Source organism: Hyperoodon ampullatus, assembly GCF_949752795.1.
Source record: "Hyperoodon ampullatus genome assembly, chromosome: 15".
Taxonomy (NCBI): Eukaryota; Metazoa; Chordata; class Mammalia; order Artiodactyla; family Ziphiidae; genus Hyperoodon; species Hyperoodon ampullatus.
The window spans coordinates 73,447,678-73,518,480 of NC_136928.1; the positions used below are offsets into that span (position 1 = coordinate 73,447,678).

Sequence of the window (70,803 nt, forward strand, 5' to 3'; positions counted from 1 at the left end):
TGCTAAACATTAGAGCAACACAAACATTCGCACTGATTAAATGTCACTATGGGCCAGGCGGAGCTAAGTGAATTTTTTTTTTTCTTTTTTTTTGCGGTACGCGGGCCTCTCACTGCTGTGGCCTCTCCCGTTGCGGAGCACAGGCTCTGGATGCGCAGGCTCAGCGGCCATGGCTCACGGGCCCAGCTGCTACACGGCATGTGGGATCCTGGGATCCTCCGGGACCGGGGCACGAACCCGCGTTCCCTGTATCGGCAGGCGGACTCTCAACCACTGCGCCACCAGGGAAGCCCGGAGCTAAGTGTTTTACAGGTAGTTGCAAAGAGCTGGGACATTGGTTGTCAGAGTTCCAGGGCGGTGCAGGTGGGGCAAGGGGCTGGTTTTTTTGGGAAAATTCAGTCAAGCAGAAGCCCCACCTCCTCTTGCCAGAGGGCGGGAAGCAGCATGGGCAGCGGGTGTCATTAGGGGGGGGAGGACAGGAGGAGTGGGTACCTGGAGAGACGGGTCTGCACGCACAGCGGGGGAGAGGGTTTTTGCAGCTCTCTGAGATGGAAATTTTGGGCAACAAAGACCCCTCTCCTTGACCAAACTTCAGGCTCCTCTGAGCCCTCTTCTCAGCTAGGCCTTTGACCTTGGTCCCTGCCCAGTCTTTGGCCGGCCCAGCCCAGTCTTAGCAAGAATCCTGCTAAGTCAGTTTAGAGAGGATCCCCACCCTTGATATCTGGTCACCCTTGGTCTCTGATCAAGCTCCTCATCCCCGCCCTTTGAGGTCTAAGCCCTTGGCCTGCTTTCAGCAAGAATCCCCCTACCCTTGTCGGCCCCTCCCTGCCCCGTGGCTATCAACCCCAGTGTCTGCTCTATTCAGGGTTGAGCCTGAACTCTCTCCCCGTTGGGTCAGTCTTTTTTTTTTTTTTTTAATGAGGTAACATTATATTTGTATTTTAAGTGACCAACTTACTTTTTTTTTTTACATCTTTATTGGAGTATAATTGCTTTACAATGGTGTGTTAGTTTCTGCTGTATCACAAAGTGAATCAGTTATACATATACATCTGTTCCCATATCTCTTCCCTCTTGCGTCTCCCTCCCTCCCACCCTCCCTATCCCACCCCTCTAGGTGGTCACAAAGCACCGAGCTGATCTCCCTGTGCTATGCGGCTGCTTCCCACTAGCTAGCTATTTTACATTTGGTAGTGTATATATGTCCATGCCACTCTCTCGCTTTGTCACAGCTTACCCTTCCCCCTCCCCATATCCTCAAGTCCATTCTCTAGTAGGTCTGTGTCTTCAGAAAGAGAAAGACAAATACCGTATGCTAACACATATGTATGGAATTTAAGAAAAAAAAATGTCATGAAGAACCTAGGGGTAAGACAGGAATAAAGACACCGACCCGTTGGGTCAGTCTTGACCCCTGTTGCCATAGTCTTGAATAAAGTCCTCGTTACTGTTTTAACAAGCGTCAGAACAACATTTCCTTAGTGCGCGAGAAGAAAGACGCAGAGTTCTCAGAAGCTTTTGTTGGGAAGGCCCTGTAGGCCGTTTTACAGAAAGCCACTGGAAGGCCTCAGGGGTCAGGCTGATGTTTCTTTGGATCTCCACCCCTCGCTCCACAGAGGGGTCTGATTTATCTTGTTTTCTGGACTCTCCTAACCTCTCTCCGAGCATCCCTGGGGCCGTGAGCACCGCTGGGTTGTTTCCCCGGCATTCTCCCCAAGGAAGGAGAACCAAATAATTTCAGGAGTGTCTGAACCGGGACACTCTGGGCACTCCTAAGAGTGAAACGGGCGCTGTCACTAATAACGGTGGGACATCAGACCCTAACCTCTGGATGGTTCAGGACACTCGGGCGCGAGGGACGCGCTCAGCTCCGCCGGGGCCTCCAGCAGCGACGAGCCCGCGCAGGGCTCTCAGCCCTGAGTCTCCGCCCAGAGTTCCAGAAAGGCCTGGAAACTGCGGCCGAGCGCGTTGGCCACTAGGCGGCGGGCCAGGACCCAGGACGCGGCGACGCCGGCGCCCGCGGGTCTCGTGACCGCGCGCCCCGCCCGGAGCTTCGCCGTCATGCAGTCCCCGGTGGTGCTCGTCACCTCCAGGTGAGCCAGACCCCGCGCCCGGCGCTGCGTCTCGGGCAACGTGGAGTCGGGTGACCGGGAGCCGCGGCCCGATGCGCCCGGGGCGGAGGAGCCGGCGGAGGCGGCCGGTCCCGCCCGCCACCCGGCGTCCGCAGCGCGCCGACCGTTGACCTGGGCTCGGCCCCTCCACCGCCCAGCGGGAGAGGCGGGCGGCGGCGAGTCCCCTCCCCCCGCCCCCCCCCGTTTTACAGATGGGGAAACTGAGGTCCCTGGAGGGTAACGAACTCACCCAAAACTCAGTGGAAGGCCCGGACTGGCTGGTCCCGGCCAGCAGGCAAAGAGAGGGCTCTCCTCCCCCCTTTCCTGTCCACCTGTCTTCCTTTCTTTTCAAAGATCTAGTTATGCATCCTGTCCGCGCTCACCGTGCGCCAGGCCCCGGGCACGGCACTGGGGACGGGGTGAATCAGGCAAGGCTCGGCCATGCAGGGGAAACGGGGATGAACGCAGACCCTCGGGGGACAGATGCTGAATGGGGGGTGGTGGGTTCAGGTTGCCATGGGAACACAGGGCAGGAGGTAACCCCGGCTTCTGGGAGGGGGTGCATGAGGCCCCCCTCCTGCAGGAGGAGTGGAGGGTGAAGGGAGAGAAGAGGGGGCACTGCTCAACCAGGTAGCTCAGGAAAAGTGCAGTTACCGCCAAGGCCTGCGGAGGGTGCCTGGAGGCAGAGGATGCAGGGTGAGCCACCCCACCCTGACCCAGGCCTGGGGGACCCAGTGCAAGACGGATCCTGGAAAGGCTGGGATGGTCATGGTTTGACTCTTTCCCCCTTTCTAACATCTGTCACGTGACTCACTGCAAGTATTGTCATACACTCCACCCTTGTTCCCCCTACCCAGAATCTTGGGCTAAGACATCAGTCTCTTACATAAATGAATGTTATTTTTCCAGCAGTAATCTGAACATCCCTGTGGCTTCAGGTCTAGAAAAGTATGCGTGATTCTTTAAGTGAACCCTGATATCAGAAGCTGTTCGGTCTCTGCATGGTTGCTGGTCGTGTCCTCGCTGGCAGGTTTCCCCAGGGCCGCATGAATCACCTCCTCTCCCTGAGCCTCAGTGTCCTTTTCTGCAAAAAGGAGCTTTGAGGTTGGCAGGTGTGAGCAGGGCCAGCAGCAGACCAGTGGGGGTGTGACCTTGGTGCTGGGAGCCTGGGAAGGGCGTGGGTGGCTTCCCTCACTGCCACACCTGGGCAGGGCTTCTTAACAGATGCGGGTGCTGGCGGTGAAGGCCAGGAGAGTGGTTCTAGGATACAGTAGTGAACAGCACAAAGTCCCTCTCGTGAGCTTTCGTGGGGCCGACGGACAATACGTAAATATATGGTGTGTCAGGGATGATAACTGGTATGAAAGAAAATAAAGTGGTAGGGAAATAGGATGCTAGGAGGAGTGAATGCTGTTTTTTATAGGGTGTGACCCAGGAGTGTCTTTCTGACAGAGAGTGGCAGTTGGGCAGACTCCTGACAAACGCAAGAGAAATCTTGAGAAAGAGTGTACCAGGCAGAGGGGGCAGCAGGAGCCAATGTCCTGGGGCAGAGAGGTGCTGGGGCACCAGCGAGGAGGCCAGGGTGGCTCTAGTGCCGTGAGCCGCGGAGAGCATTAGGTGATGTGGTGCAGAGCTGGGGGCTTGGAGGCAGAGGACACTCGGGACAGGCCTCCCAGGCTGAGGTGAGGCTCTGGGCGAGGTGGGACCTGGCTTGGATTTCACAAAGGAGACCGTTCTGGCAGTGAGTCACGTGAGAGCTGATGGTGGCAGAGGGGGTGCGAAATGTTTGGGTTCTGGCTGTATTTTGACGGTACAGCTTTCAGGGTTTGCTGATGATTAGACGTGGGCCGCGAGAACAGGAAAGAGGCGTCAAGACTGCAAGACCTGCCCTGAGTTCCTGAAAGAGGGAGGTTGCAATGGACCGAGTCGGGTGACTATGGATGGAGCAGGTTTAGGAAGGTGAGAATCGCCATTTGTCTGGACACGTTCAGGAAGAAGCTTGTTGGGCTTCCCTGGTGGCGCAGTAGTTGAGAGTCCGCCTGCCGATGCAGGGGACGCGGGTTCGTGCCCCGGTCCGGGAAGATCCCACATGCCGCGGAGCGGCTGGGCCCGTGAGCCATGGCCGCTGAGCCTGCGCGTCCGGAGCCTGTGCTCCGCAACGGGAGAGGCCACAACAGTGAGAGGCCCGCGTACCGCAAAAAAAAAAAAAAAAAAAAAAAAAAGCTTGTTGACAGCCAGGTGGAGATGTCGGGCAGGCAGCTGGGAGAAGGAGTGTGACCTTGAGGGGAGAGTCCAGAGCAGAAAGAGGAACGGAGGACCATCCAGGGAAGCTGAGCAGGAGTGGCCAGGGAGGGCAGAGAACGGAGGGAGAATGGGGGTCCCGGGAGCAATGAAGACAGAGCTTCAAGGAGCAGAGAGGGACTGTCAGGTGCCCCTGGAGTAAGAGGAGAGGGAGAATTAACCTTAGGGTTTAACCACGTGGACCAGTATCAGCATCACATGACAGTTGTTAGAAATGCACATTCTCAGGCCCTGCCCCCGACCTGCTGGATCAGAATCTGCACATTGACAAGATCTCCAGGCAACCTGGATGCACTTTACAGTTTGAGAAGTTTGGTCTGGGGCATAGGTGGGCAAACTACACCCATGCGCCAAATCCTGCCCACCACTTACTTTTGTAATAAAGTTTATGTACTGTCTTCAGCTGCTTTCGCTCTACAATGGCTGAGTTGAGTAGTTGTAATGGAGACCCTGTGGCCTGCAATTACCCTCTGGCCCTTTACAGGAAAAGTTTCCTTGGGGGCCTAGGCGAGTGGGAGAGAGATTAGGCCCAGGTGACTTGTTAACCTGCAGGTTGATTCAGCACCCTGGATCTGCCGCTCTCACAAGTTCCCAGGTGATGCTGATGCTGCAGGGGCCACACTTTGAGAACCCCAGGTCGAGACCAAGGTGGGGTTGCCAGGCCCCACGCTGGAGCTTGCAGGTTGTGGCCGTGAATTTCAGGTGGGACCAGTCAGCACGTCTGTGCATTTATCCCAGTGACGTGCAGCTGCTGGACACAGGTGTGAGGGACGCGGAGAACTGGAGGGTTTAGGGACGAGGGCAGGGGAGCTGAGGGAGCTGAGGCCAAGGGCGTGATCCCAGCAGCGGGGCGGCGCGACAGGACGGTGGGGGAGGGGACAGTGGAAACGGGGAGGGGTCACGGAGACCGGTCCCGGAGGAGCAAGCTGGGCTGATAGGAGGCGCCAGTCAGCGGGGAGGGGGGCGGCAGCCTGGAGTGAACCCTGACTCCACCTCTGACCTGCTGGGCCCAAGCACAGGTGACTCCCCTATTGTGTCTGTTTCTCTGACTTTATTTTTTTTCATTTTATTTATTTATTTATTTTTTTTGCGGTACGTGGGCCTCTCACTGTTGTGGCCTCTCCTGTCGCAGAGCACAGGCTCCGGACGCGCAGGCTCAGCGGCCATGGCTCACGGGCCCAGCCGCTCCGCGGCACGTGGGATCTTCCCGGACCGGGGCACGAACCCGTGTCCCCTGCATCGGCAGGCGGACTCTGAACCACTGCGCCACCAGGGAAGCCCTGTTTCTCTGACTTTAAGTGGGTCTGAGTGGTAGTGACCCTCGGTAGGGCTGAGGGAGGCGGGAGTGTCTTAGACAGGCAGGTGCTTAGAACAGAGCCCGCGGTGGCGCGGCCGCTTCACGCCCGCCTCTCGACGTCAGTCCCCTCCGCTCTCCTGCGCTCCTAACGGTAACACGATGCGCAGCGCCAGCGGGGCTGTACCTGGTGCAGGGCCAGGGACGCTCATTTGGTTACTGGCCAAAGGAAAAGAGGGCTGATTGGTGTTTTTCCGTCCCGCCCATATGTTGGGTTCATTCAACACCTGCCTGAAGGCAGGTTCGCCCGGGCCTTTCTAAGTACTTCATGCTCATTTTCGCATGCCTTACACCCTGGGAAAATGTTTGTGTGTGTAGGGGTTTGAATGCTTAGTAGTCTGTGGCTACGTGGTGGGCTGTCCTCCCAGTTGGTGACAAATGGCATCATGGTGACAGTGTCACATGCTTGGTGTGGAAGGGGGAGGAGTCTGTGTGGACGGAGTGCTGGGGGCAGGGTGTCATCTGACGGATTGGGCGGTAGTTGCGGAGAGGGACAGGGCCTTGCCCCAGACACAGTCTCAGCGCCAGTAGCCCCACCCCCGGGCCCTCCCCTTTCCTACCTTCTGAGAGTCCCGCCCGGCACATAGTAGGTCTCGACCCTGATCACTGTATGCTGGGCATATCCTGTCATAGGTGCTTGTGTGATGTATGTTTGTGTGCGTGGGTCTCCATCATACCCTTACATAGAATGAGGAATACATGTAACCTTTTTTCTCACCTCGGAGGAAACATTTCATAACTTCTTTGCTCATCGTGTGATTCATTACGTTTGTATAGCATTTAAAAATCCTCCAAGAGCTGTAATGTTTTGCTGAGTATCCTCTCAAAGCCTCATACAGCAGGCCTTATCAGTGCCTTGCAGAGGCCCCAGGGCAAATGATGGCCTGGTATCCAGTGCCCTTTCCATCTTCCCCCAGCTGGGCAGGTTCTGTAGCTGCTCTCTGGTTAGCGGAAGAGATGCGTTGCTCTCTCCGGATTCCTGGTGGGGTTTCATTCCTGCATTGTGTGCCCAAAGCCAGGCACTTCCCTTGGTTTGAATAGAACCCCTGGAATGCCATCCCCACAAACCCTGCAGGAGCTCTTGTGCTGGGTTTGTGTCAGACACCTAGCTGTTTGTGATTTTCCATGAGCTCCACCTTCTCTGCTGTCACCTGTTTTCCTGCTGGGGACAGCCCATTGTTCCTGAGTGACCCAAAGGCAGGGCCCAGGCTTGGGGCCTGGGAAGCCAGGCTTTATGAGGGCCTGGCCCGCGGCGGGGTGGGTAGCCGGGACCACAGAGAACGGCCGGTGGAGCAGCCTTGCACCCAGGCCTGCTGGGCCACCTGAGGTCTGGCCTGCATTTCGCTCAAGAAGCCTGCTGACTTGAACCTGAGCTTCTTTTGCCTTCTTTCCCTTTGGCAGGCGAGTTCAGAATGTCCACACAGGCCTGGACCTGACCGTGCCCCAGCACCAGGAGGTACGGGGCAAGATGATGTCAGGGCATGTGGAGTACCAGATCCTGGTGGTAACCCGGCTGGCTGCATTCAAGTCGGCCAAACACAGGCCTGAGGATGTCGTCCAGTTCTTGGTGAGCTGGGGGCTCTGCCAGGATGCTCCCGAGGGTGCCCAGGGTCCGGGGGTCCAGCTGGGCAGACACACCCGCTGCCAGGGTGCAAGTAGCATCGGGGTGCGAGCAGTGCTCTAGCCAACGCTCACTCGGCCTGACAGTGCCAGAGTGTTTTGGTGGTAAGGACACCGGTGAACCAGATGCTTACAGTCTGTGGGGAGACAGACCTGTAAAGAGATAGGAGCCCAAGGGGAGGGGAGGACTGTGGTAGTGTAGAGAAGGGGCACCTAACCCATCCTAGGGAAAGTGTTCTGGAAGAGGTCAGGGCTGAGCTGTGTTTTGAAGAGCAGGTGGAGACGTCAGCATCACTGCACATGAGACCCTCCCCTTGTCACTCCCCTTCAGTCTACAGCCAGTGAAACATCCCAAACGGTCTCGCACATCTGTCCATCTAGAGGTGGGCGGACTGGAACATACAACAGAGGCGGAACTGAGGGAACAGTGGAGGTGGTGTGTGCAGTCCCAGATCCCCAGCCCCGGAGGCCGAGCCCGCGGCCCCAGAGAACCCAGCCGCATCAGGGAGGCGGCACGCACAACACCAGCCTCCGGGCCTCAGCCGCGCCTGCAGCCACAGGGGACTGGGCAGCGAGGCCTGCAACACCGTCCCTCCAGTTGTAGAGCTGCCCACAAGTCTGGCCGCCTCTCCCCGACCCACAGTGGCGGCATCCCTAAACCTGACAACCCCAGACACGGCAGAGGTGCCCGAGACCCCAGCTCCACCGCATCCAGTGGAAGCAGAGCCTGTGACTCAAGATCCTGGACACAGCAGAAGTGCCCACCACCCCGCTGACCCAGGCAGCAACAACAGTGACAGCAGCAACCATGGAGGCACAAGCAGTGACAATGCGGGCACCAGGCAACACCTCTGACAAGGACAGTGGAGGCTGGAAACTGCTAATCCTCTAATATAACCAGAGGCAGCTCAGGTAAGAGAAACCAAAAACTTGTGCTGTAGCGCCACCTAAGGGAAAAGAAAAGAAAAGAAAAGAAAACAAAAGCCTCTAACCTGTTGAATAGTTGGAATCAAGTTTAAAAAAACAAAAAGCTTTACCTAAAGAAGAAAGGTGTTTGCTGCTTCATATGTACCAGCAGAGGAACAACTCATCTCAAGCACCATAAAGAACCACAGTAACACTGTATCACAAAAATAAAATGGTGATTCTCCAGAAACCAGATTTAAAGTCATAGAACAGTGCAATCTGATAGAGAATTCAAAATAACTGTCAAGAAGAAGCTCAACAGGCTATAAGAAAAATCAGAAAGGCGGTTCAGTGAACGTCAGGGATGAAATTAATGAACAGAAGAAATACTTTACCAAACAGACTGGAACTCTAAAAAAGAACCAAACAAATTCTATATCTGAAGAACTCAGTAAGCAAGATGAAGAGTGCATCAGAAAGGATTGGTAATAGAGCAGACCATATGGAAGAGAGAATTAGCCAGTTCAAAGATAGAAATCTAGAAATGATACAGTTAGAAGAGGAGAGAAAATTAAGATCCAAAAAAAAAAAAGAGAGAAAAAATTCTACGAGAATTATCAAAGTCTTTTAGGAAGGGCAACATTAGGATAATGGGTATCCCAGAAGCAGGAGAGAGAGATAGAGATAGATTCAACACCCATTTATAAAAACTTTCAATAAAATGAGTATAGAAGGAATGTACCTCAGCATTAATAAAGGCCATATATTGACAAACCTACAGCTATCCCTGTAGGGTCAAGAAGAAGACAAGAATTCTCACTCTCGCCACTCTTTTTTTTTTTTTCTGCCCCTTGTTTTCCCTTCCTCCCTCCAGCCCACCAGGCTCCACTCACTTTCCACTCTTATTCAACATAGTATTGGAAGTCCTAGCCACAGCAGTTAGGGAAGAAAAAGAAATAAAAGCCATGCAAATTGGAAAAGAAAAAAGTAAAGCTTTCACTGTTTGTGAATGACATGATTTTATATATAGAAAACCCTAAAGATGCCACCAAAAACTATTAGAACTGATAAATGAATACAGTAAAGTTGCAGGGCACAAAATCAACACACAAAAATCTGTTGTGGACTTCCCTGGTGGCGCAGTGGTTAAGAATCCGCCTGCCAATGCAGGGGACACAGGTTCAAGCCCTGGTCTGGGAAGATCCCACATGCTGCAGAGCAACTAAGCCCGTGAGCCACAACTACTGAGCCCGTGAGCCACAACTACTGAGCCCGTGAGCCACAACTACTGAGCCAGCGTGCCACAACTACTGAAGCCCACACGCCTAGAGCCCACACTCTGCAACAAGAGAAGCCACCGCAGTGAGAAGCCCATGCACCGCAACGGAGAGTAGCCCCTGCTCGCCGCAACTACAGAAAGCCCGTGTGCAGCAACGAAGACCCAACGCAGCCAAAAATAAATAGATAAATAAGTTTATTTTTTAAAAAAAGTCAGTTGTGCTTCTATGTGCTGACAATGAGTGAGCAGAAAGAGAGTTAAGAAAACAATCCTATTTACAGCCACCACAGCAACAACAAATGCCCATAAATAAATTTAACCAAGTACACTGAAAACTATAAGACATCATTGAAAGAAATTGAAGAAGACACAAACAAATGGAAAGATATTCCATGCTCATGGATTGGAAAAATTAACATTGTTAAAATGTCCATATTGCCTAAAGCAATCAACAGATTCAGTGCAATCTCTATCAAAATCCCAAGGACATTTTTCACAGAAATAGAACCAAAAAATCTAAAATTTATATGGAACCACAAAAGACCCTGAATAGTCAAAGAAATCTTTTTTCTTGGGAAAAAAGAACAAAGCTGGAGGTATCACACTCCCTGATTTTAAACTGTATTACAAAGCTGTAGTAATCAAAACACCATGGTGTTGACAGAAAAACAAATACATAGATCAATGGAACAGAATTGAGAGCCCAGAAATAAATCCATACAAATGGACAATTAATTTATGACAAAAGGAGCAGAGAACATACAATGAAGAAAGGAGAGTCTCTTCAATAAATGGTTTTGGGTAAACTGAACAGCCACATGCAAGAAATGAAACTAGACCACTATCTCACACCATACATAAAAATCAACTCAAAATTAATTAAAGACTTGAATGTAAGACCCAAACCATAAACTCTCAGAAGAAAACATAGGCAGGATTAGCTTTAACACCAGTCTTAGCAATATCTTTCTGTATATGTCTCCTCAATCATGGAAAACAAAAAGCAAAAATAATCAAATGGGACTACAGCAAACTAAAAAGCTTCTTCACAGCAAAGGGAGCCATCAACAAAGCAAAAACACAAGCTTCCTAATGGGAGAAGATAAAACTCATATATCTGATATTATGCATTTTAATAGTATCCAAAATATGTAAAGGACTCACAGAATTCAACAACAAAAAACCAAACAATCCAAGTTAAAAATGGGCAGAGGAGCTGAATAGACATTTTTACAAAGAAGACATACAGATGGCCAATAGGCACATGAAAAGATGCTCAACATCACTAATTATTAGGGAAATGCCAGAGTTAGCTATCGCTTCACTCCTGTTAGAATGGCTATTATCAAAAAGGTAAGAAATGGGGCCTCCCTGGTGGCGCAGTGGTTGAGAGTCCGCCTGCCGATGCAGGGGATACGGGTTCGTGCCCCGGTCTGGGAGGATCCCATATGCCGCGGAGCGGCTGGGCCCGTGAGCCATGGCTGCTGAGCCTGCGCATCCGGAGCCTGTGCTCCGCAACGGGAGAGGCCACAACAGTGAGAGGCCCGCATACCACAAAAAAAAAAAAAAAAAAAAAAAAAAAAAAAAAAAAAAAGGTAAGAAATGACAAATGTTGATGAGGGTGTGGAGAAAAGGGAACCCTCCTACACCGTTAGTGGGAATGTAAATTGGTGCAGCCACTATGGAAAATAGTATGGAGAGTCCTTAAAAATAGGGAGTTCCCTGGCGGTCCAGTGGTTAGGACTCCACGCTTTCACTGCCAAGGGCCCAGGTTCAATCCCTGGTTGGGGAACTAAGATCCCACAAGCCGCATGGCATGGCTAAAAAATAAATAAATAAAAACAGAACTGGCAGATCATCCAGCAATTTCACTTCTGGGTATTTATCCAAAGAATACAAAAACACTAATTTGAAAAGATATATGCAGTCCTATGTTCATGGCAGCACTGTTTACAATAGCCAAGACATGGAAACAGCCATCAGTGGATGAAAGGATAAAGAAGTTGTGGTCCTTATATGCAATGGAATACTACTCAGCCATAAAAAGATGAAATCTCACCATTTGCAGCAACACAGATGGACCTTGAGGGTATCCTATTAAGTCAGACAGAGAAAGACAAATACCGTATGATTTCACTCATGTGTGGAATATAAAAAATAAAAATACAATGTGGACAAACCAAACAAAACCACGTAGGTACAGAGAACAGAGTGGCGGTTACCAGAGGGGAAGGGAGGGGAGAGGGTGAAATGGGTAGAGGGAATCAACTGTGTGGTGATGGATAGAAACTAAACCTTTGGAGGTAAGCACACCATAGCCTGTGCAGAAGTAGAAATGTAACGTTGTACACATGCAACTTGTATAATGTTATAACTCAGTGTCACTGCAATAGAAAAAAAAAAACTTGAACGAGCAGACGGAGCTAAGAAGAGCGGAAGGGGAGAAGGGTGCCCCAGGCAGAAGGCACAGCCTGAGCAAAGGCACAGAGGCTAGAAACTGGGTATCGTGTGGGGAGCTGGGAGCAGCTGAGTGTCGTCCTGGATGAAGTGGGAGAAGAGGAGGGTGATGACGGGCGGCATCCAGGTCGTAGAGGGCGTGCAGGGAGCCCGACCTGTCTGGCAGTCAGGCGGAAGCTTTAAGCAGTGGAATGACATGGTCCTGTTGTCTCTCACTGCCTGTCTGGCGGAGAGTGGAGTTGGATTGGAAGGAACAAGGCAGAGGACAGGGAGCCAGGGGAGGAGGCTGGCAGAGTAACGGGCTGGGGGCAGGCCAGCGGTGGGTGGTACAGGAGGGAGGGAGAGAGTTGGAAGTATTTCCAAGGTGCCATGCACATAATTAGCTGGCTGATTGTTCCTACCCACTGAGATAAAGGGCTCCGGCGGAGGGGCGGGTGGCAGGAGGACGTTTCCAGTGTGAAGTGTTTGCCTGACGGATACATGAGGCTGGGGGCGGGGTCAGGCCCAAGGGGCTGCTTTGGGCGGCGTCAGCTTGCAGGTGATGCTGAAAGGCTGGGAGCAGATGAAGTTGCCCAGAGAGTGGATGTGGGCGTGGAGGTTCTGGCTGAGGAGGAAAGCCTGGGGACGCTAGCACCTCGGGACAGTCAGGGAGGGGAAGCCGAGGCCGAGGGAAGAGAGGGGGCTCAGGGGCTTGAGAATTTCAAGAAGGGGCAAGATCACAAACTCACTCGTTTGGTATTTACCTTTGGCGTCTTGTAAAAAGGTCCGGAGATGTGCCCAGGAGAGACGGGCCACAGGATTGTGAGAGAAAGTTAAAATGAGCAAGGGTCCTGCGGGTCAGAGCAGAGCAGCCGGCTGGTTTGTTCTGAGTCTCCTGGCAGCCAAGACAGAAAGGCAAAGAGCGAGTTACCCGGGCCTGGGGACCTATCAGAAGAGACACAAGATTCTTTTTTTTTAAATTTCTGTTATAATTTCTGATATGAGAAATAGCAATAACTACAGCTCACATAAACAAAAGTTCTTTGGGGTCCTCAATAAATTTTTAGTGGGCTCTTGATACTAAAATGTTTAAGGTCAGCTGGATGAGGTAATAAATCCCCATTAAAAAAGAGAAAGTCAAATCCCATTATCAGAAGAGAATAAGAAGGATGGATTTAAAATTGAAATGAATAAGTCAATGTTGTAGTTAAAGGAAGAGAGAATTCAGAAAGAAAAAAAAAGATATTTTTAGTAAGATTAAGAAAAAACATAATGTTTTAGGCAAAAGATCCATATGGCTATGCACACTTTTAACTTCATCAAACAAGGCCAACTGTTTTCCAGAGATCACTACCAGCTAGCAGATAGTGTAATGCCCCTGTTTCATATGCTCATTTATACTTGGTATTGTCTGACATTTTGATTTTGTGAATCTTGTATTGATAGCCTGCATTTCCTTGATTACTAATGTGGTTGAATACCTTTTCAAATGTTTGTGAAACATTGTTTCTTCTGTGGAATTCCTTTTGAACCATTGGCTGTCTTTTTCTTACTATGTATAGGAATTCTTTATATATTCTTTATATTTATTGCATGACAAATATCCTTTTCCAGTTTGGAGACACCAGCTTCTAAGGGATAAAAGTTTATGGCACAGTTCTTTCATTAAGAGGCATTCAACATGTCCTGGAAAGTGTCTAAAAGAGTGTGATGTTTTTCGTTTGCTTCTTGGACAGACTCTTATTGAGAGCCAAGGTGTACTGTAATGGCAGGTGATGGTTCTGGGTCTGCTTTGTTCTACTGGGTGATTTGCAGCTCCTGGTAATCTGACTTGACCCAGATGGAGCTCAACACACCCATGTTTTTCAGGGACAGGAGCAAAGAGGAAAATATCTGAGACCCAAGTCTGTGGGCGAGACAGAGAGGCAGCACTCGGGGGCCCTTGATAAGGTGCTGGCTGGCCTTAAGAGCGAGGGTGTGTGGGGACTTCTTTGACACCTCCATGTGCCACACCAGTGCCACTTTCTCCTGACCAGTGACCCCCTTGCCTTGCCCTGTGGGTAGCTGTGTGCACAGGTGCCTGTGCGTGGAGGTTCTTCCCAAACATTTTGAACCACCTGCGAGGGCAATGAACGCGTTGACTCCCTGTGAGGTCTAGGGGTGTAACCCCACACCTGAACTTTCTTTGAAGTTTCACGATTTAGCTTTAAAAAACGAATGAGCATTTTGCGTTCTACTCCTCAAAAGGAGGAGAAGCCCGTGCTTTGGAACACTGGTGAATGTGGGCCCTGCGTGGGGTGGCACCCAAGACTTAAAGCTCCCCGGCTGCCTATGCTGCCGGTGCCCTGGAGACCCACAGCTCCCAGAAGCGGGGTCCTGGTGGGTCTGGTGGCCAGGCCTGCATGGAGCAGTCAGGCCAGCAGAGGGCGCTCCGTCCCCACCTGGTGGAGTCTCAGGTTCTCAGGACACTCTTACCTTTCCTTGAGAGCTGTTCTCAGGAAAGCTCCCGAGCCAGGCTCTGTGTTGACAACTGCAGGCCACAGTCCCCTGTCCCAGATAACTCCCCAGGGGGCGTTCCTGAAGTCCCCCAGTGCCCCAGCCACCTGCCAGCATCTGGAACCCTCACGGGCTGGGGGGCTCTGAGGATGATGCAGGTTAGCCAGGGCTGCACGCTCCCGCAGAGCTGTGCGATGGGACTTCCAGGTGTGCCTTGTCTGAACGCATCCAGACGCCTCACAGCCCATCAGCTACACCAGTGCTTCAGTGGTGTGCTGTGTGCATGGCCCTGGCTTGGGAGAAGTGGGAATATCTGTCTTCCTAATCGATGCTTCCACGGAAGAGTTAGGGAGACTGGCCAAACATGCGGGGAGAACACAGAGGAGTCTAAGACGAGGGAGGACGCTGGGCTGTAGGTGGGGCGTGGCGTGGCGTGAGTGACTCTTCTCTGAGCGCCTGTGTTGGCTTATACAGACCACAGTGATGGCATCGGCCCGCTGTGCTACCGCTGCTCCCTTAACTGGAGCCCTGGAGCCTCGGGGGCAGAGACCACACTGAGTGCCCGTACAGAGTAAGCACACAGCAGGAGCTTGATAGTGAGTGGATGAGCCCTAAGCTGCAGCGGGAGTTCTGGGGAAAGATCGAGAGGCCGTAGCAGTCAGCCCTCAGCTCTGCAGGAAGCCAGGTACCCCAGGATGACTCTGACGGCTGAGGACCACCTTCCAGCGGACCCCCTGGCCAGCTTCCCCAAGGTCCTGGTGTGCAGTGGGCTCCTGGCTGGCACCAGGGCCAGAAACCAGCTTTGCAGTGTCTGGTTCTCCACCACCTGAGCACTGTAAGGTGTGGCCTTGTCAGAGGCAGCTGCTAGTTTGCGGGATAATGACCCTGCAAGATGTTGACCCGTTGTCGCAGGAAGATGACCTAATAGGGGCCAGACCATGAGGTCACCCTGCTAATGCACTGAAGGCCCAGAATGGAGGTATAAGTCACGGTCACCTGCAGGCCAGGTCTCTGTATCAAGTGTCTCTACCCAGACCTGTGATGGTGCCTGGAACCCGCCACGATTGCATCTTTCCTTTGGGCCACTAGGACTTTCAGGATTAGCACCCAGCGTTGACCAGGAGGCTTAGGAAGTGGAGCCTGAGGCAGGGAGCTGGGCGGAGGGTCCGGAGGGAGACACAGCTTCCTGGGGCTGGTCCTAGGGGAGGACTCTCCCAAGAGCCCGGCGCCCTTGGGACCTCTGTTGGGGCCGGAGGAGCCACCTTCTCTCCTTTCCCTCTTCACTCAGGAAACCACATGGTCCTCTCATTCCAGGTCTCCAGAAAGTACAGTGATATCGAGGAGTTCTACCAGAAACTCAGCAGTCGCTATCCAGCGGCCAGCCTTCCCCCGCTCCCCAGGAAGGTGCTGTTTGTTGGGGAGTGTGACATCCGGGAGAGGAGAGCCATGTTCGATGAGATCCTGCGCTGCGTCTCGAAGGATGCTGAGTTGGCAGGCAGCCCTGAGCTGCTAGAATTCTTGGGTACGGGAGGCTCTGTCCCAAATTCCTGAGGTCTCCGCTGGCCCAGAACTAGACCTCCCTGCCCTGGCTTAGCGGGAGGGGGCTCCACAGTACCCCCTGCAGCCCGGAAGCTTCAGCCAGGCTGTTGAGGCCCATGGGCCTTACCGCCGTGCTTGGGCCAGGGTGGTGGGTGGGAGAGGCCTGGGACCCAGCCCTGGAGGACTGACCGACCACCTGGGTGCTGGATGGGGCTCACCCAGGGCCCTCCTCCGTACTCTGACCCTACCCACTCCCCTCCTGGCCAGCCCCCTCCAGAGCTCCCCCCACCCGTACACACGCCTCCGCCTCCCACCAGCCAGGCCTGGCGGCCTGCAAAGTCCGGAGAAGGCTGTGCTCCCACAGCCAGGCTGGTGCCCTGGCCCCTGGGGACACCTCACTCAGCTGGTACCCCTCACCGAGAGGTTCTGGGCGTGGCTCCAGGCAGCCCTCCCACCCAGCGATGGGAAGCTCAAGCCCTCGCAGTCCAGGTCCCACGGCCTCCTGTCTTCCCGCTAGTCCTGTCTGTCGGATGGGAGTAGCCCGGCTAACAGGCGCTTGTGAGAGTCACGTGTGCTAACACACGCAGAGTGCCCGGAGCAGAGCTCGCCACACAGGAGGCGCTGTAGAAGCGATGGCTAACGTCTCACCCCCACTCACACCTACTGGACTCAGAAGGCTCCAGGCGCGTCCCCGTCCTGCACCAACACCCCGGGGCAGGGGGAGCGTGGGGAGGGCTCCCATCCGGGGGTGCGGGGCACTCACCCCATTTAACTCTTTTCCCGAGTACCGTGAATCTCCTAGTTTCCCAAGACAGATGGGAATTTTTCAAAAGAAAATTAACAGGAAATAAACCAATTTTGAAAAAAAACAAGGTGGGGAAATAAAAGCGGAACGGGTGAATGCACAGAAAGCCGAGCCTGGGTTAAGACTGCAGCACCGGTTTTCTTCTCTCCTTTCCCACACCCCCCACAGGGTCTTCGGGCTGGGGTCTCTCCGGCCCTCGTGTTTACTGAGGTCACAGCCCTCCGCCCTTTGCCTCTCTCTGGGTCTGCGTTGATTGTAGGAAGGGGGCCCCAGCCTATCCGTAGCTGGAAGAAACTCCCCATGTCCTGGCCCTCTCTGTTATGGGGAAGCAGGGTAGGATGGTCTGACTTTCCTAGCCTCTCCGTGCCTCAGTTTCCTTATCTGTAAAATGGAGGTACAGATGGGATCTCTCATGTGGGATTTTTGCAATATTTAAATGAATCTGTACCTGTAAAAATTTTTATTACATGATGCTTATTCCATGAAATTGAAGGTTCATGAGATTTTGAATGGGGTTTTTACATTTGTCCTAATAAAATAACAAAACATAATATAATGCAACGTAATCATCACTTAGTTCTACATACTGTGTCAGTATACATATCACATCCTATGTGCCAGGCACTCTGTGGCATATAGGTGGCTTCTTTACCCACAGGGTCATATACTTTGTAAGTAACTGCTTTCAAAAATATACTATTCAGTAAACTATTTAGATAGAGATAAACAAGTAGTCTAAACCCACGCTTCTCAAACCACTGTGGGGAAGGACTAACTTTTTTATTCCCAATCTGTCACAAACAGCATTCCAGGGTACTGTGGAAGTTTCTGGATGTTTGCTCCGCCTTTCTGTAGTTACCTTGCTGTGGACACCCGCCTATGGGCCACACTTTGAGAAGTGCTTATGTAAGCCAGTTTGTAGTGAAGCCATCACAGTTCGTCCTCGAATCTTCCATGTGCTCGCCGTGCAGTCACTGAGTTCCTAGTCTGATCACCCAGACCCTCGGAGCAGGTCTTCATCCGTGGTTGGCAGAGCTCCCGATGGGCTCCGCAACTGCAAAACGTTTCTGGAACTGTTCTGTGGGAACCCACGTACACTGGCTGGCTTCTGCCATCAGCCCATGGACTGAAGCCTGTCGTCCCAACAGGCCCTGGGCTGCAGAGGTTCAGGAACTGCTCCCTCTGTCTTCTGAGGCTCCCGCTTGTAACTGCTCCACCCCAGGCTTTGCCACCCCAGTCCAGACCCACCATCCTGGTCCCAGGATGCTGCAGGAAGCCCCCAGCCTCAGGTGCTGGCACAGGAGCTTGCGCGCCGGGAAGTGCCTCCTCGTGTCCCCCTGCGGTGGGTGTCAGGCACCTTCTCTGTCTCCCTCCACAGGTACCAGATCCCCTGGGGCTGCGGATCTCAGCAGCAGAGATTTCTCTGTCCTGGACACAGACAGCCAAGGGGGAGACGACGGGGATGCTTTCGACTTCTTCCAGCAGCAGGACCGAGTGGAGGGTGAGGGTCTCCCCACGCTGGACCAGAAGGGCCAGGATGCAGGGAAGTCCTCAGAGGAGGAGGCGGAGGAGGCCCTGGACCCTCTGGGCATCATGCGGTACGTCTCCTCTTCTGGGTGGGCCCCCGTCTGGCTTTCTCCAGGCTCCTCCCTCCCTCCCAGGAGTCTGAGAAAACCGGTATCCCTGGGTTATTGCCCCTGGGGGCCTGGTACTCAGGGAACTGGCTCTCTGCTCGTGCCAACATCACCTGGGTCTTTGGGGCTCGGCCCAGGTATCTCCTGCCCCTCCCTGCTCACAGGGTGGCCCCCCGCCCCCCAGTTCTGCACTGAGACCAGACAGGGCTGCCCCCACCCCTGACAGTTCAGCAGCCCAGGAGGCCTGGGTTCTCTGTCCAGCTCGGCACTGACAGCCTGTGACTTGTGATGCGTGACTGGAGCTCCCTGGGCCGGGTCCCGCTGCCCTGGGGACAGGGCTGTGTACCTTGGCCCTGCCTCCCCAAGGTGGTTGTAAGGCTGGGGCGGACTGGTGACCCCTGAGCTGCTGACTGTGATGGAAGGAGGTAGAGTGAGCCCCAGGGCAGACTGTGTCCCCTTTACACGTGCACACTTGCACACACACGTGCACACACACGTACACAGGAGAAGAAGAGGCAACTAGCTGTGGTCTTGATGGCCCCTCAGTGGCCTGATTCTGTCACCTTCCTGTTCCTTCTCCTTCCCTGTCCCTCTGCCTGCCTTTAGCCAGTCAGTGAGCGGCTCCTGAGCCCCCGTTGGGGGAGCACCCTGAGCTGGGGGGAGGGGCTGCAGGCTAGATGAGACCGGAGAGCCAGACATCTGCTCCCCAGGCCCCTCCGATGGGCACAGGCTGAGGCGTTGGGCAGGACCTCCCGACCAGAAGGAGTTGAGGGGGAGCCCGACAGACTCAGCCCGCCTCCCAGGACCCTCACTTCGTGGCCCAAATGAGCAAGAAACAAGGTGGGAACTGTTGATTTTGAGCACCTAATACGCGCCTGGCATTGCACTTTGCACTTTGTCTTCTGTGTCTCATTGACAGCCTGCCCCGCGCTAGCTGTTACTATGCCATTTTTGACATTAAGGAAACTGACGTCTGCAGAGGCCAGGTGCCTTGCCCGAGGCCAGACGGCTTGGTGGATAATGGTACTGGGATTCAAACCTAGCTCAGGGTCCTGTCCTGGACTGCGGAGCCAGACTCCCTGGACCAGAATCCCGGCAATTGACCCCTTCCCTTCAGTTTTCTGCAAGGAAAGCAGGATAATGACAGCACCCATCTTTGGCGGCTCTCGTGAAAATTAAGTGAGTTAGACGTCACGGCCGCATCTTTCTGCCCTACCACCTCTGCAGAGGTGGACAGACCACAGACCCAGAGTGACATTCTCTCTGCCTGTCTCACAGGTCCTGTTCCAGAGAGAAATTAGAGCCAAAGAGAAATGAGGCAGGGACAAGTTCACCTTAAACAGCATGAAAAATACAGTCCAGGAAGCACTGCCCACCACCCGCAGGCCTTCCTCTCCTAGTGGGTTGTGTGAGGGTGGGCACGTGAGGACGTGTGGCTGAGGGTCGCCGTGAGACCAGCCTGGAGGGGACGAGGAGTCAGACTCGGGAAAGATCCCAGGGGCTCGGGGAGACGGGGGCCGGAGCCGGAGGTCCTGCAGCTCCTTGGTGCCAGGTGTCAGGCCCTTCCAGCACCTCCCACCCCCACTGGCCTTGTCCTAGGAGGGGGTCAGTGGCCTGTGGGAGTGACAGCGAGGTTATGTCGGGAGAAGTTCGTAATGGCCGCTCCTTATCAGCCTTGTGCGACCCGAGGGCCTTGTTGGGCTGTATTTGTTTGAACTCAGCCTCTCCGTTGGTCTGAGTAACCACATGTTACTTGCTGCCAGACTGCTATGGGCTTGCGTGGTTTGTGCCAGCCTTTGGCTAAAGGACATGCTTAGCAAAGCAGCTCCTTTTTTGGGTAGGAAAACGCTCTTTGGGGTTGGCAAGGGTTGCCTTTAATCCCCTGCTTACTCCAGTAGCAGATGGTTGGGTGAGGTGCTGGCTGTCTGGGGACCCCCTGTGCCCCAGCGCCATCCCCAGCTCTGCACTCGGGGGCCTCCTTTCTGAATCCAAGGAGAGCTGAGCACCTAAAAGGGATCCCAGAGGCTTTTGACCTTCGGCCAGTCTTTCTTTTAATACCAATGTGACAATAGTCAGTGCTGTTGTCTCCACTGGGAATAATAACTACTAACATTTTTTGAGAGTTTATTAAATGCCAGGAACTGATTAGCATTTACATGAATAGATATTTTCCATTCTATTTCTTTTTCTTTTTAAAGGTCATGACTCAACCAAATTGCTTTCCAGATCCACTGTGGGTCTGGTTTGGGAAATGGTGCCCTAGGAAGCGGGTTCTGGCATCGGGCTCGTTCTGTGTGTGAGGAAGCTGACATTTGGAGTCAAGTAGCTCATTCAAATTCATCCAGCCCCAAATGGCAGAGTCAGGACTTGGTGTCACCTCCCTGCCCTGTCCCCGGATTCCAGTCTCCCAGCAGATTGGGAGGCAGGCAGGGCCCTAGGATTATCCCCCGTTCAGAGATGGGAAAATTGAGGACGGAGTTGTGCAGGGACTTGGCCAGTGCCTTGTGTGTGGCAGGGCCCTGCCTTGAAGTGAGGGTGTCCCCTTGGCCTCTCCTGGGACACCCGGGTGGGCCTGTTGACTTCTTTGTACAAGGCTGCCTATCCGACCCTCTGGTGAGGAACATTCTGTTCTTTGCAGGAGACTTATGCTTGGCGTGCATATTTCTCCATCCTGTGCTCTCAGTTCCTCTGCGGCTGCGGCTGCGGCTGCGGCTGCGGCTGCGGCTGCGGCATCCTTGCTCTCCCAGCCCCCCACCTCCCGAGCGCCCATCTGGGCCGGATGCCGGCCTTCCCCAAGCGGCCACGTTTCCAGGCGGCAGGCGCTGGCCTTTCCTGCCGTGGCCGCGCCGGGGCGCTGTTTCTCCACTGTGGGGTTGCTGGGCAGGTGGGGGCCACGGCACAAAGCCTGGTTTTCCTTTGTCTGTAAAACCTGGTTTTGATTAGGGAAGGACGCACTGCTGCACCCTTAGAAAGTGCCTCAAGATAGACAAAGCCCTCACCACCTCCAAATCCCACGCGCTCCTCTTTTCGGGATTTCTGTGTGTCCCTGTCCCGGCCCAGTCCATGTGACCACAGACATAGTACACATGCCTTTTTGCACTCTGCTCTTGCACTGAATGTCCTCACGATCGGTTTCCATGTGGAACACAGTTTTCATGTTTAACTTTCTATTTTAGAGACGTCACAGTCCTGAGAAAGGTGAAGTTCTCCCATAATAGTTTTGCCTTCTGCTGGAAATACTCTGCGAGGAACATTTTAAATTGTAACTCAAATAATGTATGATTAGTATAGAAATATTGAAAACACCGTTAAAAGCCCTTTCATCATGAAAGGTATACACCTTTGGATATTCACGTTTTACTACCAAAATGGAACTGTGTTATGTGCGCCATTCCATAATTTCCTTTTTTTCAGCTTACATACTGGGTCTTTCCGGATCAATAAATAGACTTGTACATTCTTAACTTGGTGCTAGTCCATCAGGCTGATGTGCTGTAAATGGCATTCCCAGGCCCCTGCTGGGGGACACTGTGGTGTTTTCCATAGGTTTTTGCTATTACAGGCAACGAAAGAACTTGTTCATGTATGGAGTGTTTATTCTACTGAGTTTTCCCCCCAGTTACCTGACCCAGAGCAAGGTCCTGAAAGCTTCTGCTGGGGGGTCTTGGTCGTGCCTCTCCAGTGAAGGGGTCTTTAAGGACTTAATTCCCCTGTGTTGGGAAGTCCTCCCTGCTTTTCCGAACCCTGCCCATCCACAAGGTCCGCTGCCCCTCCTCTTCCCCCAACCTCCAGGCCCCAGGTCCCTGAGGACCCTCAGCTTCCCAAGGGACAGGCTGGTTCCTGCAGGAACACACTCTCCTGTAAGACTGGGCTTCCTGCTGTCTGCTCAGAGGAGGAGCAGCCAGCACCTGGTGCCCTGTGCCGTGGCCTCAAGTGGTGAAGCTGGACGTTTCTTTGGAACGTGAATCATGTGTTTTGTCATAACTATTTATACAAATTTTGCTTGACCTTTCATAAAATAACCGTATGTGTTTTAGTCTAAAAATAGCTTGCTTCCTCTATGTGGATGGAACTGCTACTCCGGGATGATTCTGTGGTGCTGAAGGCTTCTGGCACGCTGCCAGGTGCCCCCAGATCTACTAACCCAAGATTTACTTATTTCCCCCCCCCAGCTTTATTGAGATAAAATTGACGTGTGACCTTGTGTGAGGTTAAGGTGCACAATGTGATGATGCGATACACCTGCGTAGCGTGACATGATTACCACAGTAAGGTCAGCCATCGCCTCACCACCCTTTCCAAGATAGAGAAGCGAGGCAACCCCCAAGGACAGGAGCTCTGCGGGGACAGCTTGGCCTCACCCCACCTCACGAGGGGCCCCAGGAACCGCTTCTCCTCGGACGCCTCTTGCTGAGTATCCCGGCTGTCCCTCTTGGGCTTAGGGCCCCTTTAGGGTTCCAGCCCCCACCTAGGATAGCAGAGCCCAGCCGGGAATTCTGCACCACCTGGCTGGTTAGAAATGCAGATTCTACTTCAGGCCCCCTCGAGCCTGGCTGGGGCCCAAGAACCTGTGTTTTAACGAGCTCTTGGCGCGCTCCACAGGCAAATTCATGTTTGAGGAGCCCCCAAACCGAGCTCAACAGAAGTCTTGGAGAGGCAGGAGGACTGATACAGAGAGCAGGTCCACCAGCCGCCAGGCTCTGCCACTAGCAGGGGTTCCAGTAGGCGGGCTCGGGGGGGGCCTTTCCTGTTACTCTCAGCCCCCGGCCCGCCACTGTCTCTCGGGTCTCCCTCTCGTCTCCTGCTGGAGGGCCGTTCTTCCTGATCGCTCTTGGGGCTGTGAGCCAGGGCTGGCGGCCTCGCGCTGTACCTCCACGCGCAGCACTTAGCCTCGGCCCATCCTGGGTCCAAACAAGGAACATGCGGGGGGCACGGTGGGCCCCCTCGTCTCACCCTAGAGCTGTCACGGTGATTGTAGCATCAGCTACCGTTGGGGGTGACCACAGCACCCCCTACAGGCATGGGTTTCCCCATCCACGGCAGTGCACAGAGTCTGTCCTAAGTGAATAGAACTGTCAGGGACGAACACATGGAACAGTGCCTTCCACTTTTCTAATTGAGTAGCAAGACGCTTTGGTTCTAGAGAAATCTCATACAGGACCCTGATATATAAAACAGACAGAAGGAAAATTGGCCCGGTTGGGACAGGAGTGGGGACTGGATCTCTGCCCCTCAGCCTCAGCCCACCTCTGTGGCGGCCCTGGGCAGCTTTGCAGAAGGTCAGGGCCCCTGAGCGTGGTTTGAAAGCCACTGGATGGCAAAGCAGGAAAACCTAAGATGTGTCGTCACCCCAGAGCAGGGTTAGCGGCTGACTGTCCCAGGTTCAAGTCCCAGCTCTGCCACTTAGCAGCTGGTGGGCCCTGGGGGGGTTGCTGAGCTTCTCAAAAGCCACAGTTTCTCTCTTTGTAAATTAAAGTCCAGACCCAGTGATTGTAAGGGTAAAATAGGATGAAGTACAGGAAATTTCCTTTGTATGATATTATCACTACTTCAGGTTTACTTTGCTCTGAAAAAGCCCTTGGGTGTTTAAAGTACACAATTGAAATGGAAAAGGCAGCTTTTCCATTTCCTGTTGTCATGCAAATATCAGCATCGTGTGTTGTGCACACAAGGGCCTTTACCTCACCTCCAGCGTCTTTGTGGCTATAATTGAGGAACCTTTCCAAGATCACACAGTCTGGGGCGTGGTCCAAGCAGGAGCTGCGCCCTCTTGACTACTGGCCCAGGACTTACCCCATCACCCCCAGACCGAGACCCCACCTGTGCCGGGTGCCCACTTCACAGCCCCGGTCCATTTGCTCTCCATGGCGGCTGATGCGGGGGATGGGTGTTCTTCACTGCAGGGGCCACCAGTGTCCACTGGTCACGTCAGTGTTTGGAGTCTCGTTGAGGGTGTTGGAATAAACGAAGACCACCCAGATGAGAACACGCAAAGGCCACTTATTCAGAGCAGGCCATAGCAGGGGGGCTTAGCCACTATCACCTGCGTTTGGGCAGAGACTCACAGGCAGGCATTGAGCGGGAAAGATTTCTGGTGGCAAAGGGGGAAGGCTCGGGTCTGCCTGACTGGAGACTATAGGCATGCGAAAGCCAGAGGCCTAACGAGAAGTGGGGTGGCCTGCAGCCTGTGTGTTTGGTTGGGGGAGCATATTTGCCTCTGTCGCTGGGCCTGATAAGTGGGAAGCAGGGTAAAGACTAGGGAAGCTGGCAGTTACCGATCAAGGCCCGGCCACTGGGGCCATAGCTGCAGAGAGTGCGGTGCGGCTTCCTGGGCCGGTGGCTGCAGGTTGTGGCTTCTGTTTGTATATGGCCTGGCGGTTGCCTGTTTGTTCATACAGTCTGTCGGGGCCGCTGTGGGTGTGGGAGCTTTGCTTTCAAGGGTTGGGAGCTTTGCTTTCAAGCCGGGGGTGGCAGAGACCCTTCAGCCGGGCCGCCCTGGTTTCTTGGTGCTGCTGCCGTGGTAGGTGAGGGGCCGCCCCTGTGCGGAGAAGGAGAAATGTCCTCCCCCACAAGCTGAGAAGAGAGAGAGGTCCCTGAGGTCCTGGTCCCTCAGGGGGGGCTCAGCGGCCTGGAGAGTCAGGCTGGGGCTGTTGAGAGTGTGACTTCTGGGAAAACAGCAAATGATGGGCATCCAAGGCAGCTACCTGGACTGGCCAGTTTACTTTTTAGAGCCCAGAACGAAGTCAGTTGGGTCGAAACACAATGTGAGCTAGACATCCTCAAGCAGCACCTGTGATCACAGGCCTCGGCTTTGCCCACCTCAGCAGCATACGGGCTCCACTTCGCAGCTTCCAGATCATTCCTTATTCCCACTGAACAGATAAGGAGACACTCAGAGAGTGAAATGACTGGCCTGGGCTCGTACACAGGTTCTCCTGCATCCCCCTCCAGGGGGTCCTCCCTCGGACCGGTCAGAATGCCCCCATCCCCGGCCCTGCGGGATGTGGCCCGACTTCCCCTCAGACCCTCTCCCTCCTCCCTCCATGCACCTGTCGTCCAGCTGTTGGGCACTTGAACATACCAAGCCCTTCCCACCTCAGCGTTTTCACAGGGGTCTTCTCTCTGCCTGGAGCACAGCTTTCCCAACCGTGCTCACCCTTCCTCCGCTGCTCCCCTGAAGCCCCTGGCCCAGCGAGGCTGGTGTGGGCCCACAGGGTGAATGCCTCTCCTCCGTGATTTGCGCGACTCTTGCGATCGGGTCGTGGTGAAAGCCCGTTGCCTAGTGCTGCTGCAAATCACATTGTCCTGGAATGAATGTCACCAGGTCATTTATTGGCACTCCGAGAATTTTTGCTAATGGAAAAAAAAAGTGAATTTAAGATTAAAAAATGAAAAGTGCTGTATTTTGAAGCAGGAACGTTACATGCTTGGGAAAGAGTTGATTTCCGTGTCTGGCTTAGTATCGCCCTGGCTCTGAAGGTAACAGTCATGTTGTCTGTGAGTCTTGGCTTCAGAAGGATCCACCGTCTTCCGGTTAGTCTAGGAGATGCCTCTGCAACTCAAGTGCACTCAGGAACTGGGCCCTTGGTCCCCATCGGGGATCTGTCACAGGGGCAGGTGCATCCGGGAACACTGACACAAGCCCCTTGGGTGGCCGGAGGGGCGAACGTTCTCGTGTCAGTCCCTGTCACCAGAGCCGCCTGAGCCCCGTGGAGCAAGGCTGCTCCTTGGCCTTTCAGAGCTGTCAGCTGGGGCACCTGCCGCCTCTCACTCATGTGCGCTCCCCGCCCGCCTGCAGAATGTGGCCTGTCCCGGACATCTGTCTTCTATCAGGCACACACGGCAGGACAGCTGACGTCTGTGCGTGCACATGCGTGTGTACTGCAGGAGCACGGTTCCATGTGCCTGCACCCATCCAGGGACCTCCCCCCCGCCTCCCCCCACCCCGACCTCCTGCAACCCGTGCTGTGCGGGAACCTGCACAAGGTCCGGAGCTGCGGTTCCGTCCATTGCAGACCCCACTGTTTGATGCTCAGTTACCCCATCCCTGGTGACAGGAGTCTGATCGTACCAGCCTGCCTTTGGAGGAGGGAGAAGGGAGGCATCCTTTATGGCTCCGTGCGGAGGGTGTGCTGGTGGCGGGCACAGCAGAGCTGCGTGGTGTGTGCTGCGGGCAGCCGGGCGGATGCGGGTGGAAAGGAGCTGGGGCGGTACAGAGGGGCGCCAGGACCGTAGCCGTGTGTGCGGTCTGAGTCCACGTTCACACGACGTGTGAGGGAGGGGAGGGAACGGGCTTGGAGTCTGAGTGACTCACCTGACATGGAAAGGCCTGTCCTGTCCCTGAGTCAGAATCTGGCACCGTCCTACACTTGTCCCTTGTGCCCACGGCTCACTGCAGCAGTCCACATTTATCAGCGCTTTGCCTTCTGACGGCCTCCCTGCTCTCATTTTCCCCAGTCCGGGCCCTGGTCGTTCCTCCATGGACCAGGAGCAAAGCTTCCACGGGGCACTGGGTTCCCGGTGGTGCCCAGTCCCGCAGCCCCTCACAGATTGAGGGTCTCTCTGCCTGTGTCAGTCTTCTGCCCTCAGCCCCCCAGGTCACTGCCCACCTCTACGCCACCTCCCCTAGGAAGCCCTCAGGCTGCGTTGGCTCCTTCCTCTGGGCTCCGGCTATCACGGAATGAGTGCCCTGTGGTGATGACGGGCGTATGCCTGTGACCCTGCTCGGCTGTGAGCTCCTGGGGACAGTGCCAGGTCTTCCTCACCTCTGTGCCCTCATCACCCAGCACAGGTTCTTGCCCGTGGGAGGTACTTCCCAAGCGCTGGCTCGTAGAAGTCACTCCGAATCAAAGGATGAGCTTTTCTTACGGGAGGGCTGAGGGGCTGCTGGAGAGACCAGTTGGGGTGCCTGCGAGATCCCTGGAGGAGGAGCCACGGGGTGGAAGGCCTCTGAGCCGATGCTGGCCGCCCCTCTCTCTCCACTCCCTTTCCCCCCTCCCTGGGGGGAGGAGGTAGAAATAAGTCTGGATTAGAGAGGTACCGTCACCCTGTTCGTCCATCTATCCGCTCGTCTGTCTGCCCACCCTTCCACCACCCCTCCATCCATCTGTTCTTTCGTCTAATATTTGTCGAGCATCTGCTCTGGACCAGGCACACTACTGAGTCCCCAGAGACAGAATCTGGGGCTAACCAGGACAGGACCCTGGGGCTTTCAGCCATCAGAGCTCCACGTTCCCTCTTGTTCTTTGTCTCCCCTGGAGACGGGTCAGGGGTAGTCGGGGAGACAGGGGTTGGCCCGGGAGGAACGGGGTGGGGTTCAGATGGTGCCTGACTGAGCAGCCCCATGGGCTGTAGAGTCGCTTTATTTCAGTTCAAGACACAGAAGATAAAAAATGTCTCCAGGGAGAAAAACAGGAACATTCATCCGATTTGAGAGGAGAACTCACATAGCAGGAAGGCCAGGCCTCATTTGTGCTCTCCGAACCAGAAGTAGGTGCGAGAGGGGAAATCATTGAAATCTCTGCCCGGCTTCTCCGGAGATAATTAATCACGTCTGTCCGTTCACTTCCTTTGTTCTTCAGACCCTCCCTTCTCTCTGTGCTCCCTCTGATTTCTGGTCGGTGGGAAGCCCCCAGCCCCTGCCCCAGGGGGCCAGTCTGCTGGGGAGGGTGTGTGTGTGCCTTCCCCACGGGCGGTTCCGGTTCCGAGCAGGGTGGACCTGCGGACGTTGGCTGCGAGCTCCCTGCTGGGGGCTCCCCGACCCTCACTGCTGCAGCCCCTGCCGGGTGCAGGAACAGAACCAAGCAAAGGGCGGCTGCGACGGGTAAGGGAGGGACAGCCGTGGGACAGAGCCCGCAGGCCCCTGGCTGGTCCAGTGGCTCCCGAACACGGCTGGTCATCACAGTCCACAGGGACACAAGCAGCTCCCGGGGCCTGCCGCTGGGCTTCTCATTCAGCGGGTCTCGGCTGGCTATGGCCATCTCCAGCTGGCCTGCCCCGAAGGCCAGGGCCTCGTCGGTACCCACTTACTAGGGGTCATTAGAGCGGCGCTGGCTCTGCCTGGTCTGTGAAGCAGAAAGGGAAGACATCCCAGGAAGAGCAGGACACCCTGACTCCTTAAGACGTGTGAGGAAGTGCACACGACGTTTCTGGAGAAGCCCAGGCTCCCTTCACCTTGCCCAGCACCACAGGCAGGGCCTGGGGATGGCACCACAGCGGAGGTGTGGCCCTGGTGGCCTGTGGCCTGAACCCACCTGGCTTGTGCCCAAAATGGAGAAAAGTGCAGGGACTGGGGTGTGGCCATTGAGTCCCTGGCCCTGCCTGCCGTGTGGCCTTGAACAGACACCCAGCTTCTTGAACCACCGTTTCCTCATCTGCTGAGAGAGATCTTCCCGCTGGGGCCTCGGCCCTGAGCGCCGAGGAGTGTTGGTCCCGCGCCCTTCCAGCAGGTGCAGCCTCACCTTTCCTAGCTTCTCCCCACCTCCACCGGGAGCCTGAAATTCTAGCAGACATCTAAATCCAGACCGTGAGCACCCTGGCCTCCTACACCCAGGGCCACCCTGCTGCTATTTTTATCTGCTGCTGGTTAATCTGTGCATTGTTTATGGTGGTATCAGCGCAGTTTAACTGCTCAGCTGGTGACCTCGGTCCAGTGGAATGGCCCTCCAGGCAGACAGGCGCACGGAAACCCCACTTCCGGTTAAAAGCTTATTTCTGTTGTTTGCAGAAACCTTAAAATGGCTAATTTAGGCACCACCAGCAGGGGTTGGATCACCTTGTTAAAATAAAACCAAGTTTGTTTATTTACTAGCGCTATAACTTCCAGTGACACGTGTAGATCTGCAGTCTTCACGTCCCTGAAGGCTGACATGTCTGCTGTGTAACCACCACCCGGATCAGGAAATAAAGCCCTCCCGGGGCCCAGAAGCTTCCTCGAGTCCCCTCCTGGTTTCCCGCAGCAGTGTCTGGCCCAAAGCAGGACCTTGGCCAGTCGATGAATGAGACGCAAAGGGACCCGAGGGGTGCAGAGGCGACTGGGGCTCTGAGTAGCCAGAGGGGTTTCCTGAAGGAGGTGAGGTTGGCTCAGTGGGACTGAAGTGTTTTCTAGAACGACGGAGGTTAGACCGCTCAAGGGAAGGGGGGATGTGTGGGTGGAAACAAGGGAGCATTGACCAAGGCTGCCTTCTGTTCTCCCCTGGGTCCAGGCCCTGAGGTGTGCGGCCTCATGTGCATCCATCCCTGTGTCCGAGCGGCTGTCGGTGGCTCTGTGATGAGCCTGGCCCCCCGGGGTGCTGAGGTGGTGTGGCCTCGCAGCTCCGGAAGGAGGGCACGTCCTGTGGCCTGTGGCCTGTCTTGCTGGCCCTTCAGGGCTGGAGTCGTCTGCAGTCAGTTTTGTAGTCTGGACAGCCTCCTGCATGCCACACACCCCACAGCGGCCGTTCCCTGGGCACAGGGCTGGGCTGCTTCCGTAGCAGCGTGTCCCCAGCTCACTGTCGCTCCTTGGAAAGCTCCTTTGCGACACAAGCTCAAGCCTGCCCAGTGCCTGTGTGGCTGGCTGGCAGGGCTCTTGTGAGAGGTGCTAACCTCGAATTCTGTCTGTGATTCCCCAGCTCCAAGAAGCCCAAGAAACGCCCGGAGGAAGTGGCCGTGAAGCCCAAACCCTCGCCCTGTCTCTCCATCTTTGATGAGGAGGTGGACCCCGACGAGGGGCTCTTTGGCCCGGGCAGGAAGCCCTCTCCCCGGAGCCCCGCAGAGGACGTGCCCCCCAGGGACTGTAAGTAGAGCCCCAAGGGTGTTCCTTGCACTCTCGATGTCTCCCGGGTGACCCAGCCAACCTCTGCGAGCGGCTTTGGACCCACCACACATGATGCAGATGCAGTCAGTGGAGAGATTTTCTGCTGGAGAAATCTAGTCTCACACCTTGTGTCCCCATAGCCTGGAACGTTCCAGGGCTGTATGTTTATTCTAATCATCCCTCAGAAGCAAAGAGTAGTTTTCTTTGCTGCTTTGAAAAGTGTGGGTTGTGACTGGTGTAGAAGTACCTTTGTTACCTCTGCAGCCAGATGTGGGCACCAGGTAGAGAGTGGACGCTGGCCTGCCCCTGGCCTGCCGGGACTCTGCATGACTTGGAGTCTAACAAGAGGCTCTGTGTCCCCTGCAGAGACCCCGAGGGAGGGTCCAGTGCAGAGCTGGAACAGGGAAGCTGAGCAGCCTCGGGACTTCCACACTCGTGCCTGTTCTGACCCTTCCTACCCCCGCCCGGGTTTGCATCCAGGGTAGGGAACTGATGTCACCCATTAATTCAGCCGGCACCAGGCGCCCACTGATGGCCAGGCACTGTGCTGGGCCCGAGAACACCTGCATGAGTGAATCACAGTTCTGGCCTCAGGGCCTCCCTGAGGGAGACAGGACATCTCCTGACCATTAGAGGCTAGCCTGGGCCTGTAACAGGTCTGAGCAGGACGTCCGTGCCTGTGGGGACCCCAGGGAAGGCTTCCTGGGTGAGGGTCAGGTGGAGGAACTGTACCTGAGCTGGATCCTGAAAGGTCAGCGGAGTTTGCCAGGGCTGCTGACAAAGCATATTCCAGGCGAAGAAGCTGCGGTTACCTTTCACAAAGGGCAGCGTTGAGCAGCGGAGATGGGGAGAGGGTGGGGAGTAGACCCCGGCTCCTCGAAGGCAGAGGCTGTGGTCAGAGCCATGTCTGCTCCACTGCATCCCAGAGCTGGCAGCCCCAGGCCGGTGGTTGGCGCTCAGTGAGCGCTTGTAGGAAGACTGGGGTGCAGCCCTGGGGGCTGAGCTAAGAGATCCAACTGGCCGGGGCCATGGGGAGCCCGGGGTGTGAGCTGAAGAGGCTGTTTCCTCCTAAAAGCAGTGGGGAGGCCGCAAGGACTTGAAACCGGGAGGGGTGCCATCAGGTGGCTCTGGCACAGCGTGGAGGGAGGCGGAGGCCAGGGCTGAAGGCCCCCGTGAGCACCTGTCTCTTGCCCCACGTGGCCCCATTCCTCTGGTACTTCCGTAATCTGCCTTGCAGACCGAAGTGACCATATTGCTCCCTCTCTCCTGACTGTGCCAGGAGGTTGGGCCAGACTCTCTCCACCCTGCACCCCGCAGGCAGCCGAGGACAGGCTAGGACTTCTTCTGACCCCTCTGCTGCTGCCTCCTCCGCAGCCCTGAAGCTGTTTGACGATCCTGACCTCGGCGGAGCCGTCCCCCTGGGTGACCCCTTACTGCTGCCAGCTGCCCACGGGAGTGGAGGACCCCTGTCCCGCCCAGGCTGCAGGGAGGCCTCCGAGGAGCTGTTCAGGTACCACCTGTCCCCAGTGCTGCTTCACCAGGTCTAAGAGTGGCCTGGAAAGAGCCAGGGACCCATCCAGTCTGGGGGCGCTTCACCATCCTTGGGCTCCGAGGGAGGGAATCCCGACCCATCAGAGGCAGGAGCCTGTGGGTGGGAGCTGACCAGGAGGCAGCAAATGGGGTGCGATGAAAGGGTGGGGTGGGGGGCTGTCAGCAGCTCAGCAGTTTCTAGAAAGACAGGACTTCATGTATACAAATAGTGTATATAAAGAATAAATGATGTAATTGCGCGAGCAAGTATAACTGGCATAAACAGGTTTGGGAACAGATACATACAACTGACTTGGTAGCACGCAGCTCACGTCGGGGGAGCAAAGTGCAGATGTTCTGGGCAGTGGCAGGTACCCATCGGCAGGCCTCATGGAGGGGAGAGAGGCTTAGCCGGTTATGTGGAGGTCGATCGACAGAACGTGTGCACACCTGACCGCCGCGAGGTGTGTGCCGTGTGTCAAGCCGGATGCTGGGCTCTTTACATGTTCTCTTATTTAACCCTCACAGCAGCACCGCCTCCCACCCTCACCCTCCACGTAGGTGCTACTATCTCCTTTTTACGGAAAATGGAGGGTGGGAGAGGTAACTGGCCCAAGACCCCAGCTCCCAGGTGACAGGCGGGGATTGGGACCCAGGTCAGCCTGCCTGTGTCCCGTCCTCCCACCCTTCCAGGACTCTGAGCGCTTGGAGGAGGAGAGGCTGGCAGCTCCGCCTCCCACCCCGGGGCGGCAGGCTCTCCCTGGGCTTCTGCTCGTGCGGCTGCTTCCTCAGCACGCTGGGCACTGTGCGTCCCTGCATCGCATCATCTGTGTCCCCAGGAGGCAGGCCGAGCCTGGCCGTCTACGGGACTCTGAGCTCTCTCTTTCCAGGAAGAGTTACGTGGTGCTGGACATGCGATCCTGGGAGGCTGTCACCAGCCCCCCTCGTTAGCAACCGCGGGCTGTTAGCCTTCCGAGTGCCCGCCGAGCCTGAGTCATGGCGACGGCTCCTTGTCATTACATCTCCCCACGGCCCCTGGCAGCTGTTCACGCGCATCCTGTGTCCTCACCGCAGACATCCAGGCAGCAGTACTCCCTGGGAGAAGCTGGGACTGTTGTTATGTGCTTTCGGGGTGACACTGAGGCCCAGGGAAGCAGGTCAGCCCTGGGGAGCCTCTGCCGTTTCCAGGACTCAGCATGTCCTAGCGGGGCAGAACCAGTGGGACCTTTGGACATCGTTTATATTAAATCCATTACACTGGCACTTTCCAGCCCGTGTTCTATGGAACGCCAGTCTGGGGGGTTTGAAAGGTGTTACCTTCAAAGGCTTTCTGTGGCCAGATGGCCAGGTTAAGCAGGACTTCCCAAGCCTTTAGTGTGTGGGCACACGTGGCTCAAGGGCGATGCTACGCAGCATTTCACGTTCCGGTTGGCCCCTGGGACCCTTTCCTTTGTAAGGCCTCCTACATCCCACGGGGCTCTCTGGGAGCCACTGCCTTGGAGAACGTGAGTCCTGCGACCCTGCCTTTGCTCTACCAGACATCCGGTAGAATTAACCTCTTGAGAGCAGGAACCATATTTTATTTTTCTTTGTGTGTGTCCTGGGACTATCCAGGCAGTAATTGGGCTTCCTTATGATAAACTTCCTAATATTCATCCGTCCATCAGTGCTTTCATCATCCCTTTATTCCATCACTGGCACCTGCCATCCGCCATCCTGAGGCAGCATGGAGGGGCCCTTGAGCCGGGTATGGAGTCTGAGAAGCCCCCGTTCCCTCTTGCTCTGGGGCCCCAGTTTTGGTCTTTAGTCAAGTTCTGCAGGGACCTGGGGGAGAGGAGTGGACCTGGGATCTTCAGACCTTGCTCCAGCCCCTCGGCGGTTGACCTTACACCTGCAGGGCCTGCAAGAGAGGGGGGCTGGACCTTGTGTCAGTGGGACCTGTTTTTACCCGTGACTCAGGGAGCCCAGCTGGAAATAGGGTGCTTGGCAAGAGATGCTGTGTGGCCACCTGTACCCCGGGTGTGACTGCCCCACACTCCGCCTCAGAGCAAATCCAGCTCCTGATTCGCTCCAGAGAGTCATCGCTTTGCCAAGCAGTATAAATCCTGAACTCCGACACAAGCTTTTAGCTGCTGCTTTATTTCCCTAAGGGCCCCTGTTGGAGGATAATTCAGTCCCTCAGAGCTTTTCCTGGGTACCCAGCCTCCAGTGGAGGATGCAGGACAAGCCAGCACCTGCCCCAGGGGGGCTCGAGGAAGGAGAGCCACTTGGAAGGAACAGGGACACAGCTGAGCTGGATTTCCCAGGAGCAGCCTGTCCCGGGCTGGTGCCTCCTGGGATTGCCTGGAACTCACTCTTTCAAGGCCTGGCTTGGGCCCGTCCCTCCGGGTGTGGAGGCACACCTTTTGCTCACTTCTCTGCCGTCCGTGGGAGGCTCTGAAGTCTCCCCTTGGGGTCTGTGCCCCGTCACAGGAGGCTGACCCAGGAAGCAGGCAGGGTGACCCACTGCCCCTTTGGTAGCTGCTACCTGGCAGGCAGCCCTTCCCGGGAAGGGCACCTCCACCCTCAGGTAGACCTCTGCCAGGCCCTGTGGTGCCAGAGGTGCCTCCCCTCTGCTCCTGCCTTTACGCAGCCGTGCTGCTCTCTGAGCTGGAGCCCGTTCACAGATAGGGAGACGGAGGACCAGGCAGGTGGGGTGGGCTGAGGCCACTGCAGGAGTAGCAGGATGAGGGAGGGAACCGCACTCCGCCTGCCGCACTGCGTGTCTCTGTACACGGGGTTGTAACCCTGTGGGGTGATGCTGCTGTTCCCATTTGGCAGATGGGAAGCCAAAGCTTGGAGAGGCCAAGTGGCCTGCGCGAGGCCCCCCGGTCTTCTGCCTGCAGCGCCTTTGCCCTCCTTCCCCTGTCCCCAGCTAGCTGTGGGCCCCAGGCCAGGCCTTCCTCTTTCTGTGCCCCAGTTTTCACATCTGTAAAATGGAGCTAACATCTGCTACCAGACAGTGTCTTGTGATGACTAAATGAATTAACAGATGCGGAAAAGGCCGGCCGTGGTAGGTACCCAGCCCAACGTTGATTGGGTGGGCGGGTCGGGGGATGGGTTGAATGGGTCTTTTCGCTGTGAGTCTGGTCTGCAGTTGAGTCCTTGCACAAGGAGCTGGCAGCAAGAGCTCCCTCGGGCAGAAGGCAGAGCGGGGCTGCCTTTCTTTCCTGCTGTTCAGGACTTGGGCTGGTCCTGTGTGACCGTCACACTGCTGTGCCCTTCAGTTCCACCAACAGGCTGTCAGGTCCGGGGCGTGGCAGAGTCTTGGTGGGTGATGGCCGAGGCCGGCTTCAGCCCTCGGTGGGCCGTGTCTAACGAGCACCCGGGTGGCCCACCAGGGGACACTGTGGGCCGGCAGACCCCACCCCACGATGGCTTAGAGCCCCTCATTCATTCTTTCTCTGGCTGAACTTGGCCTGGATGAGAGCCCAGCGTCTCAAGTCAGACTTACTGGTTCCAACTCAGGCCGGCCACATGCTTTCACCTCAGGCAGGTGGCTCGGCCTCCTAGGACTTGAGCGTCCGCGTCTGCAGGGTGAAGATTGCGCTATACCTCCCCAAGGGTTGTTGAGGAGAGAAAAAGATAATGGGTCTAAAGTGCGTGGCCCACAGCAGGAGCTCCGTATGTGGCAGCTGTTACTGTTATTTCTTGAAGGGTTGAAGGAAAAGTCACCTAAAGGAGCCAGCTTGTCTGGAGTGGGGTCACCCGAAAAGCAGTCCTTGGCAGCAGAGGCTGCCAAGGGGCCGGCTCTGCTCGCGCTGGGCTGCTGCGGGGTTGCAGGGAAGGAGAGCCCTGCCCCACAGTTCCTCCCCGGGGGCGGATGGGTGGAAGGGCGAGGCTGGGAGGCGGGGGGACCGAGCCCAGTGCCCTGCAGGGGTGCCTGCCTTGGCAGGGGGCACCTCGTCCCTTCTGCAGGAGATTGTGCTCAGGGCTTCTCCCCCTGGTTCTCTAGAATCGAAGAGGACTTGGACCAGATTCTGAACCTGGGGGCTGAGTCCAAACCCCAGCTTCAGCCCCAGCCCAAGCCCAAGCCTCCGGTGGCAGCTAAGCCAGCGCTACTCAGAAAACCAGCTGTTCCCCCCAGAGCGGGTTCATCTGAGGCTGTGGCCAGGCAGCAGCAGCAGCAGCAGCAGATCCAAGCCATGGACGAGACGGACATCTTACAGTACATCCGGGACCACGACGCGCCTGGCCAGGCTGCCCCCAGCCTCTTCTGACCGCCCCCAAGCCCTGTGCTGTCCCTGAGCCAGCAGACTCTCTCCTGTGGAGGGGCACGTAGTGAGTGAGGTGCAGGCTTGGACCTGTAGGGCCAGAACCTCTATTCCCAAGGGAGGGAGGGTGGAAGCCGGGTCATAGGACCCCTGTACTGCCTTTTTCCTTTTCCTCAGGCCTGTGGGTTCATGGAATCCTGCAAGATGCAGAGAGCAAGGTCACCATTGGAATTGGAGCCTAAATTGTCTCAGCCATGTGGATGTGGCGGGGAGAGCCCAGCCCCCAGGATGTCATGAGACGGGGAGCGCTGGGGGAAACTTTGTGCCCACTTGTGCCCACCGGCTCTGCCAGCCCCAGCACGGGAGGGAGTGCCTGGCCACCGTGGGGTTTGGGTGGGAGTCTCTTGTCACCATGACTCCTGGAGGCTTGCAGGCCCTGGCAGGGTCCCCAGTAGAGGGATGCTGAGTGGGTGCCCAGGAGAGCCTGGCTAGGTGGGCTGGCCCAGCCACCTCTGGTTACCAGGTGCTAAGCACGGTGCCTTCCCAAGTGTCGGAGCTCAAGGGAGACGTCAGGCCCAGCCCTGCCTCTGGTGTGTAGATGGCCTGACAGTCCCCATGTCTTCCTCTCTCTTCCTTTCCTAGGGAAGGCCTGGCCAGACCACGGCCTCCTTGGGCCTCTGGCCGTAGGGCCGACGTCCACCGTTACAGCTTTGAGCACAGGTGTCCCTGCATCCTTCAGGGACACCTGTGGCTGAGGTGCCCCTCCTTCTCACGGCAGGCCTGGGCTGAATGCTCTTCGGCCGCTACTTGAAGGGCCCCGTCTGTCCAGCGGTGGACGCTGCCAGGCCTTCCCTGTCCCCAGGATCTGGATTTGCTCACTGGCCTTCCCCCAGTGGGAGCCTCCTTCCCGGGAGCAGGAGCCCTGTGCCGGGCAGGGCCAGGGCCTTAGACTTCTCCCCGCCTCCCTTGCCCCGGTATACGGGTCTGAGCCCGGTGCAGTGCTCAGGAAACCCTCAGTGGATGAGGGCTGTTTAATGGAGCAGAGAACGCCTCTTTTGTTGTTGTTGTTGTTTTGATACAGTCTTCATGTTCAGAATTAGTTTTTAAGGAAACACAGGTTTTTAGGAAAATGCAACCGCTGTTGTCCCTTGGGTTGTGCTGCTCGGAAGGAGGATGTGGGGTAAGGACCCCAGGCCGTTCCCCGTCGGGGCCAGGAGCCAACCCTGATCCCTCAGGGATTCTGCCGCAGCCAGGCCGGTGTTTACTGCCCTCAGAGTCTCTAGCACCCGCTGCCCAGTGCCGCCGGGACCTGCAGGGCGGGTGGGAGCGCTCAGCCTGGTCTGTCCCGCGTCTCACGCACCTCGTCAGCTGTCCAGTTCCGAAAGGGCCGTCCGCCTTCCCCTCCACTGGTGCCAGCGTGAGAGGAAATAGGCGGCTCCGGGGACGAGAGCCTAGTTCCTCCTCCCCCTCTGCCTTATCCGGGCCCCGAGGGCAGCCTCAGCCCCCAGCACAAGCCGCCCCTCTTCTCTTTCGCCGCCAGGCCTTCACACCCGCACGCCACGCGGGGGTCCGCGCCCTTGCTGACTGCACGAAGGCCTCCGAAGGAAGGAGCAGGTGGCAAGGCGATGGGCTGCCGTGGCCTCTCTCTCCTCCCCGTTCTCTCCTCTGGGCCGCTCCCTCCCGCCCCCAGCGTGCGACATAGGAGAGAGGGTACAGCTGGCAGGTGCCCGTGGGGGGTTGATCCTCTGGTGTGGGGGGGTCACAGGTGGAAGCTGCCACTCCGGAGTGGCTTCGCCCACTGCTAGCCCGGCCTCCTCCCTGGCGGCCTGGCACTCGGACACCTCAGCAGAGATACTGATGCTCCACGGCGCCGCAGGTCTGTGACCCACCAGCCAATCTGTGACCTCCAGTCCTCCAATAAAGTCCGTGTCAGTGGCTCATTCCCACATTTGTTAGTGGCGACCTTTTCTGACCCTGGGCTGATGGGGGACAGTGTGGGGCACTGTCTTTACAGCCCCGGGCTGGTGGGGTCATCCGTCAGTAACTGCTCAGCCAGGACCTGTTTGGAAAGAGGACTTTTCCCTTCTCCAGACCTCACCTCTGTCTCCTCAGGGTAGGGACTGGTCTAGGCTTGAACTGGCCTTGAAGTCCTTTCAGCTGTGACACAAGACAGCCCCGCTGAATAAACCCGTCCACCCGCTTCCAAAGCTGTCCTAGCCCCCACTCTCCTGCCAGGGTCAGATTCTGAGATGCTGCTTCCTGCCCGGGACCCAGAGGCGCTTAGCAGACGGCTCTGCAAGCCAACATCCCCCAGGGCACTAGAAATGGGTCCCCGGGAGCCCCATGCAGGGCAGTCTGCGAGCCCACGCCGGCCTCCCTCACCACTCGGCTTTGGAGCTCGCAGCTAAGCTCAGATGGGGGTCTTGGCTCCCAAGGACAAGCAGTTGGGTCGTTCTGAGAAGGACCACGCAGCCCACAAGGCTGCAGTGGAGAGTTCACCGTGGAAGGAAAGTGAGGCTCACTGTGGGCTGTGTTTGTTTGTTATGCAGCTGTGTGAGCCCCGTGGACAGGACGTGCCGGCTGCTCTGGGGGCCCCGCTCCCATCCCGCATTTTTCCTCTCAGGAAGCCGGGAACTCCAGCCACTTCTCCTGGAAAGTCCCCATCCTACTGTCTGTCCCGGCCGGGCCGGGAGGCAAGCTCCGCTGGGGGAACCCACCCTTCCACACTCTGGTGTCCCGTGACCGTATCAGTGCTACAGGTCTGGAACCCAGCCTGCCTCTGTGTGCTCTGGGGCTGCCCCGAGGCTCAAGCCCTCACACCAGACGCAGATGAGGCAGCAGAGGTCCAGGTGATTTGGGGGCCCTATGGCCCTCATGCCCAGCTGCCAGCTTGGTGTTGTCGATACAGTCCGTGTGGTGTTAGGCTTTCCTTTGTCTCTGGGGAGACCTGGCCTGGAAAGTCACATTCGGCTCTCCAGCTCACCAGCTGCCCAGGTGAGCATATCCTGTGGACGGGAGAAGGGAGGAGAGCTACCAACACGTCCCTTGGATGGTGGCCCTGGCTGGACAGCAGGCACCCCCCAGTGCTGCCGGGTCTTTGTGTGGGTTGAAGGCCACCCAGAGCAGGCGTGGTCGACACTCAGAGCCCCTTTGAGTGGATGACCTTTCAGTGTCAAGTTGTGGATGGTGCCATTCCGTGCAAACCCTCATCACTTAAACGATTCCCTTGAGGCCTCACGGTTGGGGGTAGCTGACCAAAGGACCAGGCTCCGTGGGCCTGGAGGGATCTAGGTTCCGGTCCAGCTCGGCTATCCGATGTCCCCTCACCCTGCAGTGCCGAGTGAAGAGACTTCCCTGGGCTCGTGTGAAGGGCCAGGTAGGCTGTAATGTCCTATTCGTGCCTGAAGGACTTTCCTTGGGCTGGTCACTACAGTTCATCCCAGAGGGACCCCTGCCCAGGACAAGCTGCCTGCTAGTGAGATGGGGCAGCCTGAGGATGGGTGGTCAGAAGGCACTGCCAGCTTCAGCCCAGCCTCGCCTGCAGCCCCGGGCACTGACACCGACTTCCAGGTATTGTGCTACGTGCGACATGGTGAAGGAGACCCAGGTGTGTAGCATGGTGCGTACAACCCAGAGCACAGATGCTCATCCCTCTCATGGCTTGAACCTCTGGTTCTGGCTTAACACGGCCCTGGCCGCCGGTGAGAGCCGAGGGATTTCATTTCTCAGGTCACACTCAGGATAAAGCCGCACTCTGGAGCGGGGATTATGGGCTCAGCGCATGGCCTCAGTAAGCAGGAATCCCTATTGACAACTTTCAGAGGTGCCGATGCTTCTCTGCTAACTCGGCAAATAGCAGCAGCCTCTAAATTCCTTTTTTAGTAAAGCTGGGGTAGCTTTCTCCAGCCCAGCCAGCCAATCCCGTCTGTTTGCTCACATGCCGAACTCATCCAAAAACACTAAGCATTTAATGGCACCTACTGTGTGCAGGCACCATGACATGTGGAACACGCGGAATCAGGTGGGTGAGGCGTAGTGAAAAATGCAGGTCAGCCCTTCTGGTCTAGAAGCTTCCCCAAGGAGCAAGAAAAGCACATGAACAATACAGGGCAAAGCAGCTGGTGGCAAGGACTGTGTAGGCGGCACAGCTTTGGTGCTCAAGAGACAGAGCAGGAGAGACCAGGCCAGCCTGGCCAGTGAATGTGTCCTGAGCACCTCTGGGTGCAGTACCTGTTCCAGGCACGATGGAGGACACAAAGATGATAACACATGAGTCATCAAAGCCGGGTCTGCCATGAGCCACGCTGAACTGTAGGTTCTGTTCTGTTCTTTGGGCCTCCTGCCCAAGCAGCAGACACAACTAGGAAAAGCACCTCCTCCCACGCAGCCCTCTCTGCCCCCACCCCCAGCACATACAGTGGTACCTGCAATGTGACCCCAGCTCTTAGTCACTGTGTTAATTTCCTAAGGCAGCTGTAGCAAGTACCACAAACTGGGTGGCTTTAAACAGCAGGAATTTATTCCCATTTCCAGAGGCCAGAAGTCTAAAATCAAGATGTTGGCGGGGCCATGTTCTCTCTGAAGGCTCTGGGCAGAATCCTTACTTGCTTCTTCCAGCTTCTGGTGGTTGCTGGCAATCCTGAGAGTTCCTTGGCTTGTAGCTGCATCCCTCCAGCCTCTGGATCTGTCTTCACACAGTCATCTCCTCTGTGTCTTTTCTGTGCCTGTGTCCAAATTTCCCTGTTCTTGTAAGTAAACCAGTCATTAGATTAGGACCACCCGAATCCAGTATTACCTCGTTTTCCCTTCATTACATCTGCAAAGACCCTATTTCCAAATAAGGTCCCCTTCACAGGTTCCATGTGGACAAGAATTTTGGGGGGACACTGTTCCACCCAGTTCAGTGCCTCAGGCTCTGGTACCTTTGAGGAGGCTGAGTTACTTGAGTGCAGAAGTGATGACTTTCCTATCTCCTGTATCAGCTTCCGGGCTTATTGGGTGCCATCTGGTACCATGTGGTCTTGGGGCCTTGTTATCATACAAAATTTGGGAAAATCACCCCACCACTAACAACGGTCCCGGGACTTTGTACATTGCTTGTGTCCAGTGGCGGAAGCAGGACACACCGAGTATGTGCCTGGTGGAGCCCCAGGGCCTGACACCTCTGGGCCATTATACAGCCTTCCCCAGGGCAATGGCAGGCTCCAAATAGGTCTGATGACCTGTGGTCTGAGTGGATGCGATTCAGCAGTAAGCTGAGGCAGGCAGCGTCCCATTCTGTCCTGTCCACGCCATGGCCTCTGTGGTGGCCCCTTGGGCTTTATTTCAGCAATACCCCGTCATCCCCACACCCTGTCTGAGGAGGGGACAGGTTGGGGAGGGAGCTGGGAGGGAGGTACCTTTGTTGGACACTTACCCGGTGCCAGGGTTAGATTCCTCTCATTTGCAGCTGCCCCCAGAAACGCCGAAACCGCTTCACTTCAAATCTTAGTAAGAATGACTGTTTAGAGCAACATGTAGCACAAGATGGAGATTCAGCAGGGCTCAGAGCCGTCCTGGCTGACAGGGGGCTGTGACTCCCTCCCTGGAGGGTCGCAGGGCTCTAGAGGTCTTTCTGGGGACCCACATTGCCTCCTGCTCGGAGCCCTGGCTCAGGAGTGGCCTGATGGCTTTCCCAGGTGTCTGCCCTGCCCCCGACACCCACCATCCTCTCTCTGGGCCCCTGAGGAAGATGGAAAAGGCTTCCAGAGAGTGAGACCTGCGGGCCAACTCCCAGGCGCCCGAGGGGGCCTCCCAAGGCCTCGGCCTTCTCAGGTTGGTTTTCTTCCCTTGGCAAGATTGCTCTTGGCTTCTCCATTCATGTGTTTCTATTTTTTCTTTTGGTTTAATAGTCACTCGGCTCATTTCCTGCTAAGAAGTGCTCTCGGTCCCAGAGGGCAATTTTTAGAGTAGAAAGTAGAACAGCTAACTTCTTGTCTGCCTGTCTCTCGGACCATCACGAGCAGCAGAGGCTCAGCTCAACCCAGTGCTGGTCTGAGGGCTTCCTTCTACTGAGCAGACAGTTGAGGGCTCTAGTTAGGCTCCGTCTGGTTGTCTGGGTGGCCCTAGGATTGGAACACTGGCTTCATTCTCTATATAATATAAGCCACAGGCATGGGAATGGAAAATGCTGCAGCACCTTGTGTAAAAGGTTTGGCAGTTTTTTAAAAAGCTGAACATAGATTTACAATACAACCCAACATCTCCCCCCCCAGGAATGTACCCAGAGAGAAAGGGAAACATGTCCACACAAAGACTTGTACACAAATACAGCAGCTTTATTCGCCATGGCCAAAAAGTGGAAACACCCACAAAGTCCATCAGCTAGTGACTGGATAAAAAAATGCGGAATAGGCACACAATGGAATATTATACAGCAACAAAAAGAACGACGTGCTGACACATGCTACAACACGGATCAACCTCAGAAACATTACACTGAAAGAAGCCAGACTCAAAAGACCACATATTGCATAATTCTATTTACATGAAATTTCCAGAAGACAAATCTACAGAGACAGAAAGTAGATTAGAAGTTGCCTTCAGTTGGAAGTTGAAACAGTGACCAATGGACACAAAGGATCTTTTTTTGGGCTGGGGAGGGGATGGGGAAATGTTCTAAAATTGGTTTGTTGTAATAGTTGCACAATTCTGTAAACTTACTGAAATCACTTAATTGTACACTTTACGTGGGTGAATTTTAAATTATACCATTAAATTCTACCCCCATAAAACTGTTAAGAAAATTAATGACTGGAAAATGAAACAAACAAATAAAAAATCCTTGGGCAGCAGAGGGCAGCGGCTGGAAGGGTGGGCCGACCCCTGGCTCTCCAGCCTCCTCGCTGTGTGGCTCCAGGCCAGTTACTTACTCTCTCTGTGCCTCAGTTTCCTCACCTATAAAATGAGGGTAATAATTGTACCTGCTTCATTAGGGTAGTTACAGGGAGAAAATTAATTAATATTTGTAAAGTTCTTTGATCAGTACCCGGTACACATTATATGTGAATAATCAAACTTCCATTGAGTTGTTAGTTGTTTATTGTGCTGTAAGGATTTCTAGGATTCCTCTCTTGATCTAAGACTGAGAGCCAGACCTTTGGGTAGAAAGGGAAGCCGCCGGGGGGCTCATGTGTGAGGGTGGGTCACTCTATGTCAACCTCTCGGCCTCTCTGAGCCGAGGTGTGCAGAGAGAGCAAACACAGCCTGCTCCTGCTGCCTCACGGGGTGGGGATCATGAGAGATGACACATGCAAAACCATCAGAGACCCACTAAAGGGCCCTGGCGCTGAGGGGCCTGGTGTCTGGGGCCCCAGGGAGGTGACCAGGGCCCTAGATCTGGATGGGCCGTGGAAGGTGAAGGAAGATGGAAATGGCTGGAAACGAGCTGCTGAAAAAGATGTCATTCTGATGAATATTCCTAATAACACCAGTGGGGATGTGGCCCCAGGGAGCTCATGCCAGCAGCCCCCCACACTCCAGACCTGGTGCAGCTCTCCCAGCACCATGGAGACAAGGAAATAAACACCACTGGCTTCCCTCTCCCGGCCCCTGACCTTTTGTTCAGAGCAACTGGCGGGGCAGAGCTGGGAAGAGAAGGTCAAAGGGAGTTTTCTGGCAGCCTTGTGGCCTGACTGGACTGACTGAGGTGCCTCAGCACTCATGTCCCTTCCTCTTTTCCCCTTGGGGCTACTCCAACTTCTCATCATCCCCTGTTCACTCCGGGCCGCAGTGGGGCAGAGGGTGTCCAGCACCCGCTTTGAAAAGAAGCCACGCCCACAAAGGCTTATACACAAATGTTCATAGCAGTGTTATTCAAAACAACCCTCACCCCCAGCCAAAGGAAACAACCCAAATATCCATCAACTGGGCAACGGATAGACCAGCAGTTACATCCATACGGTGCAACAGTACTCAGCAAATGGGGAGGAGACTACTAGTAGATATAATGACACAGATGGATCTCAAAACACGGTTACTACATACTGTATGAGTCCACTTATATGAAATTCTAGCAAAGGCAAAACTATAGCAGATCAACGGTTGCCAGGGGCTCGGGCTGGGTAGGGGAGAGGGAAGAATGGCACCAAGGAGACATGAGGAGACTTTCTGAGGTGACAGAAATATTCTAAAATTTGAGCAGGACCATAAAAGAAACTCATTGAACTGTACCCTTAAAATGGGGAGATTTTATTGTAAAGTCTACCTAAACAAAGCTGCTGAAAAAGGAACCACCGTACAAAAGTAAATATACTTCTACCATTCAATTCAGTAATCATGCTCCTTAGTATTTACCAAAATGAGTTGAAAACTTACATCCACACAAAAACCTGCACAGAGGCATTTATAGCAGCTTTATTCATAATTTCCGAAACTGGGAAGCAACCAACATGTCCCTCAGTATATGAATGGATGAATAAACAATGGTACATCCAGACAATGGAATATTATTCAGCACTAAAAATATATGAGCTATCAAGCCACGAAAAAAACCATAGCATGCCCTTAAATGCATATTGCTAAGTAAAGGAAGCCAGCCTGAAAAGATGGCTCACTCAATGATACTAACTTTATGAAATTCTGGAAAAGGTAAAACTACAGAGACAGTAAAAGGATCACTGGTTGCCAGGGTCTGGGAGGTAGGGGATGAGTAAGTGGAGCAGAGAAGATTTTTAGGGCAGTAAAAATACTGTGTACGATTCTATAATGTGGATACATGTCATCATACATTTGTCCAAACCCATGGAATGTGCAACCCCAAGAGTGAACCCTGATGTAAACTATGGACTTTGGATCATAATGATGTATCAGTGTAGGTTCATCAGTTATAACAAATGCGCTTTCTGGTGGAGGATGTTGATCGTGGGGGAAGCTGGGAGTGTTCGCGGATGGCAGGTACATGGGACTCTGCATTTTCTGTTCAATTTTACTGTTTGCTGCTTTTATAACATATAAACATAAAATCTATTTTTTAAAAAGGAGCCACAGTGAGGAAGTTCCTTAGCCCAGAAGATACTCAGCACACCAGGAAGCCAGCCCTGCCTCACCAGACCATGCCCTGTTTTCAGTAAGCTCCCCCCATAGCCTTCAGGTGTCCTGGGCTCCAGCTGGGGCTCAGCAAACATTTGGTGGTGGAAGGGGTTTCTGGTCCAGCAGATGGGCAAAACGGAGGGAAGGAGCAGGGGACACCTGATGAAAAGGAGGACCTGCCCCCGAGTCCTCTGGGGAAATGAGGGGTCCAAATCCTCAAGCCCTGGAAACCCCAGGCATTGACTGGCCTTGGTTCATCGAAAACCTCTCTCCACTGCATGATTTCCAACTTTCCTTTTTCTTTCCTGTAGTTGCCCTGTGTTGTCCCGGGCAGGCAGATGCAGAGGACTTATTGCAAGGTGGTACCTTTTGGGGGTAGATGAGATGGCCTTGACAGATCCATGGATTCCCTCTTCCCTTCCCTCGTGGAACAAGGCTGAGGGCCTCAGGATCAGGAAAACACACCCAGGGTGCTCCCAAAGGCCTCATCAAGCTCCAGGGGCTTGGGATACAAGGGCTCTGAAGGGAACGAGCCTTCTTGGGAGGAGACCCAATGGTCCACCTGGACCCCTGGAGAAGCTTTGAAGTCTCAGTGCTGCCAAAGCTGTCCACCAGCTCTCCCTTTGGGTTGGAAAGTGCACAGATCCTTGCTTACTGGGAATAAGGAATTGCTGTTGCAGGGTTCTTAAGGGCTAGAGACCGGAAGACTGCTCATGAAGCCCTGTTAGAGCAGCAGATCGGGGTCCTGGTGTGGGGCAGGGGCTCATCGGGCTGCAGGCTTTGATCAGAGATGGGGGAGTTGTTCTGTGTTGTCCCATGGTGACATGAGAATAGACGCACTGCATGGTTACCTGCTAAGAGCTTTACACACAGCCCCTCATTTCTCCTTAATCTAAGTCTAAAGCGTTATTAATGCTAATCAATGAGAAGCAGTCCTGCTGAGTCACCTGCCTTTTCTTGAAGTAACTTTTTTCTTGACATTGGTGCCTTTGGGCTGAGCTTGAGGAGGACCCCCTGAGGTTCAAGGGTTCCAAGTTTAGGGAGGGAAGAGGAGGGATCCCAGAGCCTGAATCCAAGAACTGGGGCTCCAGGCTCATGTGGAGAACAGGAGAGCAGACCAACCACAATAAAGACAGAGCTGGGAGACAAGCTCTCCAGCCAGCTCCCCCAGCCTGCCCCTCCCCCTCCTCCCCCTCAGGGGCCTCATCTTCACCTGCCACTCAAAGGTAATCCTTCCTGGGCCTGGTCTTTGGAGGGACTTAGCTCATTGATAATTATTTCTGTTTTTTCTATGAACATTCATCTGCGCAGGTTTTTCTAAGTTTTTTCAAGTTAATTATGTTTTAATAGATCTTTATTGGAGTATAATTGCTTCACAATACTGTGTTAGTTTCTGTTGTAGAACAAAGTGAATCAGCCATATGTGTACATATATCCCCAAATCCCCTCCCTCTTGAGCCTCCCTCCCACCCTCCCTATCCCACCCCTCTAGGTCATCGCAAAGCCCCGAGCTGACCTCCCTGTGCTGTGCGGCTGCTTCCAACTAGCTATCTATTTTACATTTGGTAGTGTATATATAAGTCCATGCCACTCTCTCACTTCATCCCAGCTTACCCTTCCCCCTCCCCGTGTCCTCAAATCCATTCTCTACGTCTGCGTCTTTATTCCTGCCCTGCCACTAGGTTCATCAGTACCTTTTTGTTTGTTTGTTTATAGATTCCATATATATGTGTTAGCATACGGTATTTGTTTTTCTCTTTCTGACTTACTTCACTCTGTATGACAGACTCTAGGTCCATCCACCTCACTACAAATAACTCAACTTCGTTTCTTTTATGGCTGAGTAATACTCCATTGTGTATATGTGCCACATCTTCTTTATCCATTCATCTGTCGATGGACGCTTAGGTTGCTTCCGTGTCCTGGCTATTGTAAATAGTGCTGCAATGAACTTTGTGGTACATGACTGTTTTTGAATTATGATTTTCTCAGGGTATATGCCCAGTAGTGGGATTGCTGGGTCATATGATTGTTCTATTTTTAGTTTTTTAGGGAACCTCCATACTGTTCTCCATAGTGGCTGTATCAATTTACATTCCCACCAACAGTGCAGGAGGATTCCCTTTTCACCACACCCTTTCCAGCATTTAATGTTTCTAGATTTTTTTGATAATGGCCATTCTGACGGGTGGGAGGTAAGAATGGCCTCATTATAATTTTGATTTGCAATCCTCTAATAATTAGTGATGTTGAGCATCTTTTCATGTGCCTCTTGGCCATCTGTATATCTTCTTTGGTGAATTGTCTATTTAGGTCTTCTGCCCATTTTTTAATTGAATTGTTTGTTTTTTTGATATTGAGCTCCATGAGCTGTTTGTGTATTCTGGAGATTAATCCTTAGTCCATTGTTTCATTTGCAAATATTTTCACCCATTCACCCAGTCTTTTCGTCTTGTTTATGGTTTCCTTTGCTGTGCAAAAGCTTTTAAGTTTAATTAAGTCCCATTTGTTTATTTTTCTTTTAATTTCCATTACTCTAGGAGGTGGGTCAAAAAAGATCTTGCTGTGGTTTATGTCAAAGAGTGTTTTTTCTATGTTTTCCTCTAAGAGTTTTATAGTGTCTAGTCTTACATTTAGGTCTCTAATCCATTTTGAGTTTATTTTTGTGTATGGTGTTAGGGAGTGCTCTAATTTCATTCTTTTACATGTAGCTGTCCAGTTTTCCCAGCACCACTTATTGAAGAGGCTGTCTTTTCTCCACTGTATGTTCTTGCCTCCTTTGTTGTAAATTAGATGATCATATGTGTGTGGGTTTATCTCTGGGCTTTCTATCCTGTTCCACTGATCCATATTTCTGTTTTTGTGCCAGTACCATACTGTCTTGATTACTGTAGCTTTGTAGTATAGTTTGAAGTCAGGGAGCCTGATTGCTCCAGCTCCGTTTTTCTTTCTCAAGATTGCTTTCGCTATTCAGGGTCTTTTGTGTTTCCATATGAATTGCAAAATTTTTTGTTCCAATTCTGTGAAGAATGTCACTGGTAGTTTGATAGGGATTGCACTGAATCTGTAGATTGCTTTGGGTAGTATACTTATTTTCACAATATTGATTCTTCCAATCCAAGAACATGGTATATTTCTCCATCTGTTTATGTCATCTTTGATTTCTTTCATCAGTGTTTTGTAGTTTTCTGAGTACAAGTCTTTTGCCTCCTTAGGTAGGTTTATTCCTAGGTATTTTATTCTTTATGTTGTGATGGTAAATGGGATTGTTTCCTTAATTTCTCTTTCTGATTTTTTGTTGCTAGTGTATAGGAATACCAGAGATCTCTGTGCATTAATGTTGTATCCTGCAACCTTACCAAATTCACTGATTAGTTCTAGTAGTTTTCTGGTGGCTTCCTTAGGATTTTCTATGTATAGTATCATGTCATCTGCAAACATTGACAGTTTCACTTCTTCTTTTCCAATTTGAATTCCTTTTATTTCTTCCTTCTCTGATTGCTGTGGACTTCCAAAACTATGTTGAATAAGAGTGGCAAGAGTGGACATCCTTGTCTTATTCCTGATCTTAGTGGAAATGCTTTCAGTTTTTCACCATTGAGTATGATGTTTGCTGTGGGTTTGTCATATAAGACCTTTATTATGTTGAGGTAGGTTCCCTCTATGCCCATTTTCTGGAGAGTTTTCGTCATAAATGGGTGTTGAATTTTGTCAAAAGCTTTTTCTGCATCTATTGAGATGATCATATGGTTTTTATCCCTTAATTTTTTAATATGGTGTATCACATTGATTGATTTGCACATTCAAGAATCCTAGCATCCCTGGGATAAATCCCACTTGATCATGGTGCATAATCCTTTTAATATGTTGTTGGATTCTGTTTGCTAGTATTTTGTTCAGGATTTTTGCATCTATGTTTATCAGTGATACTGGTCTATAATTTTCTTTTTTTGTGATATCTTTTTCTGGTTTTGGTATCAGGGTGATAGTGGCTTTGTAGAATGAATTTGGGAGTGTTCCTCCTTCTGCAATTTTTTGGAAGAGTTTGCGAAGGATCGGGGTTAGCTCTTCTCTAAATGTTTCATAGAATTCTCCATCTGGTCCTGGACTTTTGTTTATTGGTAAATTTTTAGTTACAGTTTCAATTTCATTACTTGTGATAGGTCTGTTTATATTTTCTAATTCTTCCTGGTTCAGTCTTGGAAAATTGTATCTTTCCAAGAATTTGTCCATTTCTTTGTGGTTGTCCATTTTATCGGCATATAGTTGTTTGTAGTAGTTTCTGATGATCCTTTGTATTTCTGCTGCGTCAGTTGTGATTTTTCTTTTTTCATTTCTAATTTTATTGATTTGCGTTCTCTCCCTTTTTTTCTTGATGAGTCTGGCTAAGGGTTTATCAATTTTGTTTATCTTCTCAAAGAACCAGCTTTTAGCTTTATTGATCTTTGCTATTGTTTTCTTTGTTTCTATTTCATTTATTTCTGCTCTGATCTTTATGATTTCTTTCCTTCTACTGACTTTGGGTTTTCTTTGTTCTTCTTTCTCTAGTTGCTTTAGGTGTAGGGTTAGATTTTTTTATTTGAGATTTTTGTTTCTTGAGGTGAGATATAAACTTCCCTCTTAGAACTGCTTTTGCTGAGTCCCATAGGTTTTGGGTTGTAGTGTTTTCATTGTCATTTGTTTATATGTATTTTTAAATTTCTTCTTTGATTTCTTTAGTGGTCTCTTGGTTATATGGTAGCACACTGTTTAGCCTCCATGTATTTGTGGGTTTTACAGTTATTTTCCTGTAATTGATTTCCATTCTCATAGTGTTGTGGTCAGAAAAGATGCTTGATATGATTTCAATTTTCTTAAATTTTCTGAGGTTTGATTTGTGACCCAGGATGTGATCTATCCTGGAGAATGTTCTGCGTGCACTTGAGAAGAAAGTATATTCTGCTGCTTTTGGAATGTTCTATAAATATCAATTTAATCTGTCTGGCCTATTGTGTCATTTAAAGCTTGTATTTCGCTATTTATTTTCTGCCCATTGTCGTAAGTGGGGTGTTAAAGTTCCCCACTATTATTGTGTTACTGCCAATTTCCTCTTTTATAACTGTTAGCAGTTGCCTTATGTATTGAGGTGCTCCTATGTTGGGTGTATAAACATTTATAATTGTTATATCTTCTTGGATTGATCCCTTGATCATTATGTAGTGCCCTTCCTTATCTCTTGTAGCAGTATTTATTTTAAAGTCTATTTTATCTGATATGAGTATTGCTCCAGCTTTCTTTTGATTTCCATTTACATGGAATATCTTTTTCCATCCCTTCACTTTCAGTCTGTATGTGTCCCTAGGTCTTAAGTGGGTCTCTTGTAGACAGCATATATATGGGTCTTGATTTTGTATCCATTCAGCCAGTCTGTATCTTTTGGTTGGTGCTGAGATGAAGACCTCCAGGAGACCTCACTCCAATGAATATTCCCTGGGGTCTGAGGATCTCTATTAGTCCAGTGGTTTGGACTTGGAGCTCCCACCGCAGGAGCTTTGGCCCCACCACTGGCTCATGAACCAAGATCCTTCAAGCCATGTTGGGGGGCCAATAAAAAAAAAAGGAGAAAAAATAACAAAGTAAAAAGTAAAATTAGACTAGGAAACTAACAGATATGTTAAAAATATATAAAAAATAAAAATATTGATGAAATAACAACCAGAAGGTAAAACGGAACCACAATAGTAAAAAAAGAGGAGGAGGAAAAAAAGAAGTGGAAAAGGCATTGGCTGTGGAGGGCGGGGCCTAAGCAGGGGCGAGGTTTGGGTGGTGAGCTGAGCAGGGCCTGTGCTTAGAACCCACAGGGCTGGAAACGGCCCTGGGGGGGGGGGGTTGCGGGGTGGGGCTTAGGCTCAACAGAACAGCAGGGGCCCAGGCGTTCCTCCAGCCTCTGGTCTCAGAGGGTGGGGGACCCCACCTGGGTGCCCAGCAGGCTCCCTAGGCCTTAGTGGGTGTGGCAAACCCCCTCCACTCCTCTCCTGCTCCTCCCATCCTGGAGGACCCCTCCCGCCGGCCTCTCCTTGCCTCCCTCCTATGCCCCCAGGGCCAACCCAGCCCACAGGGGACCTCTGAGGGCCTAGGCTGGAGAGCCAGGCAGACTTCCTCGGTTGAATGGGCAGGGGAATCGGTGGGCAAGCTCACCGCTGATCCAAGACCACGAGGGTCCCTCCAGGTGTGGGAACCCCTCCCCCTCTCAGCCACCCCTCAGGGGCACTGGTCTTGTCCAGCCCCCACTTCTCCTCACCACTCAGTCCCCCCACATCTTACCAGTTCGCTTGGGGGTTCTTCCTATCTACTTGGGCGTCGGGGTCCCCCATCAGTGTCCAGCAGGTGCCCTAGTTGTGGGGAGACGCTAACTCCATGTCTTCCCACATTGCCATCTTGACTCCGCCCCCTCAAGTTAGTTTTGATCCTTTATATTTTTCTAGAAAATTGTCTACTCCATCCAGATTTCAAATACATAACATACTCTCTTATAACTTTAAAAATTATCATCATGTTTGTGGTTATAGTCCAATTTTCATTTCTAGGGTTTTTCTCTCTCTTTTTTTAATTGGTTATACTCATCAGAAATTTATCCTCTTCATCTCCTCAAAGAACCAGTTACGGGTTTTAAAGATCTATTTTACTATTTTTTCCATCTAATTCATTCATTTCTATTTTAACTTTATTCATTTCTCCTTTTAGTTTTTTTAAATCACATTTTTAATTTATTTTCCTTTTAGTTGTTAATTTTAAAAACACTTAAGCTACAGAATTTCCTCTAGAAGAGTTTTGGCCCCCTCCCATAGATTTTATCACATAAAGTTCTCATTTTAGTTAATTTTCAAGAAGTTAAATTTGTAGTTTTATTTCCTATTTAAAACTGAAAAACTATTTTACATACTAGTAGTGTTGGTATGTTTGTGCTTTTGTTTCCAAGTTTTAGAAACTTGTTTCCAAGTTTCCAATCTCTTTGTAATTCATTTCTAGTCTTATTGCATTATGATCTGAGAATGGGAATCTATTTGACTGCTATTTCTGTAATTTAAAAATCTTTCTTGGCATCTAGGATATAACCAAATTTTAAATGTTCAACAGATATTTTAAAATATTTATTCTATTTGTGGAAAAAAATATATATATATAATTTTGAAAGTATTAATTATATTTTTCAGAATTCTGTATCCCTATTTACTCTGGATGCACTTGACCCTGAGGGGGGATTGTAAAACTCCCACTGTCATGATGGTTTTGTGCAGTTCTCCTGGGAATTGTTCAATGTCAGTTGTGGTTGAGGGTCCCCAGCAGCCTCTAGCCTGGTCTCAGAGAGGCTGAGAGCTCTCATGAGGATATGACCTCACCTTAGCCAAAGGAGCTCATGATCCTGGGCTTGCCTGGCTTCTGTCTCTGGATTTATGTTCCAAGCATGTTTTTTTTGTGGCTCAAGCTATTGTCTTCACAGAGGTGCTTGGCCTCATGGGCATGGGCATCAGGGTGGTCACTGACAGGATTCCCCTTCAGCTAAGAGAGCAAAGGGTCCAGCCCACAAACAAGGGTTTCCGTGCCAAGTTGGCAGGCTCTACCTGCTATGGAGCAGGTGCCCTGGAACACCTGTGCCTCTTGGATGGTAATCAGTTCTCTCTGGGCTCCTGCCAATCGGGCCAGCAGGAATCGGTGATCTGTTTTTCCTGTGGCAAGGCAGGCCCAGACATAGCTCTTTTCAGCAAGCCTGACCTCTCAGGCTCTTGGAAAACAGGTGCTTTTCAAGACCCCAGCATTTATGAGGTTTTTTCCTGTCTCCTTCATGGTCAGGACTGAGGGAGAAGGCCAAGGAGGAGAGACATTGACTATTTGGGTCCACATGGGTGAGGTTCAGAGAACTCCTCAAAAAACTCTTGATTTGAAGGATGGGGAAATTCACTGGATTGCAGAGGGCAGAGGTGGGAACTGGAAGATGTGACAAAGGCTGAAGAGTGGTTTCCCTTGGGGCAGCAGATTGGGTGAGGGCAAGGAGTCAGACACCCTGAACAGAGTGGGCAGATGAGCCAATGAGAGTCAAGAAAGCACTTGGTGAAAGACTGAAAGCTTCCCACTAAGTCAGGAACAAGACAGGATGCTCACTTGCACTACTTCTTCCAGCCTTGTCCTGGAAGTTCTAGCCAGAACAATTAGGCAAGAAAAAGAAATAAAGCAAATCCAAATTGGAAAAGAAGCAGTAAAACTATATTTGCAGATGACATGATCTTATATATAAAATAGCCTAAAGAATCCACCAAAAAAAAACTATCGTAGCTAAAAAATGAATTCAGCAAAGTTGAAGGATAAAAGATTAACATACAAAAATCAGTTGTATTTCTATATACAATCTGAAAAGGAAATTAAGAAAATAATTCCATAGATGATAGCATCGAAAACAATAAAGTACTTAGAAATAAATTTAACCAAGGAAGTGAAAGACTTGTACACAAAAACTATAAGATATTGCTGAAAAAAAATAAAAGAAGATGGAAATAATAAATGGAAAAATGTCCCATGTCCACGGATTAGAAGACAATATTGTTAAGATGGTAATACTCGCCAAATTGGTTTACAGATTCAATGATTGTTTTTATAAAAATGGAAACACTAACCCTAAAATTCATATGGAATTGCAAGGGACTCTGAATAGCGAATGCAATTTTGAAAAACAAGAACAATGTTGGGGACTCACACTCCCTGATTTCAAAACTTACTGTAAAGCTACAATAATCAAAATAGTATGGTACTGGGACAAAAATAGACATATAGATCAATGGAATGGACTGAGAGACCAGAAATAAACCCATATATCTATGGTCAATTGGTTTTTGATAAGGGTGCCAAGACCATTCAATTTAGAAAGAACAGTCTTTTCAACAAATGGTGCCAGAGAGGCTATCCACATGCAAATGCATGATGCTGGACCCTACCTCACACCATGTACAAAAATTAACTCAAAATGGATCAAAACCCTAAATATAAGAGCTAAATCTGTAAAACTCTTGGAAAAAAATGTAGGGATTGATCTTCATGACCTTGGATTTGGTCATGGATTCTTAGATATGCCACCAAAAGTACAAGCAGCGAAAGAAAAAATAAATTGAACTTCATCAAAATTTAAAACATTTGTGCTTCAAAGGATACCATCAAGAGAGTAAAAAAGTCAACTCAGAGAATGGTAGAAAGTATTTGCCAACTATCTATCTGATAATGGTCTAGTATCCAGGTTATATATAGAACTGTTACAACTCAAAAATAAAATAACTCAATTTTAAAATTCACAAAGGACTTCAATAGGCATTTCTCCAAAACAGATGTACAAATGGCCAAGTGCATGAAAATATGCTCCCTGTCATTAGCCAACTGGAAAATGCAAAGCAGAACCACAATTACATACTGTTTCATACTCACTAGTATGGCTATAATTTTTTTAAAAATTGGAATATAACAAGTGTTGATGAAGATATGGAGAAATTTGAACCATCATAAACTGTTGGTGGGAATGTAAAATGGTGCCCCTGCTGTCCAAAAAAAGTTTGGTTGTTCTAAGAAGTTAAAACATAGAACTAGCCTAAGATCCAGCAATTCTACTCCTAGGTATATGCCCCCATATTGAAAACAGATTTTCAAACAAAACTTGTACAAGCATGTTCATAGTGGCACCATTCACAATAGCTAAAAGATAGAAAACAACCCAAATGTCCATCAACTGTTGAATGAAAACCAAAATATACACTGTGTGTATATCCACACAATGGAATATTATTCAGCCATAAAGTCTCAGCACATGAAATACTGATACATGCTCCAGGATGGAAGACCCTTGAAAACATTAAGCTGAGCAGAAGAAACCGGACACTAAAGACCACATGTTATATGGTACCATTTATGTTCTATACCCAGAACAGGCAAATTCAAAGAGACAGAAAGCAGATTTGAGGCTGCCAGGGGCTGGGGACAGGGGGAATAGAGAATCACTACTTAATGAGTATGGGCTTTCCTTTCGGGGTGATGAAACCTTCTGAAAGTAGATGGTGGTAATGATTACACAACATTGTGAATGCATGAAATGCCACAGAATTGTACACTTTAAAATGGTAAATTTTACATCGTGTGTATTTTACAACACACACACACACACGCACACACACAAGTGTATCTAGGACATGATGGGGAACAAGCCCAGCGAGGAAGGTGGCCTTGCCCTGCCAGGCCAAGAGGCCCAGGAGTCACCAGATGATGGGGAGCAGGGGCTGATGTGAAACCTGGGGGGCAGTGGAGGATGGAAGGCAGCATGCTTCCACAGCTGATGCTGAATCTGGTTGAGAGAGGCTGCTGGGAGTGCAGGCCTCCCAGGTTGAAGAAGCCCGTGTGTGTTTGCATATTTCCTGGGAATGATAAGGGCTGCGACTTCTCTTTCGTGGCTGCTTCTAAACTGAAGACAAGCTCTCCCCTGGTTTGGCAGGAAACGTTTGAAACTATTGCCAAGACATCTGTTTCATTTTCTTTGGCAACAAAATGCATCCTGAGAGATAGACTCACGGCTTACAACTGGGAGCATCCAGAATTCTTTCTCCTTTTCTCCCACAGGAGTTTAAGTAGACGCTCCCAAGCTCGTGTTTAGAGAGGGTCAAACCGGAGGCGGCTGAGCTGCCGAGAATCCAGCATTTGGGGAGGGAAATGAGCAAAAGTGAGGGGGGCCGGAGAGCAGGCAGTGCAACCAGGCGGCGCGCAAGAATGTCCTGACTATCCGGGGTCTGGGAGCTGAGTCCCTCTTAGGGGATGGGGGTGGAGGGGGCTCCTGTTCTCTGTGACCCGCTCCACGTCTGAAGTGGAGAAACTGGGGGACTCGTTCCAGGAGAACGAGCATGGGCTTTGGCATCAGACAAACTGGGTTTGAATGCAGCTTGCATACTCTCTGCGTGACCTTGACCTTACTCCCTGTGTTCTCATCTGTAAAAGGGAGAAATAATATCTACCTCATAAGTGTGTTGCTGGGATTAAGTGAGGGGCTGCACGTGAACCACGGCACAGAGTGTGGCACACTGGAGAGGCTAGTAAATGCTTCTGAATCCTCCAGAGAACTGAGATGGAGAGGCCCTGCAGCCTGGCCTGCACGTCTCTGTGCCTCAGTCTCTGTGTCTTGAACGTGAGGGGGCCTGGAACTGACTTTCTGTGATTTTATGACTAAGAACTGCAGATCCAGGGCTGTCTCTGGGGATTGTTTAAAAGAAGGGTGGCTTGTACACAAGCTGAGAGAAGCAGGGTGCAGGGTATAGACTGAAAAGCTATTGATTCCTCAGCTGAGAGTCAAGCCGTTACAGGACCACTGGGGGTACCAGTGACAGCTCCTCTCAGGCCATCCCCGAGAGAGCAAGACCCAGTCCCACTCTGGGCCAGCCCCAGCTACACTCCTGCCTTCCAGCATGCTCTGTGAGTTTCTCGGACCTGTAAAGTCTGGTGAATTATTTAAACATCTAAACATCAGCAAAGCCAATGGCAGTCAATTCTCATGAAGAGAGTCTGCAAGTCCCACTCATTTAGGAAGTTTAGCACCTTCTGAGGCCGGGGGCCTTGAAGGGCCCTCTGGGGAGCAATATATTCAGTTACTACTGAGTTGCCAGCCCCCTTCCACCCAGCACAAGCCCACCGTGCATCACATACCACTGTCTCCATTTTAGGGAGACGAGGCTATTTGTCTGAGGAGGTTGCATGGCTGGGAAGTGGCTGAGCTGGAGTTTGAACCCATCTCTGTGCTGCCACGTAGGCCTGGGTTTCCGTTAACACTCAGTCTACTGAGTGGACCAAGCACGGCGACTCCGCAGTTTTTTTTAAACAGCTTTATTGTGAAATAATTCACACACTGCCTAATTCACCCATTTAAAGTGTACAATTCAGTGGTTTTCATTACATTCACAGAGTGGTTCAACCACCTCCACAATCTATTTCATAACATTTTCAGCACCTAAGAAACCCCATAGCCCTTAGCTATCACAGTCCAATCCCCCCAGCCCCTCCAGCCCTAAGCAATCATTAAGCTATTTTCTGTCTATATTTGCCCATTCCGGGCATTTAATATCAGTGGAGTCAAAATATATGGCTTTTTGTTGCTTGCTTCTTCCCACTAGCATAATGTTTTCAGACCTCATCTGTGTTGTATCATGTATCATGCTACTTCATTCCTTTTTATGGCCAAATAATATTCCATTGTATGGTAATATCACAGTTCATCTCTTCATCAGTTAATGGACTTTTGGGTTGTTTCTACCTTTTGTATTCTGAATAATGTTTCTATGAATATTCATGTACAAGTTTTTGTACAGACATGCTTTTATTTTTCTTGGGTGTATACCTAGGAGTAGAATTGCTAGATCATATGGTAATTCTATTGAGGAACTGCCAGTCTGTTTTCCAAAGTAGATGCACCATTTCACAATCTTGCCAGCAGTGTATGAAGGTTCTGCTTTCTCCACAGCCTCCCCAAAACTTGTTAATATCTGTCTTTTTGACTATAGCCATCCTCATGAATATGAAGTGATATCTCATTATAGTTTTGTCTTGTATTTCCCTGATGACTAATGATACCAAGCATCTTTTCATGTGCTTATTGGCCATTTTATATCTTCTTTCAATAAAGGTCTATTCAGACCTTTTGCCCATTTTCATTGGGTTTTATATTTTTTATTATTGAGTCCTAAGTGTTCTTTATATATTCTAGATACAAGTCCCTTGCTAATGAGTTGCAAATATTTTCTTTCATTTTGTGGGCTATCTTTTCTCTTCTTTGATTGTGTCCTTTGAAGCATAAAAGTTTTAAGTTTTTATGAAATCCAACTTACCTAGTTTTTCTTTGGCAGTTTATGCTTTTGGTGTCATAGACTTCCCAGCTTTTTAAAAGCAACATTTAACATAGAGAAATATGGCCATACCAAAATAGCAAGAGATATTGATTCTTTTTATGTTTTTTCAAGCTCAGACTTTTAAATAATTCTCTTATTATTCTCCACTTCATTCCAAAAATAATTTGATGCCACCTATGAAAATTCAAATAATACAAAAGGATACCATAAATAAAAAATTCTAGGCAAAAGGAAAATATGTATCAGAAATGAAGCCAAGGGTAAAGTCAGTGTGTAGAATTACATATGTAGAGCTTCCTAGTGACCAAAGCAAAGAGGAAAATGCAATTATTTATAAGATTCACAGGCCCATGAGATAAAAATATATCTATATCTTAGGGGAAGCATTACTTTTCCTGGCACAGAGTCTGGAAACAAATTTCTCCTATGGCTCCTTTTTAATTTTATCTTTTTTTTTTTTTTTTTTTTTGCGGTACACGGGCCTCTCACTGTTGTGGTCTCTCCCGTTGCGGAGCACAGGGTCCGGATGCGCAGGCTCCGAACGCGCAGGCTCTGGACGCGCAGGCTCAGCGGCCATGGCTCACGGGCCCAGCCGCTCCGCGGCATGTGAGATTTTCCCAGTCTGGGGCACGACCCCGTGTCCCCTGCATCGGCAGGCGGACTCTCAACCACTGCGCCACCAGGTAAGCCCTCCTTTCTTTTTTTTCTTTTCTTTTTTTTGGGGTACGCGGGCCTCTCACTGTTGTGGCCTCTCCCGTTGCGGAGCACAGGCTCAGGACGCACAGGCTCAGCGGCCATGGCTCACGGGCCCAGCCGCTCCGCGGCATGTGGGATCTTCCCGGACCGGGGGACGAACCTGTGTCCCCTGCATCGGCAGGCGAACTCTCAACCACTGTGCCACCAGGGAAGCCCCTCTGGCTCCTTTTAAAGGGAGAATATGTTTGGGTTATCAACTAGAAGAGAGCACTTATATAAAATCCCCAATAAACTATCTCTTCACAGCCCGGTTTCCTTCCCTTTCTGTTTCCAGATCCACATCTCTTCCTGACATCAGTTCTGCCATAAATGAAATTGTCCCTGTTGTAATAATCTTTTAAAAACACAAATATGAGCACTTCACTTCCCTTCTTGAAATCCTTCAATAGCTCCCAATGGCCCTCGGGATAAAGTTCAAAGTCTTTAACATGACTTACGTGATATTACGTGATATAACCCCAGCCTACAAGAGCCATTAATTTTGAACCTCTCCCCACTCTGGATCTCAGCTTGTCAGTGCCTCCACCATGAAGCCCTCACTCAGATCTATGTTCTCTTAGTTAACTCACACTTCTAACAAGTATATGTGTTTTTATCAAGATGACAGTAGATTAGAAGCACCAAATTAAAAACAGTGTAAAAGAGTTGCCACAGGTGGGATACTGAGACTGCCAATTCATCAGCAGTGGAAGACATTGAAAAATTATAAAAAGCAAATCTAAATACACAATAAGCTGAGTAATCTGAGGCCATTTAATGCAGGCACCAATACTTCTGCTCATCCAACAGCCCTGAAGATCAGCCTATTATATAATAAGTTGGAATTTGGACCCTTTACAATGATGAAGTTAATGATAAATTGTTTTCGTTGTACTCTGTTGTAAGAAGGCATGAGAATATGGTGTTGTTTAGAATAACTTTCTTATATACTGGTTGATGTAAAAATTTAAAAAATATATTTATTCTTGAATTAATAAAATATTAGTTATCAAGAAAACTTGATTCTCCAAAACAAAGCCCCCTCATGAGTTTTATTAACTGAAGTTTGATTACAGAGGGAAGGAATGAACACCCTCTAATTCTCTGAACCAATTTTTAAGAAAATAAAGTTTTTAGAAGTACAAGAGAACTATATGTTCCTCAGAGAAAATGCAGGTAAAACAAAAGAAAGAAAATTACACGTGATCCCACTTTTCAAAGATAATCACTGCTAATGTTTTGAAATATTTTCTTCTATATTTTTACTGGGTACATACATATATATATATATTTTTTTTTTTTTTTACAAAAATGACATCTTATTGACAGTTTTGTGACCTTGTTTCTGTCAATCATGAGGACTTTAATGTAATAAATATAATGGACATCGTCATTTGAATGACTGCAATCTGTGCTATCGTTCAGCTGTCCCATGCTTTATGTAACCATCTGTTGGACATTTGGGTTGTTTCTAGTTTTTCTCCTCCTCCTCTGATTCTGCACTCAGGGTGACTTTGAGGCTGACGCTGGAACCATTCTCTTTAGTGTACTGGGCTCTCTGTGACTTGAAAGCATGATGCATCTCTTGGTAGGGCTGTTGCAACTGGTAATAATGGCGCTTTGTGCCTTAATGAGAGCAGGGCTCTATTAATCCCTCTTTGTCTGACCTCAGCCAACTTCGGTCTCAGTAGAAGCAGGATTCTTAGGCCCTTGGGACCCTATTGAGCTGTTGTCATAGTGATTGGTGCCAGGGGGGGCAGGGTCGCTGGGCCAACGTCCCTAACCAGACCATTTCTGTCTTAATGACACACTCAGGTCACGGCTGTTCAATCCCAAACTCAGAGAGAGACATGACTAACCCTGCCATGATGCCAGCATTTGGTCTGACTGCCCTGAGGCCTGGGGACTCTGAAGGCTTTCTGGAGCCTGGCATAACTCTCCCCAGGAAGGCAGCTCAGCTCACCTGTCCACAGAGCTCCAGGCCTGCTCTGCTGTCACCCCACAGACCTGGGACCACTCCCAAACGATGGCCCAAGCTTCTGCTTCTGAAGTGAACTCTCAGATCAGAGAAGGCCCTGCGCAACCCAGCCAGACAGCAAAGCTTCTTGTTACCTGATGTCAGGGCTGAACAACCTTGGAGACTATCGGGTCCACCTCCCCCTCATACAGATGGGGAAACTGAGGCCCAAGGAGCCAGATCTGATTCCAAACCATCTGGCAAGTCAGGAGCACTGTCTGAACCAAGCAGTCCCCACCCACAGTTCTGGAAAGGAACATCTCTTGTAGGACAATTGATATTTTTACAGTAAGTTTTTTAGGTTTGGTCTTTAAAAAAAATAGTACACATTATTATTACCCAAATAGTCCATGAATACATTTTCCTTGAAAAAATAAAAAAACCAAAATAGAACATTGCAGAGGAGGCACAAAGCCCCTTTTGGCCTCTGTCTCCAATCCCAGTTCTCTTCCCTGAGACAGAGTCCTGATTTGGTAGGTATCCAAATCTGACTTTAAAGTACCCACATCTTATTTGTTTGACTTGGGTGGCCAGAACAGCTAGGGTGACGCAGACCCATGTCCCCAGCTGGGCATGAGTCCAGGTGGCTCGCAGTGGCTGGCAGGACTGCCCACACAGGATGTACTTCCCTGGCCCCAGGGTGTCAGGGAGTGTGGGACGTGCTGGCACTGCTGTGTCCTCACTCAGCCCTGGGCTGTGACACTCCCCCATCTTCTTCCCCCATTTCCTGTTTCAGAACCCAAACAGCCTCTGCTACTGACCTGGATTGGATGCCAGGAGTCTAAGCTGAAAAATAGAAACTTTTCTACCAGGTTTAGCAATCTCTCCAGCAGACCGCGGGCCCCAAGGGACAGTGCTCAAACTTTGGGTTCCTGGGCCCATTTGCATTTCCACCCCTACCCATTCCTGCCACTCCCCACCCCCCAACTTGCCTCCCCAGCATCAGTTCCCTCCCTCTCAGGCATCAGGGACCCTCTGCCAGGGAGAAGCTCAGCTGACCATCTCAGTACCCCCTGGAGAAGGAAGAGGGAGGTTTAAAAGAAGAGTTTAAATTACACAATGATATATTCGAAGCAGTTAGTCTAACATGAGAGAAATTCCGACATTGAAGACAAGTATAGGGTGGAAAGAGGCCTTCCTGGTACACCTAACCTCACACCAAGTGGGGGACCTCGGGGGTCCCCATTTTTGTCTCCCTAACCAGCTGGAGCCAAGCCTTGCTCCAGGCATTGAGGCAGTGAAGCCCCTGCTAAGGAGGATGGCAGGACCTCTAGCCATGCCTGGGAAAGATAATGTGTCATGAGAACAACAACAACAGTTTATGGGCTGGAAAACGGAAAGCAGCTCTCTTCCCCTGAATTCTCCCAGTCCTAACCTTTGAGAACCTACCACAGTTTCAGTGCAAACTGTTTAGGTATCTCAATTGCATAGAATCAAATCCAGTAGTTTTTAGGATTTTTTTTTAATCAATGAAAATCTTTATTTTTTTTTCTCAAGCAAAGAATCTTGCCCAGAGTTTTGACATAAAAAAATCAATCAGAGAAGTTTTCTCCAGGCAAAGTATTTTGTTTGGCAAAAGGACTCTAATGTCTGGGGGATCCCCAAGCTGCCTACATCCTTTTTTGATCACCTCTCATCAAGATCAATTTCCTTCTTTTGCAGCTGAGAAAATGGAGACAGAAGGCTCGGGGCCTTGCTGACACCCCTAGCAAGTCGGCGGCAGATCCAAGATTGCCCCGGACTCCTGGAAAGCTGTCCAGCACTCAAAAACCAGCACGAGACTTTCCTTAGCCTGAAACGGTAAGTTTAGACAAAATCCGGGTTTAGGAGGACACTTCGCTCATCCAAGGCTGCTGGGGAAGGATGGGGGGCAGGGAGAGATGTTGTCATGGTTACCTTGGCCCAGGAAGTGACCCTTTGCTTCAGAGTGCTGGAACCAATGCTTATTTACTGCTGGGCTGGGGAAAATGGTTGGGGTTGAGGCCAAGGGCCTCGTGCTGCACACGGCCTGTGGATCCCATGTTTCTAAGGCCATGCCATGAACATAGAGGGAGCCCAGGGGCCCTGGGATGGGGGATGAGGCACCTCTGAGGGGCGGGTCTCGCAGCCTTGCCTCCTCTGGGCCTCCCTCTTCAGGTGGAGATGAGCGGTGATACAGGCTCAGCCCCTTTATGTGACCATGAGGGGGACCCTGAGCTGGACCCCAGACACACTCAAGTGGCTCACATCCCACCCAGAGTCCAGTTTGCTGAGGTCCCTGGTGACGCCTCAGGTCTGCGTTAAGGCGTCACCAATGGGGCACCTTGAGGACCTAGCCACGGAATGCAGTGATGATTAGATACCAGGCTCTGAAGGAGCCCAGACGCATGTGGGGACAAACAGAGAACTGGGTACTTCAACACAGTGAGAGGAACCCTTCTATGATAGGGTTGATGGAATATAGAAAGAGAAAGAAGGGACCACTTTGCCCGTGTATGTGGGTGGCATGGAGGAGAGAGATCAAGGTAAGCTTCTCAGAGGAGCTGGGGTCTTGAAGGATGCCTAGGAGTTTTCCATGAGGAGAATGGGAGGAAGAGGGGAAGGAGAGGAGAGAGACTGGGCATTCCGGGATGACAAAGCAGAGAGTGTCAAAACACGTGAGGGCCAGGACAGGACCAGGAAGAAGCTAGAGTGGCCAGAGGTGGGGTTGGAGCCGTGTTGGGGGGGATGGAGGGGAAAGTCATGAAGAGCTGTAGACATCTGGGTCACATCAAACAACTGGAGCCCTGGGTTTGGTGGGAGTGCTTCAGGGCCCTGAAGCGGTGGACAGGGGGAACAGCTGGGTCACTCCTTCTATATTCTGGGCCTCCACACAGGAAAAGCTCTGAACTAAGTTCCCAGTGGTTAAAAATACAACCTGAGAAATCTGCTGTAAACCAGGCTAGAAGCTCCTGTTGATTAGTCCAGGGCTCTACTTCTTGGCCGCTGCCTCTTGTTGGACTCAGGGCCCCTCCTCCCTACCTGGCAAGCCCTGGAGGGCAGCCACTGATGAAGAGATGTGGCCATCGCCTCGCCCACCTTCCCTGCCCAGCAGGGTCTGGTGGGGATGACTTCAGCTGCTGGCTCCCTTGGCTTTGAAGTTGGTGTGTCTCTTGTCTCATTTGCATTTATATCACAGAAGAGTCAGCAGGAACCAAAAAATAGAGCTAGGAAAGAAAACAGTCATGCTGCACAGGGCAGACCACAGCCCCTCTGGGAGAAGTCAGTCACCAGACATAGGCTGTGGATGGAATCACTGGTTGTTATGGCCCTGTGAGGCCCAGCTCAAATCCTGCCTCTTCCCTGCAGTTCTCCTGGGGCCGAGTGGGAATGACTCCCTCTTACTGGGCCTACCTGCATGAGTAATTGTGATGATGACAGTGGCTCTGTGTGACGTGAAACTCCAGAGATGCCACTGGCTCACGGGGAACCTTTGTGCAAATTGGGAATAGGCGCCCCTTTCTCTGGGTGTGCACAGCCTTACCCCAGGGTGAGTGGCCCCCACTCGGCCCCTCAGTCACTGCCTTTCTGCAAAGCACAGCTACACGTGTCCCGCCTGAAAAGTCGACGGCGGGTATGACCCCTACCTCACAGGTGGGGAAGTGAGGCTATCATCATGCTGTGGGAAGGGTTGTGCTGGGGTCCACGGCTGTTCTGGGGAAGCCTCACCTCCAGCAGCTGCGGACGGCACCCGGCCAGGCCCAGCCAGTGCTCCAGGCCTTGTTGATTCAAGTCCTGAGCCAGGGACCAGCCTCGGCCGCCAAGTACCACAGCCACATGGGAAGCAAGATGCAGAGCAGGGCTCTCAGCTGATTGTCCAGTGGGCTCCAGCCCAACCTAGGGAAGGAGCGGTCTCTCCACTGGGTCATCGAGGACTTCCTGGCCAGCAGCACACACTAGTTGCCTCTGAGTCACCATCTACACTTAGCAAGGATTGTTGGTGCCACCAGCTACTCTTTTCCAGCCCTTCACCTCCTCCACAGGATTCACTCTCTACCACAGGCATCCCTAGACTCACAGAGGCCTGTAGCACCCTCCCAAATCATCTCATGGAGCTTTTACATGCCTTCACACTCCCTCTTCTCCCCAGCCTCCGTGGCAGACATCACTGATTGTCCACTGCACTTGGTTCCTTTTATGCCTGGACTGAACCTCAGAATCCTTCTCAACACTGTGCTCTAGGCAGCCACAACAGAGCTATTTGAGTCAGTAGTTACGAGGCACCTATTTTAAGCACCTCTGATGTGTTCAGTGCCCAGGATTAGAGATGAGGCAGTAGGAGGTCGGCAGCAGGAGGGGACTTGTGTGAGCCCCATAGCCAGTCGCCAGCAGAGGCGTGGTGTCCCCTCTATCGCCAGGCCCAGGGCTCTCTCATCCACCTCTTCTTTTTTTTTTTTTTCCTGCGGTACGCGGGCCTCTCACTGCTGTGGCCTCTCCCGTTGTGGAGCACAGGCTCCGGACGCGCAGGCTCAGCGGCCATGGCTCACGGGCCCAGCCGCTCCGCAGCATGTGGGATCTTCCCGGACCGGGGCACGAACCCGTGTCCCCTGCATCAGCAGGCGGGCTGATGAGAGGAAGCCCCTCTCACCCACCTCTTCTGAAATGGCAGCCTGGTGCTATTAGTCAAGGATTTCCAAATGTGTAAAAATGTGCGGGGCTGTATTTTGGGGGTGGGGTCCTCCCACAGTTAGTGTTGCAGGGCCCCAGGGCCAGGCCTGAACCTCAGGAGGCCCTCATCCCAGGCGTCAGTGCATCAGAAAGACGACATGCCCCCGCCCGACACCCCACCCCCATGGTAGTTCTGGAGACAGGCAGGGGCAGCAGGGCCCACCTGCCATTCCCGCAATGGCCCCTGTGTACACATGGCTGAATGTGACCAGAGCAACAGTGGGCCAGGCAGGGGGAGGAGGCGCCAGGAAGGGGCCAGGGCCCGGGGCTGACTCTCGGGATGGGCTCAGGGAGCGTTTGCTAACCCAACAATGCTCCACTTCTAGACTCACGCATTGAAAAGAAGGACACAGAGGCTGGCTTGCGGGGCCCTCATGAGAGTCTAGGCGTTCCAGGAATTCAAAGAAGGTGGGGTCAGCATGGCCCGGGGGTTTCCATGATGGCTTCCGGGAGCTCACAACTCAGCCTGAGCAGAGGCTTGGTCATTCACGCATTCATTCATTCATTCGTTGATTCAACCCAGACCTACTTGTACCTGGCATTGTTCTAGCTGCTGGATACAGCGGTGAACAAAACTGACAAAAACCTCCCTGGCTTCTAGTAAAGGGGTCAGCTGACAAATAAGATAAATGAGTGAAATGTATGTATGTTTAATGGTGATAAGTGCTGGAAAAGATAAAGCAGGAGAGAGAGAGGAAGTGTTCTGGAGAGGGTCACAGTTTAGACGAGGTGGCCAGGGAAGGTCCCATCAGTAACAGACCATTGACTGAACCTGCGGAAAGCGATGGAGAAAACCCTGTGGATCTCTGGGGAAAGACCATCCCAGATGGAGGGACCAGCACCCGTGGAGCCCAGGCAGGCGCGAGCCTGGTACGCTGGAGGAGGGGCTGGAGCCCTGGGGCGTGAGGAGAGGGGGTCGCAGGGTGGTGGGCTGAGGTCTGGGGGCCGTGAGGTGAGATGGGAGGTGCAGAGGTTGGATAGGGACCGGATCCCGCAGAGCCTCATGGGTCAGTGTAAAGACTTGGGATGTGTAATGTAAGGACTTGTCATGGGTTGAACTGTGCCCCCAGCCCGGCTAAAAGATAGTCTACATCCTAGACCCCAGAACCCGTGAACGTGAACTTATTTGGAAATGCGGTCTTTATAGAGGTAATTAAATTAGTATTTTGAGATAAGATCATCCTGGGTTACCCAAGTGGACCCTAAATTCAATAAGTATCCTTATAAGAGACCCACAGAGGACAGACACAGAGGAGAAGGCCACGTGAACGCAGAGGCAGAGACTGGAGTGATGCCGCCACAAGCCAAAGAGCACCAGGAGCCACAGAAGCTGGAAGAAGCAGGGAAGGATTCTCCCCTACAGCCTCTGGTGGGAGTGTGGCTTCAGTGCCAGAGTTGTGCTGTCCTTTGACAGTCTGTGGCTCCAAGGGGCCAGAGGGCAGCAGGCCGCATGTGCAGCCCAGCAAAAGTCTGACAGCAAACACTCCAGCATTAAATCCTTGGACAGCCTCTGATTCTCAGGGCTCCCAGATTCTGAGTGGCTGTGGCTCTCTGGGGGCCAGTGGCCATGCTCATGTCTGAGGCTCTTTGTGGTGGTAGGTGGCTTCAAACAAGACTTGGTCCTTTTTCTGTAAAGCAGGAGATGGTGTGCCACAGGAGGGCTGTTTCTTGTCCTGGGAAGATGGCGAAGGTTTCTCTTCCCTTGGCAGCTCCCATGGAGGGAGGGGCTGATGGCATCACAGGGACACGGGGGCAGATGGAGACATCCCTCTTCAGTGATGGGGGCAGGCTTGGATTCTGCTTCCTGCATTGTGAGAGCAGCTGTAAACTATCAGAGCCTGGCTGGCTGGCTTCAGGCCCCCAGTGTGACCATCCTGTCCCTGCGTTCCTCCCTCAGGCTCTCCCTGATAGGAGCTGCCATGCTTGCCAGGACTCAGGGGCTCTGTCGCAGGGTGAGTATGGTGTCATGCAGAAAGGGGGAGGGGTTCAAGTAGGCGCAGCCCGAGAACGGCTGAGACCTTGGTGGCCTCTGGAATGTGCAATCTGATCCCCTCTCTTGGGGGCCAAATTCCTCATCATAAGGTGGGCAGCTAGCTGGCCAAGCCAAGAAGTACCTGTTATATAAATTTTTGAAAATACAGAAAAGCACATGGAAAACTAACATCACTTTTCATCCTATCACCTATTATAACTATAGTTTGGTCTCTTTTTTTTAACATGTTGGAGAGACATGTCCATTTCCCTTGGTCACCAGCTTGGGGTGCCCTTATGTTCACAATCCGGCCCCCAAGAACTGGTATGAGAATACCTCCCACTCCCACTCTGAGGTGTCCTGCTTCCCGGGGCACTGGGCTGGGGACATTTTGTTATGACCAAGCCTGGTCCTGAGCTCAACGGTCAGGCTCCCCTTACCTCTTGGCCACTTGGATCATGCCCTTCAAAGTGGTCCTATTCTTGATCCACTGGTCCTGACATTTTCTGACCTACCTTGGGACCTGGATCACCATCCCTGGTGGCACCCAAACATCTTGCTTTCCAGGCACTCTTCTCACCCTGGAACTTTCCTCAAGCTCCTCCCCCATTCCCAGCCCCACCTCCCTCCTCTTAAACATTAAATGGTCTCATGACATGCCCACCTTCCTCGGGAGGACAGGGGATAGTGTCAGCTTACATGCTTTAGAGATTGTGCCTGAGGGGAAGGCATCACGACTTACTCCCCCGGCCACAGATATACCTGGTTGATGGTTGTCATGTTTCTATACAGCCATGTCATTCATATGTACATATGCTTTCTAAAATTGGGATCATACAATTTCTTGCAGCCTACTTTTTTCACTTAATATTTTATAGTTCTTTTTCCTTTGCATAAACATTCTTCAAAGATACCATATTGAAGGACTATGTCATCACATAGCTGTATTGTAGTGTATTTAATTATTCACCTATTTTGGAGCATCTGGACGTCCATATTTTTGCTATTCAGCATTCCCTTTATTGATCATCTTTGTACCTAATTTTTTGTTTGAATTTCTTTGAATTTCTTTGAATTATTTCCTCAGAGGAAATTCCAAGACATTTAAGTTTTCTAGTTAAATATCCTTGATAAGTTCTGTGAAAGTGTTTCTAGAAGGGGTATGCCTGGCTTATTTATATGCCACCAGCAGCCCAGATCTGAGAGGGCTGGTGTCGTGGGTCTGTACCAGCTTATGGTAACATCAGTAAAGCAAATCCTACTATCTAAAAGGAAAATAATGGTATTTCAAAATTAGAACACATGATTATCCACAAAACAGAAACGTTCATAATTATTAAGCAATTTTAAATTTTGGAGGGGTCAATTATCTGCTTCTGTTGCCTGTTTTTCTAACAAGGTTTTGATGGATTTATTTAAAAATCGTTTTATGAGCTCTTTATCCATTGCTATTGTGACATTTGTGGCATATGTGTCTTACGAGTGTGTTGATTAGTTCTATGGTTGTTTTTGATGGTTTTTAACATACCAAAGCTTTATATTTTTACACTGTCAAAGCCATTGGCTTTTCCTTCTGTGACATTGTCCATTACTTAGAAAGTCCTTCCTGGGAAATAGTTTTTTAAATGGGTCAAGAGGTTGCTTATTCCTCTTCTTGGCTCTCTATTTTTGGTAGATTTTGAACAAACATCCTTTTCCCAAATCCCGTTTTCCCTGGAGCATCTGGAATGTGCTTGCTTTTATTTCTTGCTCCCCCCAAAGGCCAGCGTGCTGAGGCAGGAAGAGGCTGTATGACGTAGTGTGATGATCTCTGGGTAGAGAAACTGGAGCGGGGAGGTTTGGGCTCTGGAAATGGCTTGTTTTCCACCTTCAAGGGGGCCGCGCTCTGTTCTAAAAGACGCCTGATCTTTCCCGCCAAAGAAAGGAAAATCCTCTTCGAAAACCTCTTCCATGTAAGGTAGCTGCAAGTGAAGACCATCTGTGTATGGTCAGACCAACTCAAAGGGCTTATTTCTGTGCTTTTGGGCAAGATGGCCCTGGCTCCTTGGCAGCCAGAATGCCTGGGGGCCTTGAGGGTCTGTGGGTCCCAACACATGATTTAGACATTTGTCTGCCATGGGCCCCCTGGAGCCACATTCCCTTGTTGCCTGCTTCTGAAGTGCGTGCACCAAAATTGTGCACCATGGAGAGTTCCCTCAGCTCGAAGCCAGAATCCCAAGTTCTAGCCCCAGCTCTGCATCCTCCCAGAGGTGGTAAGCTGCCCCACCTTAGGGAGTTTTCCTTCTGCGGAAGGAAGGCTCCAACACCCAGCTTGCAGGGCTGATGTGAGGATTAGATGATCGTACCTTGTGCATCGTCTGGGACACAGGTGGCGTCATGCTGCTTGCTCATCTGATGATAATGAAGCTGTCGCTGCCAAGGAGCAAAGCAACATGGCAAAGATGGCCAAAGTGTGGGGCTGGGAAGAGAGCCAAGGTAACTCCAGGACTTGTTGTTATTTCTCTACCATTTGGAGATACTAGATTCTCAGTCCTTCAACGCATCAAAGGATTTTAGGAGAGGAAGTCCGGTGTTGTGGCTAAGCAAATGGCTTTGAAGTCCAGCACTGAGTTCCTAACGGTTTCTGGATTTTCCACTTTTAACTCTATGACCTTGGGCAAATTATTTATCTTCTCTGAGCCTCCGTTTCTGCATTGTAAAGTGGGGCTGTTAGCAGTTCCCCACTTGTAGGGCATCGTGGGGATTAAATAAAATAATACTTATAAAATTAGGGCAAATATGTAGTTCTCTTCCAGACCAGGACACTTCTAAGGGCGAAAGGAGGCATTATTAATAATTGTCCAGCATCCCAGGACTGTCCCAGGCAAACCAGGGCATATGGCCACACCTTAAAGAGTTTAGCGCAGTGCCTACCTGAATATGATAGCAGCCAGTGATACTGAGGTGTGTGTGGGCTGTCTCCACAGCTGGGTGGCCCGTGTCAGAGACAGAAAAAGGGAGCCCTGGATGGGACGGAGGCAAGGCGTGAGGGGCAAGGATTCAGAGCCACTCCGCTGAGGGTTTCGCCAGGAGCAGCCCGAGCCTCGCCAAGCCCTCTGTGCCCTCTGGGAGGTTGTCCTTCATAGAAGGGGATGGTAGGGGAGCAAGTTCCTTTCCCAAGGTCACCTCAGGGGAGGCTCTGCTTGGACTGGCCCCTCTCCACGCTCTGACCCATGGGATCCAGTTGAAGCCAGCTCTGGACAAGGCAAAGGCTTTGGTGCCAGCCTGGGTCTGGCCCTCCCCTCCTCTGGGGCCCATGCAGAGCATCATCACGGTAGCTCTGGAGATCACAGCTTTGCACCCCTCATCCTTCGCCCCTAGCCTGCCGGAT

The 70,803-nt window shown here is 51.7% G+C and overlaps 1 protein-coding gene across 1 annotated transcript; it reads left to right on the forward strand.

Annotated features, from left to right (window-relative positions):
- Nucleotides 1-2,061: 2,061 nt before the first annotated feature.
- Nucleotides 2,062-36,064, forward strand: HS1BP3 (HCLS1 binding protein 3; the record flags this gene model as incomplete). The annotated part of the gene is made up of 7 exons (XM_079720795.1): nucleotides 2,062-2,093; nucleotides 7,168-7,333; nucleotides 15,818-16,025; nucleotides 18,226-18,445; nucleotides 30,091-30,254; nucleotides 31,650-31,785; nucleotides 35,800-36,064. The coding sequence occupies 7 exons, from the start codon at nucleotides 2,062-2,064 to the stop codon at nucleotides 36,062-36,064; spliced, it is 1,191 nt and encodes a 396-aa protein (XP_079576921.1).
- Between the last annotated feature and the right edge of the window lie 34,739 nt (nucleotides 36,065-70,803).